The sequence below is a fragment of the Pinus tabuliformis genome, chromosome 8, assembly GCF_031772625.1.
Source record: "Pinus tabuliformis cultivar Carrire ecotype Pingquan chromosome 8, CPIR1, whole genome shotgun sequence".
Lineage (NCBI taxonomy): Eukaryota > Viridiplantae > Streptophyta > Pinopsida > Pinales > Pinaceae > Pinus > Pinus tabuliformis.
In genome coordinates this window covers 1,245,271,597-1,245,343,685 of record NC_142294.1, presented here as the reverse complement: position 1 = coordinate 1,245,343,685, position 72,089 = coordinate 1,245,271,597, and positions in this window count along the sequence as shown.

The window sequence follows — 72,089 nt, the reverse complement described above, 5'->3', positions numbered from 1 at the left end:
AAAAAGTTATGGTTGATATTACTATTATGGTTTTTGTTGTTTTGTTTGTACGCTTCCATTGAGTAGGAAGAGAAGTCTTTTTAAGATTCTCTATATAGCTAAATTTGTTTTTTTTCACAAAAGTTTATAATGCTTATCTCTATTTTACATATTGGGTTTTAACAATAGATGATTAATTTTAAGTTGTATCCCTTAACTTCCAGTTTTCCTTGGTTTTAAATTATAAAAAAAAATCTATGCATATATTTGTTGGAAAGTTATATCCTACTTAGTTTCCATTTATTTTGGACGGTGCTAGTATTGTATTTGTTTTCTATTGTATTTCATCGCATTAATTTGTAATGAAAATATCTAGATTCTTAAATCTTGTCTTAATTTAAAATGAAAGTATCTAGATTCTTAAATCTTGTCTTACCTTAGTTCAATTATTGATAATATAAAAAAAATTGGTTAGTTAATATTAGAATTATGTTTTTAATAGAAGTATGTTAAAAATGAAGTTGAGGATTTTATTTGATTGTCTTATTTACTTTAAAACTAGACTAGATCCATCTTAATTCTAGATCTATCAAGCGTAGAGAGGGATCAAATCTATCAAGGTGTAAACCTCTTTTTTGAAGGCAAAACTTGAGGAAAGGTTTGCACCTCGAGAGATTTGATCTGTCTCGAATCTTAATATATCCGAAGTTAAGATGGTTCTTGGTTGGTTTCAGTCGTGTGCGGCCAAGGAAAATCTATCGAAGATATGATTAATTTTATCAATAATATGTAAATACAACTAATATTAATATAATCATTTTAAATATGCTAAATATGTCTGAGATTAATCTAGTCATTTTAATTTTAAATTTGCTTAGTTACCTCAGTTTGTTGAGAGAATAAATATTGTTAATAACTTTAATGACGAAAAATGATGAAATAAAAAATTTGAATGCAAAATGACAATGTAATAGTGCTGAATGATAGAAAATTTGAATAATAAGAATGTAGTCAATTATAAATAGTCTTCATTGTGATTAATCTCAAACGATTTTCTTCTACTATTCTTATTGTCACCCTTGTTACTTTTGTCATATTTTCATATCGATGATATGAAAAGGACAATTGAAATCGTAAACCATTTAAATCTTTAGCTCGAGTTGTTGTAGTAAACATCATACCTTGTCTCTCTTGCTCTCCAATATTAGTATGTTGAATTACTATAACACAAAAATCAATGTACATTATCACTCATTTTTTGTGCTTACACTAAAATCAATGCACAATGTTAATCCATTCACTTTAAAATTAATGTACCATCATACATCCAATTACATCAAATCAGAAATCAACATCTACACTGAAATCAATGCATCTAATGCAAGCAATCAAATAAGATTAGAAAACTGCATTTACACTCAAATCAATGCATCTAATACAAGCAATCAAATAGGGTTAGAAATCAGCATCCACACTCAAATCAATGCATCTAGTACAAGTAAGCAAATAGGATTAGAAATCAACATCTACACTGAAATCAATCCATCTAGTGCAATCAATCAAATAGGATTAGAGATCACCATCTACACTAAAATCAATGCATTTAGTGCAAGCAATCAAATATGATTAGAAAGCATCTACATTGAAACCCATGCATCTAGTACAAGCAATCAAATATTATTAGAAATCAACATCTACATTGAAGTCAATGCATCTAGTGCAAGCAATCAAATAGAATTAGAAATCACAATCTACACTGAAATCAATGCATTTAGTGCAAGCAATCGAATAGGATTAGAAATCATATTCATTGAAATCAATGCATCTAGTGCAAGCAATCAAATATCATTAGAAATAAACATCTACACCAAAATCACTGCATCTTGTGCAAGAAATCAAATAGGATTAGAAATCACTATCTACACTGAAATCAATGCATCTAGTGCAAGAAATCATCTTCCCTCTCTCCCCCCTTCATCTATATCTATATCTTCCTCCATCTCTCCTTCTTTGTCTCTCTATCTCACTGCCCCAAATGCGCACACTCTCTTTCTCAAATCTATCTATCTATCCCTCCCTCCTCTCCCTCTCTCCCTCTCTCTCTCTCTCTCTCTCTCTCTCTTTCCATTTTCTCCCTCCCTCACTTCTATCTCTCTTCCCTCCTAGTGTCCTCTCTCCCCATTTCTCCATCTTCCTTATCACTCCCTCTCTCTCTCCACCTTTCTCTCTCTATTTCTTTCTTCTTACCTCCCTCTCTCTCCCCCTCCAATTCCATCTCTCTCTCTCTCTTCACCTTCCAACTCTATTACTATATCCTTCCCTCCTCTCCCCCATTATCTCCATATCTCCTTGTTTGTCTCTTTATCTCAACCCCAAACATAAACATTCTCTCTCCATCTCTCCCTTGTCACTCCCTCTCTCTCTCTCCACTTCTCACTCTCTATGTATTTCTTCTTCCCTCCCTCTCTCCCCCTCCAACTCCATCTATCCATCCCTCCCCCCCTCTCTCTCTCTCTCTCTCTCTTCCCTCAAATCCTCTCTCTTCCCCAATCACTCTCCTCCTCTCTCTCAAGTCATGTCTCTCATCCTTCCTCTCTCCCTTTCTCTCCTACCTCCCTCTCTCTTCCCCCATCTCTCTCTCTCTCTCTCTCTCTCTCTCCAACTATGTTACTATATCCCTCCCTCTCTCATTCTCTCTCCTTCTCTCCCCCCTTCTCTCCACCTCTCCTTCTTTGTCTCTTTATCTCGCCCCTAAGCATACACTATCTCTCTGCATCTTTCCCTTGTCACTCCCTCTCTCTCTCCACTTCTCACTCTCCATGTCTTTCTTCTTCCCTCCCTCTCTCCCCTTCCAACTCCATTTCGTTATCCCTCCCTCTCTTCTCCTCTCTCATCCTTCCTCTCTCTCTCTCTCTCTCTCTCACTCTCTCACACTCCCTCTCTCTTCACCCTCTAATCCTCTCACTATCTCCCTCCCTCTCTCCTTTTCTCTCTCCCCCCTCCATCTTTGTGTCTCTCTCTCCCTCTCTTACCCTTCTCTACCTCTCTCACTCCTCTCCCTCTCTTTCTCTTCATTCCTCCTCTCCCATCTCCTTCAGTTTATCTCCATCTCTCCCTTGTCACTCCCCCTATCTCTCCATTTTTATCACTATATGCCTTTGTTCTTCCTTCCCATATATATCTAGAGTTAATATATATTATAATATAACAAATTTAATAGTGTATTAATCCAAAGTTATTAAATTTAATAATATTAATATGAATATTAGATTTAATAATATTAATCTTTTAATATTAATATTAGGGTTAATAATGTTTTTTTGCATGGTATTACTAATAATTTGACCCATGGTATTTGGCCCATAGGCTTCACCTAAATAAAACCTCTTTTAAGGGTGTTCATAAGTATAAAGAGTTTTATGGAGTAAATATAAAAAGAGGTTTAATTTATTTATCATACCTCTAGTTTATTTATATTTTTATTTATTTATCGTATCTCTCTTTTTTACCATGCTATTTGGCCCATCGGCTCAGTATATAATTAGATGTTGATTTCTAATTCTATTTGATATATTTTTTATTTATTTACCATATCTCTTTTATATTTATTTATTTACCATACCTCTTTTATAAATATGGTATTTGGTTCATAGGCTTCACCTAAACAAAAGTTATTTTTTAAGTTTTCCTAAATATAAAAAGGTTTACGGAGTAAATATAAAAAGAGGGTTTATTTATTTACTATACCTCTAATTTATTTATATTTTTATTTATTTACCATACCTTTGGTTTATTTATATTCTTATTTATTTACCATACCTCTTTTTTTAGTGTTGGTAAACCTCTTTATATTTTAAATTTATATTATTAATAATAATTAGATTGATTTTTCAATAGGGACCACATTATATTAAAAATGTTAAACATTACATGTTTATGTGTTTACATGTTTAAATGAGATCTACCCCCATACTGGGTTGTAGAGCGCCTCTCGACACAATAATAAACTAAAATTGAAACTAATATTTTTCCCTTATTACCCATGAGGTCTAGACTAGTTGGTTTTAATGGGGTTTTGTTTCCATCAAGTCTCACCTAAAAACCTCATGGTGAGAGGTTGAGGATGGAAACCACTTTTGGGGGAATTAAATTATCTCAAAGGGTGTTCAAGCTAGATTGAGCTTTGCACAATCCTAGTGATAAAAAAGCTAACCTCAACCCAACTTAACACACACACACATATATAACACTTATTTTTTTCATATTAAAATAGTGAATAAAAACATTGAAATTAATATTTTTCCAAAAAAAATTATATGTTGCCAAAATATTTTTATGAAAAATTAACTCTTTTAAATTCAAATTAAAGTTTTATATTTACTTATTTTCTCTCTTATATTTAGAAACTTATACTTTGAGTTTACCAAATCACTCTTAAAGCTTGGTCAATTTTATATTTTTAGGTTTGTACATTCCACTTGCATTAACACCAAAGAAAATATATTTTCACTAACATGTTCAAATTGTATTAATACTATGAGTTTACCAAATCACTCTTCTCAACTTTTAGCTTGGCTAATTTTATTCTTTTTAGGTTTGTACACTTCATTGGCTTTAACACTAAAAAAAATAGATGTTCACTAACATGTTCAAATTGTATTAATGATGGGCACTAACAATGAAGTATTATGTGGAATATTATGTAAATAGTAGTAAAAAATGCATAGTTTTCCTTTTTATATAAATTACAATTGTCGTGGGCCTTGATAGCAACAATGCAGCGAATTTTTTTGCACTGGAGTAAGGACTCATAGTAGCTTACTCTCAGCGTTTCCATAAATTAATCATTGAGGGGATTCACATCTCGTGATCAACTCCATCAAACTTATACAAAATGAAACTAATCCAAACAAGCTATCTTCTAGTTGGAGGCTTAATAATTACATTGTCTGGATTGTTGAGATTCTCCACAAAATCCAAATTATCGTTGCTTCTAGTTGGAGGCTTAATAATTACATTGTCTGGATTGTTGAGATTCTCCACAAGATCCAAATTATCATTTCAATGCATGTAAGAAGAACAGGGAACAAAGTTGCAGACTTGTTGGCCAATCTAGGTTGCTTAAATTCCAACCTCCTCCCCAAAGAAACTTGGAATTCAGTGTTTTCACAGTAACGGATTCTCGGCAGGAAGCTTAACCAAATTGTGTTCTTCTCTTGGCGTTGGTTTTACGTTTGGTTAACGAGGTGGTCATCCTTGGTGATAGAGTTTGGCCGCGCGTGGCATTTCTATATCTCACATACCTCGTTCCATCTACCCAAGTTAAATTGAATTAAACGCCAACATCTGGGAGGGTGCAAATATGTATTTGACAGTGGTTTTGGCAAGGTAATTATTTCTGTCTATTTTGAAATGGATCGTCCCTCCCATGGTGGATTTGTTGTGTAAGGCGATTTCTCTAACAGTCGAGGAAAACCAATTTATGAGCTTATCATTCGGAAGAATCTTGGGATGGTTGAGCATTGGTTCGAGCTGTACACTTGGCCCTCATTGTGGAGAATTCATGTTGCTCACATCACTTATTGTACTCGACTGATCAAGTCTTTGTTATACTATATATGCTACATCCTGCTTTCAGGGTGGCGAAGAGGTTGTGGCTTTGTTGTTGACGGCTTTAATACTAAATTGTTAATATCTCTATGGTGTCCAGAAGAAGTCGGCATCACAATATTTGGAGGTATGTCTTCACAATTCTTTCCTTGGTTGGTCATTGTAGGGTTGTGTTGTTGTCTTTTAAGGATATGGGTAACATTGTGTCTCGTTGTCTTTAATAGTCAGGTTAGCAACTCTTTACCTGTTCTTCTTACTTTACCTCATAGGTGTCAATGTTTTTTGTGCTCTTTTTATAGAACTAGGGGTTTGGTTCATCCTTCGAACTGGTGGCAGTATTACCCTCTGCAATACCTCAGACTTCTAACCTTGCCAAGATTTTGTTAAATTGCCTAATGTTGGTATTTGGAGTGTGTTACCCTAGTACATTCTCCATTTGGTTCTAAAAATGGTCATGGTCTCACTATAACCCCGGTATCTCAAACTTTTCTGACTCTTGTATCTCCTGGTTCATATAAAGTTTGGGTTTTTGGGAAGTCTGGGCAGGTTTTAGTTTGGGATTGTTGTAGATTCCAATTTATCTTCTTGTGCTGATATATGCTTCTCTTTAGTTTTTTTACTGGGTCTATGGTTTGTGTCATATCGGGGTTTTACTATCCTGACATTAGTCACTACTCGGTCATTCAGTCTTCTAGAGTCATTGTTCCTTGGTTTGTTTGCAGGTCTTATGCCTATATGGCTCATCGTCAACGAATACCTAGCCTCAAGGGACCTACTATTGGGGCTTCCTCTTCACAACATAGGCGTCTATTTGGATCGAAATTTGTGGCTAATTTTTTCGTCTCGGCTCCTCTCGAGGTCATAAAGGAAATTTTACACTTGGAAGCCAAGGAGTTCAAGGACTATAAATACTATTTTGATTCTAAGATTATAGGCAACAACCTCAAGTGGGTGCTCAATCCAGGGAAGCTTCGAAGGAGAATATTGCACTTCCTACATTCTGTCACCTTGCACTGTCAATTTGAAACGCTACTTAGCATGGTAATTCATGACAAGTAGGTGGATAACTACTATCTCTTTGCAGGTCAGGAGGAGATCAAGAGAAGCCTGAGGGACATTAGGTATAATTTGGATGATATCGTGGTCAGTTTGAATCGAGTGGAACATTTTGTGGTCTTAGAATTAAATACTAACTCCAATGAACACCAAGATGAGGCTACAATCATCAATGCTCCAGTTCAAAATAATGTTCTTGCAAACTATTACCCTCATTCGCTAGTTATCATTTTGGACTAATAAGTCCACCATGTTATCTGTACTAGTCTTTATTGTTGGAGGGAACTTGTTTTTCTGTAACCAATGTTATGTGCTTTGTTAGTATTGCCAGTGGTTTATTGTTGTATCCTACATTACTTCAATTATGGAATTTTGCATATCTATCATCTAGCATGGCTCAATCGGAGCATTAAGGAAATTAGAGGTTCTTAGTAGGCTATAGTGCAGTTTCTAGTCTTTGTGCATCTTAGTAGGGTAGTCTTATCTTGCAAGTTGCAATCGATAGTTGTTGTTGTGTCAATGTTTATCCGAAAGGGAAATCAAGATACTCTAGGTTATTATTTTGTTGGTATGAAAGGTTCCCTGTGTAATATATTTTGCTATCAATAGAAATCAATCGCAAAATTTTACAACAAAAAAAAAAACGAGAACACATTTGCCACAAGTTTTGATAGGACTATAATAAGCATCGCTCATGCTTATATTTAATCATTTTTAAATCTATTTTTTTCATAATTTAGTGAAATAATTATAAATAATTTATCTTAAATTATTTAGTTATTATTTTACAATATTTTAAATGAAATTTTACTTTACATCCCAAGGGGCATAAAATATATGGTGATAGGGTGTTTTGTTAAGGCACTTCATGCTGTAAAGGTCTATTGATGATGTTGGAAATTTGTCAACCAAGGGGGTCTCCTCGATGTGAAGTCTCAATTAAACCTCACATTGTTTGGAGTAGGAGTGCCAATCGGAAATACAGTTGGTTGCCATTGTCCTTAGGGATTTGCCTTAGCTTCACTTATTAACATAAGAGGTTATACAAACATTCTTTGAAACAATCAAGTAAGGTGACATTGTGAGGCATACAATTGTGATGTATATAATGTACTTTCACGACAATGAGAAAGAGAGTGAGCCTATAGAAGAAAAGTAATGGTATTATCCTAAAAGAGACACACAAGAGCATAAGAAGATTTTTAATTAACCTGCAAAGTAGTTGACAAGACAACCACAATCATAAAACAAAATACAACACACCTTCAACACAATAAGTACCAAAGCCACCAAACTAGGTCAATTTCCTTAGTACATGTGAACAAAACATATACCACAAACATCTAAAGAATAGTCCTACGATATTCATGGTACATGCGTGGAAATGTGTTGGCTCATCGAGCTTCATATATTAAGTGGAAGTGCCAATAAATACAAGTACAATGCTTACAAATTAGCCCCAATAGTGGAACATTAAATCACCACTTGCTTCTTCAAAGAAACATCTTCTCTCATATGCCAATGTTAGAGAATCCAAGATGAAAGTTCAAGTCCCAAAAGTCCAGTTGCTTGAGTTATGAGGGTCTTTTTATAAAAAATAAGGTGACTTTTCACCTCCCATGTGACTCTTTATCTCCCTCATGACTGGAGATTCTACAATGAATTTTTGAATTCTTACATGACCTTTAAGCTTCTACAATGACTTTTCAAATTCTTACAAGACCATTGAGCTTCTATATGACCTTAGAACTCAATAGTGACTCCTATAGGACACTTGGTCTTCCACGCATCTTTACATTTCCTAATTTTGGAGAATTACATAATTACATTCCACAAATGATGTGGAAAGACATTATGACACATGTGACTCTAGGGATAACTCTTGACAATGATGACAAGGAACTTCATGATGATGTGGCATTGCCAAGCTACTTCTTTTGCTCCTTTCTTTGCATTTTCATGATTGATTTTGCTTGTGTTTTGTATTCATCCTCCAAGGGGTTGATTGATATGGAGTCTTCATGTGATCCTAATCTTTGATCTTTTGTTGGAAGCTAGTGTCTCGTCATCTTCTCTTCAATGATCATCTTGTCCTTGTTGTTGCATATGTGTTTTCTAGCATGGTCTCCTTCTTCTTCTCCTTCATCATCATCCTGTCATGATAAGATATAATACTTGCAATTGAAATCCACTCATGACAAGATAATATCAATTCGAAAACTCTTAGTATAACATGCTTCATGAACTCATTGATTTGGAACTGGGAGTTAGACTAAGATATTGGCTCAGGGATTACGCAATTGCGCAACTCAAGAGGCCAGGAGAAGGACTGAGGCTTGAGATTGTGCAATGCATAGTTTAGTAAGGCCAAGGCATGGTGACCTCACAATTGAAGGGCTCAAGGAGGCAGGCTTGAGGCTTGAAGTTTCCCACCGCGCAGTTCTTGAGGGAGAGAGGCCAACAGATTGTGCAACTCTAGGAGTCAGGTTGGAGGCTTGAGGATTGGGACTATGTACTGTGTAGAAGGAGCTGACTAGGAGGCTGAACTGTGAAGTTTTGCAGCTCAAGGGGCAAGGGTTTAGCACTGAGACTGTGCTGTGTGGAGTTCTAGAAGGTAGGAACTGCGCATTGCGCATTTCTAAGAAGCAAGGGATGAGATTGAGGGCGAAGACTGCACAGTGCATAGTTTAGGAGGGTTGAGTGAAGGACTATTGCTCAAGCAAGAAGTTTTCAGAATTTGTTTAAGTGCGGGATTAGTGAGGTCAAAGTCAACAAGGACAAGACTTGAACATGATCACACACTCATAAAAATCGACGACACAACATTAATCACTCGGAACACATGAAAAACATAATCCCCTCAATGAAACGACAATACAACAACCTCCTCTAAGTGCGACACTTAAGATACACTTTGCGACGATAGTTACGACACTTATGCGACAATGCATAAAACTTTGGGAATGAGTATAACATATGTTTATATGATAAAAAGGATGCATTGACACAAAATTTACCCCTTGAAATGAGCCATAACTACACTTATGTGATATACAACATTTCCCATGCCAAGAGACGAAATTTGTGACAATGAGAGAAAAGTGCCAACGACACTTGCAAAATGTGAAAGACATTGAAAGAGACACATGCCTGAGTGAAGATAACATGAAAAAAAAACTTATTAAAGTGAAGGAAAGCAAAAGCGACAATCATAAACATGAAAGTGACACTTGCAAAAGAAAAGGTGCACAAAATCAACAGTTGGAAAAAATCACTAGAATATAAGTACAACCGCAACCAAAAGTGAGAGATTGTCAATTGAAAGTGTGCATTGACTGACATCATAGTTTGAACATTACACAGGCACTATCTTGATGGATTGTGCTATTCCTATTCAAGCTTGTGTAAAATAATGTGTTAAACTTGTTACGGACTGAACATGTGCATGAAAGTGACTTCAACACTCAGAAATGTAGAATAAGGCTACTACTGAATTTATTATACATAACTGAATTTAAAGTATAATTGTAACACCATGCATCTTTCCTTATTTGGTAAATGGCTATCAAATTTTTTAGTATATTTTCATATGTTAAATTGTAATTTATACTATTAAATATATTTTACCAAACTTAATTTAAATTATAATAGTAACAACATGCATCTTTCCTTATGTGGTAAATGGATATCAATTTTTTAAGTATATTTTTCATATATATATATATATATATATATATATATATATATATATATATATATATATATATATATATATATATATATATATATATATATATATATATATATATATATATATATATATATATATATATATATATATGTATGTATGTATATGTATATATATATATATATATATATATATATATATATATATATATATATATATATATATATATAATAATAATAATAATAAACTGAATTTAAGTATAATAGTAACAACATGCATCTTTCTTTATGCGGTAAATGTATATCGATTTTTTTAGTATATTTTTCATACATATATATAGATAATGAGATTTTAGTATTTATATGAAAGTTTGTGTTTCAATTGTAGCAAATATATCAGGTAGTACATAGCTATATATTAAAAAAAAACATGAGAATTTTTATTTAGCAAAACTACAATTTGTTTCAGAGGGACTCCTAATTGGACAACAAAAAATGAGGTTTTATAGGTATATACCTTACAAAATTGGCCCACCAAAACATAAAATTTACATGTCATACTATAACTGATTAATAGTGCAATCCTCCCTAACCATGAAATGTGAATCCATTTAGCTTTAAAGAATAGGAGAGGGGTTGATTTATCCTTTGATTTGTAAATCTCATAATCTTGATTTGCACCCTTCATTAGCACATAAGTCTGCATATTTATTGAGATCACAAAGGAGTTTGATTTATGCTATTGAAGAGAACCCTTGGGCTACTTTCCTAATTTTTTTCATAAAACTTTCTAATGTTTTGTCCTTGGAAAATGAGCCCTTCACTAAATTTTTAATAAGAAAGGAATTTCCCAAAACAATGAGAGAAGCTACCTGATTTTACTTAGCTTTAGACTGGTTGTTTGTCATGCATCCTAAGCCCCATGAATACCCTACAAATTTAACTTCCTTGGGGCCATGAAACACTCCTCCCCTCCTTCCACCCTTTAAATTATAATTATACTTTTTATAAACATTTTTATATCAGATAAAAAAAATTGCAATGTAAATAGAATGAAAATATATTTTTACTATTCTCAACCATTATAAAAATATTATTCTCTCATTGATAATGGTGTTGAAAAATGCAGCAAGAAATTCTCAAGTTGATTTTTCCTTGATTAAATTGAGAAAATTAGAACTTCCACATTAGCAGAAAACTTGGATGTAGTTAACTTGTGTGACATGGCTTGTGTCACCCAATTTACTTCGTAAATTTGAGCTCAAGGAGTTAGAGTTCAGTTAAGCATGTGTGATTGCTAATTTTTAGCAATAAAGGTTAGTTATTTTGAGTTTTTTCTTCAGTTAAACTAGTCCCAACTCTTGGAGGAAATAGTGGAAGGTCAGTTGTGCAGTGAGACTTCAATCTAACTCAGTGATCATCTAGTTAACTAATCAATCACCCAAAATAGTTAGTGCATGCAAAGAATTTGAGTTCCCCAGCTGTGGTGGAGATTACAAGGTAGTGTAACATCAAATGTAGACTAGTCTTGAGTGTACATGTGTTGCATATAGTCAGATGATAAACCTTGGGAATTACGCAATCCATTTTGGAGAAATTCCTAAATAATAGGGGCCTAATTTCTCAAGGAATTGTACAAGGAAATAGGGGCTCAAGCAGAGGCAGAAATTGACTAAGTCTGGGTCAGAGCTTCTCAGTGAGCAGAGAGATAGGTTATTCACTTGCAGGTTGTGCTCAGTTGAGAAAATCAATTGTAATACATCTCTATTCATCAAATTAATGCAAGCAGGAATAGGGGTTTTTAGTAGATTGCTTTCCCCTGGAAAAATATTGTGTGCATGTGTGTTATTTCTCATTGCATGTTTGTGATTGATGTTCTAAATTGTGAATTGAATTCCACAAAGTAGTAGAGTAGGTTTCTGTCTTGTGATTTTTATTAAAACTTCATGAGAAGTTGCAAATATACATCATAATTTCTATATGGTATCATATAATGATTCACATTAAAGCAGGAATTTCGAAATGTTTCTCAGGAGGTTCGAATTTGCAGTTCAATGTAGTAGGATCTCCTTAGAGTTGGGAAGATGACCTTCAACGGGTTGAGACTAGAGTATGCCTTGGAATGTGGCTCTAATTTCATTGCATGGAAGGATGACATAGAGGTCGTGTTGGATGAAAATGTCTTGCTAGAATACATCAAGAGAGATTATGCAAAACCAGTGGAATCTGATGCCCAGAACCTAGCCCAATGGAAGAAAGATGTAGCCAAGGCGAGGAGAATAATATTGGAGGGAGTATGAGACCACATTGTCACAAATATCCATGGGAAATAAACTCCTTATGCAATGTGGCAAGCACTGACAGATCTATTACAGAATAGTGACCGTAGAAAAATAGCGCTCAAGGATAAACTTCGAAATATCAAGATGCAAAAGAATGCCACTATTCAAGAGTATCTAAGTAGGTTCACACAAGTTCATGATAAGCTTGCAAGATTTGGTGTTATTATTTCAGTTGATGAATTGGTAATCTTAGCCTTTCTAGGCCTTCCCAAGAGTTGGCATAGCTACCAAGATTCTGTGAATGGGAGGGAGAAACTATCGAATTGGGAATTCTTATGGTCTGATTTGGTACAAGAGGAAATAAGGCAAAATACCGGAGATGGGACTTCATCCAAGGGCGAGGATGAAGAAAATTTTGCATTGGTTGGAAAAGGGAAGAAATCTCAAACCAAACCAGAATCTAGCCAAGGGGGCAAGAAGAAAGATTTGTCCAAAATTAAATGCTTCAATTACCATGAATTTGGGCACTATGCCATGAAGTGTCCACACAAAAAGTCAAGAAAGAAGACCTTAGGAGGAGGAGCAGGTGAAGCTTCGGTCTTAAAGTTCGAGCTTGACTTCACCCTTATCGTATGCATAGTTAGCGCAATGATGGGGAGTGTGTGGTACTTGGAATCTAGAGCCTCGTTCCACATGACAGGGTGTAGAGAGTTTTTTAGTGACTTGGAGGAGAAATATTTCCATATGCACATCAAGTTGGGGAATGACAAAAGGTATAGCATGACTGGGATTGGTACAGTCACCTTTTAGAGGGAATCAGACTCCCTTCTCGGATTCAAGGATGTCTTGTTTTCTCCAGACCTAAATAAGAATCTCATCTTTGTTGCAGTTTTGGAAGACTGTGGTTATGATGTGATGTTCAACAAAGGGAAAGTGTTACTAAGACACATAGCCACGGGATAGGTGAAGCAGATCATGGTTTGTGTGAAGAACCTATATAAGCTAGATGTGGAAGATTGTGTTGCATTAAACACTAAGGCAGAGAAACTACAGAGCCACGATGTCAGTGAACTTTGGCACAGAATACTTGGCCATTTTCATCATGGAATATTGAAGATTATGCAGCAAATAACCACTATCCTTCCCAAAGGAGCACTTCGGCAGAAATATGTATGCAAAGGATGTAATTTGGGGAAATACATAAAATCCACATCCATTATCGGGATAGCAAATCACATGCAGTCTTGGAAAGGATCCACTCTAATGTTTGTGGACCTTTCTCGACGGCCTTCACTACCAGACACAAATATTTTGTCATTTTTATTGATGAATTCTCAAGGAAGTGTTGGTTCTTCTTCATGTGGAAGAAAGATAAGACATTCTCCAAGTTCGTAGAATTAAACACACTAGTTGAGAAAGAAATTGGCAAGAAGGTGAAGGCTCTGAGGAGCGATAATGGAGGTGAGTACTTTTTGAATGAATTCAAAAATTTCTTTGCAAAAGAATGAATTCGAAGAGAGCTGACAGCACCCCACAACCCACAACAAAATGGGGTGGCTAAGAAAAATAATCGTTGAATTATGGGAGTTGTTAGAGATATGTTACATGACCAAGGCCTACCTCTGCATTTGTGGGTTGAGGCATGCAACATAGTAGTCTACTTGCAGAATCAGAGTCCTCATCAGATTTTTGGTATGATCACACCGGAGGAGGCTTTCTCGGGGAGGAAGTCGGATGTGTCGCACTTCAGGATTTTTGGAGCCTATATTTACTACGATGTATCCAAATAAGCAAGGAAGAAAATTGGGTTAACAACAAAGTTGGGGGTATTTTTGGGCTACATAAAAACTTCTCACAACTATTGTGTGTACTTTCCATCCCTAAAAATGACAATTGTGCGAAGGGATGTAAAGTTTGATGAGGAGAAAGTGATCTACTTCTCTCTTGAGAGGGAGCTTTAGATCCCACTAGAAGAGGAGCTTTTAGCTCCAAAGGAGGAGCCTCTGGAAGTTGTGGAGTAGCCACAAATTGAGGAAGAGAGAGTGGAGACATCCATTCAAGAAGAACCATCCAGAGAAGGAAGAAAAAGAACCAGGGAAACTGATAGACTTGTGTAGGATATGAGGGCGAATGTGGGATCTCCTTCAAATTTTCCCATGAAGAGATGGTCACCAGAGAGGTGCACTAGCTACATGGCTCTAATCACTAAGCTTGTAGAGACTAATCAATCCTCTTTTAATGAAGTAGTAGAGAAACTTGTATGGTTTGATGCAATGGTGAAAGAATATGAATCCATTGTAAAGAATGATGTTTGGGAAGTGGTCCCGAGACCAACAAATAAATCGGTTGTGGGTTTGAGATGGATCTTCAAGGTTAAACATGCAGCAGATGGAAGCATAAAGAAGTATAAGGCCAAATTTGTGGCGAAACAATTCTATCAAGTTGATGGAATTAACTATGAGGATACATTTGCTCATGTAGCAAGGTATTCATCCACTAGAGAAATTCTTTCTCTGGCTACGCAAATGGGGTGGAAGATCCACCAGATGGATGTAAAAACAACATTTCTCAATAGGGTTATTAAGGAGGATGTGTACATCGAGCAACCAAAAGGTTTTGAGATATTTGATTGAGAGTCCCATGTGTGCAAACTCAACTGAGAATTGTATGGTATCAAACAAGCACCTCGTGCTTGGTACACCATGATCGACAATTATCTCACCAGTTTGGGCTTCACCACAAGTGAAGTGGATGCAAACCTCTATCACATATTGGTAGAAAGTAAATTACTTATTAATGTCTTATATGTTGATTATTTGATTTTAACTGGTGATGAGAAGCTAATCAGATCTTGCAAGGAGGACCTTGAAAGGAAATTGAAATGAAGGACATGGGTCTCATGCACTACTTCCTCGAGTTGGAAGTATGGAAAGGCAATGGGGAACTATTTGTGTCTAGAGGCAAGTATGCAAATGAGGTACTATAGAGATTCTACATGGAGATTTGTAAACCCATGGAGACACCTCTAGCGACCAACTATAGGAAGGGGGATGCTACTTCAAGAGAGGAAGTGGATGTTATTATTTATCGGCAGCTAGTGGGTTCACTAATGTATCTTGTGAAGACACTATCATATATGTGTTATGCATTCAACCAGCTGAGCCAAGCTATGGTTAGGCCAAAGAAATTATGTTGGAAGTCAGCTAAGCATGTTTTACGATACCTTAAAGTAACTACCCAGTTTAGACTATGGTACATAAAAATTGAGGGAGTGAAGTTGTGTGGATTCACAGATGCAGATTGGGTAGGGAGTCCATTCGAAAGAGTACATCAAGTGGAATTTTCAGTGTTGGGTCTGCAACTATTTCTTGGTACATCAGGAAGAAAATATTTGTGGCGCTCAAATCGACAAAAGCAGAATACATGGATGCAATTCAAGCAACATGTGAGGTGATCTGGAAGATAAAGATAATTGTAGGACTATCTAGATAGATGATGGATCCAACTGTGATCTACTATGATAATAAAAGTTGCATCAAGCTCTCTGAGATTCTTATATTTCACGATCAATCCAAGCATATAGATATTCGATATCACCATTTGCAAGGTTGTGTGTAGAGGCAGATAATGTTGCTATAATACATTCCAGCAAAGCAACAAGATGCTGCCATTTTGACAAAGGCCTTGTCAAGAGGGAAATTTGAGTTCCACAGGTGCAGGATATGGGTGGTTGATAATCCCTTTATTGCTGAGAGGGAGTGTTGAAAAATGTAGCAATAAATTTTCAATTTTATTTTGCCTTGACTAAATTGCGAAAATTTGAATTTCGACATCAACAGACAACTTGGATGCAATTAACTTGTATGACATGACTTATGTCACCTATCTTACTCATTAAATTCAAGTTGGAGAAATTAGATTTCAGTTAAGCATGTGTGATTGTTAATTTGTAGCAATCAAGGTCAATTATTTCAAGTTGTTTTCAATTAAACTAGTTCCAACTATTGGAGGAACTAGTGGAAGGTTAGTTGTGCAGTGAGACTTCAGTCTAACTCAATGATCATCTAGTTAGTTGATCAATCAATCCAAAATAGCTAGTGCGTGCAGAGAATTTGAGTTCCCTAGCTATGGTGGAGATTCCAAGGTAGTGTAACATCAGTTGTAGACTAGTCTTGAGTGTACAGGTGTTACATGCAGTCAAATGATCAACCTTGGGAATTACGCAATCCATTTTGGAGAAATTCATAAATAATAGGGGTCTAATTTCTTAAGGAAATGTAGAAGAAAATAGGGGCTCAAGCAGGGGTAGAAATTAACTAAGTTTGGGTCAGAGCTTCTCAGTGAGCAGAGAGATAGATTATTCACTTGCAGGTTCTGCTCAGTTGAGCAAAGAAATTGTAATACATCTCTATTCATCAAATTAATGCAAGCAGGAATAGGGGTTTTTAGCAGATTGCTTTCCCCTGGAAAAATATTGTGTGCATGTGTGTTATTTCTCATTGCAAGTTTGTGATTGTTGTTCTAAATTGTGAATTGAATTTCGCAAAGAAGTAGAGTAGGTTTGTGTCTTGTGATTTTGATTAAAACTTCATGAGTAGTTGCAAATCTACATCATAATTTCTATAAATGGCTCTAAATCCTTAAATTTAGTTTTATTACATTTTCCAATTTGGTTGATTTCCTCGTATATTTTTATATTTAACTTTTTGGAAACTTTATTTGTATATTTAAATTTTTTTGGAACTTTATTGTTGAGCCTAGAGGTGCTCTACAACCTAGAATGAGGGAGATGTTGTCACGTAATGTTACACTTAAAAATAATACTTAAATAAAAAAACAAAAAATGTAACCAAAAAAAAAAATCAATGTTGGCCATAAATAAAATACTTCAATTTTCACCTTAATTTTACATCCAACTTATATAGAGATAAAATAATTCAAAGTATATATATATATATATATATATATATTAAAGTGATATGTAATTCCTTCATTATTTACAATGGAGTTGACAGATGCCATGTAAAAAAAATATTATTGATATTACATGATATGTAATCTATTCTAGGTTTAGTTAGCATGTAATAATTAAAATAATAGTATACTAATAACAAAAAAATATTAATAACAAGCAAAGTTTAATATATATAGGGGAGCGAGAGAGTTCTATGGATATATGTTTTCTATTTCCTAATATGATTGGGGCATGCACTAACATTTTAATGTATAAAATGTGAATTATAAATCAAATATATCAATGTAAGAGAGAGAGAGAGAGAGAGAGAGAGAGAGAGAGAGAGAGAGAGTTTAATATGGATTTTATATATAGAGAGAGAGAATTTGTATTCCATTAATAAGTTTTTTTAAGAGTATTTGTAATTCATTCATTTTTTAATACAGAGTTTGACATGTAATATTTTAAATATTGATCATAAAAAAGAGATATAAATAAACATGTAACATTTTAAAAATTATTTAGAGCAAAAATTATTTTATATAGAGAGAGAGTCCTATGAATATATCTTTTTCTATTTCCAAATATAATTGGAGCATGTATTAACATTTTAATATGTAAAATGTGAATCATAAATAAAATATTCCAATGACTATATATGACTATATATATATATATATATATATATATATATAGCTTAATATGTATTTTTTATATGTATTGATAAACAGGTTATATTGTTTTTGTTTTGTGGTAAAAAATATTTGACCATTTGTTTTGTAAAAAAATTCATTAAGTTTTGTAAATTCTTTAAAATTAATATATTAAAATTAATTTTCTAAATATTAGAATTGGTTTTTTTTATGACTATTTTTATGCAGTTTTATTTTGAATTGTCATATATGTGTGTGTGTGTGTCCAAATTACACAATGAGCCTATCTGATTTGCATCTAAAAGATGCATGGAAGCTAATGGTAGGAGTACAACATCTAAGGATGTTACCAGAATCGGAATATTTGTCTATTATTATGCAAGCCTCATTCCAATTGACAAATACAGCTCATCCCAAAATGAAACAGCCCATACTTAAATACTGTGTTACCACAGGTTTAGCTATAGCAGACGCCCAAGGAGTAACATATGAGGAAGTAGGACTGCCTGAAAATTGGTACTTCGAGTATCAGGCAGCCAACAAGGAAGTAAAGAAAGAAAAATGTCCGCAGAGGATAGTTTCATCAGAAGGAAGGATTCAAATTGTTCCTTCACACTTAGATCAGATAGAATGACCCATTTTTCGACAACCCAGGTTATCAATAGATATCCCACAAAACCTGGTAGATTCAGAAAGGTCAAGTCGACCCAGTAGCAGTCATTCACATAGGTCTAAAAACAGCAATCATCTGATCATTCCAGAAGAAAAACCTTTCATGGCTAAAGCCTTCAGATTTAAAGGGGTAATATTTAAAGAACAAAAGCAGTCCTTACCAAAAGGTTATAGGTCATTAGCAGACTCTATAAATCAAAAAGCTTTCAGGACTACAAGTACATCCTCCATACCCCCAGTGGAAGAATGGCAGTTTCAAAATAAGAGGTTTCACAAAGGTGGAAAATGGCCACCCAAGACCAAATACTGCATTTCCAGTGATAGTACATCAAGGCAACCAAAAACAAGAGCAGACTGCGCTCCATTAATAGAGCATGCAGTGACATCCCCAAAAGATTTAGAGGAATCTTACCAGTTGACAAATCATCTTTCAAATTGGTGTAATCATGTTGAAGTAGCTATAGATGATTTAGGATGTCAAGCCGAAGAAATTATACAGAATCTAAAGTTAATCCAAGACAATTTAACTTCAGACAGACAAGAAAAAAGTGAACGAAGAAAGAAAAGAGAACTTATAAAGAAGAAACAATTTGCATTTAACAGATTTGAAAATTTAGGATCATGGCAAGATTATCAAGAAAAATATTCAGAAGCTACAAGTTCTCAGTGTATACAAAATACAGAAGTTTTCTCTTTTTCTGAAGGAGAGAAGATAAGAAGAAAAGAAATTTCCTGATTTCAAAACAACGAATATAAAGCTAGAAGAAGCAACTAAGAAATTTCCAAGCTTTATTCGTCCCAGTCTAAACAAAGCACACGTTTTCCATTCTATACCAAAGTTTCCAAGAGTAGAAGAAGATCTAATGGCATCAAACAACAATGGCTACATTTTAGATTTAGATCATTCAAATAACCCTGAAGATTCAATTCGGGTTTGGATTGGTGCTTTATGGCAAATGCAGATAACAACCAAATTAGATAATGTTGCAATATTTAATTTGGCAGAAAAGAGAATGATGGGAATAGTTTATATTTGGTGGCAAGGGCCATCTCAGAATGAAAGAGAAGAAGTCATAAAAGCTTTTTCGTCAATTTTTGAACAATTACTCAAAACATAGTTCTGTATAGAACCAGAGGATTCAAAAAAACAGGCTACGGTTGATTTAGTCATAATGGAATTAAAAGATGCAAAGAATTTAGAAGAATTTTCCAGAGAATATTTCAGGTTAGTAATAACCTCAGAATTAAGCAATGATTTAATGACTAAAGTCACATTCTTGTCAAAACTTCCACATAACATAGGTGACTTGGTAATGAAAGATCTTGAAGAAAAGGGTAAAAATTTGCAGTCTCTTTATTGGGTAGATATGATAAATCATTGTAAACAAAAATTGAAATATCTTTGTTGGCAGAAGAATGCTCAAGAAAACGCTACTAAACCCTCACAAGATTGTTGTAAAGAAATACTCCCATGGACTCCTCTTAAAAAACGACATCATAAGAAAAGATACTATGGGAAATACAGGGTAAAGAAAGTAGCAAATCCAAGAAAACTATTTCCAAAGTATAGATACATCAAAAGAAGAAATGCTCCAGCCAAAGGTGGTTGTTTCTTTATCTATAAGAAAAAGGACACTTTGCTGCTAAATGTCCTAAAAATACATCATCTAAATTAAAGAAATGTCTGGAAATGGATGATTTCATAGATAATTGGTCTATCGTTGATAGTGAAGATGAATGCTCTGATGTTTATGTTTTATCTGACGATGAATATTTAGAGGAAGAATCTGATATCAAGGCAAGCCAACAAATGAATATCTGTATTAATTTAGATTGTGAGACAGAGTACGAATCAGAAACCATAGATGAAACCATCATTTCAGAGTTGAATGAAACAGATGACGTCTCAGAAAGATTAGAGGACAACGAAGAATCTATGAAACAAACAAAAATCAAAGGAAAGGAAAAGGTGAGTGACATTTACTCAAAAGATCCAAGTTTATGTCCCATACGGAAAAATATTGGCTATTCTACAAGCTTTCAATCTACTCCACAATATGATTCAGAAGCAAAAACAAATTTGATGAAGAAAAGTGTCAAAGCAAATGATTTGTTGTATATAACAGTAGAATTACAATTAGGAAAAGATTAGGTTGAGGTAGACGCCTTCATTGATTCAGGAGGATCAAATAATTTGGTCAGGCAAAGTTTGTTCAAATCCTCATGGAAACCATTAAGAAATATCATCAATTCATAAACCATTGGTGGTAATGTAACACTGGCCCATTATATAAATAATATTCCTATGAAGGTGGGGCGAGCATTATAAAGATCTCAACAATTCAGTATTATGATCAGTCAAGTAGTGTAATATTGGGAATGCCTTTCATAACATTAGTCCTCCCAATGACAATAGCTAAAGATAAACTAATCTACAATATAAAGAAAAAGGCAGTTTGTGTAAATAGAATTTCTTTAGCAAATTCTGAGGTAAAGAACAAAAAAGTCAACAAAAAACTAATAGTAAAAAAACCAGAAAAAGATAGCAATGATTGGCAAGAAGTTTTGCAGACCTATGAAATAAAAGAGAAACAACAACATCTTAATAAAGCTATCAGAGAAGAAGGTTGGTCAGAAGAACAAAAAGAAATTCAAAAGAAACTACTCCATTTCTGTTCTAGCAATCCCCAAGAATTTTGGGATAAAGAAAGTCTGATGCAGGACATTGAAACACTCCACAATAATGGAGTACAAGGAGGTGTTATCCCATGCACACCTCAAGATGAACAAAAAATGAAAGCCCAGGTAAAAGAGCTTCTTAAACTTAATTTGATTGAAGAATCAAACTCTTAATATTCATGCTCTGCTTTCATTGTAAGAAATCATGCAGAAGTGGTTCGAGGAAAAGCAAGAATGGTGATCAATTATAAGCCACTTATGCAATCACAAAGGATTTCAAATATCCACTACCACGACAAGAAGTAATAATGAAAAAAATACAAAGCTCCAAAATCTTCTCAAAGTTTGATATGAAGAGTGGATACTATCAAATACAGATTAGACCAGAAGATCAGCACAAAACAACATTTTCATGCTCGTTCGGTTTCTTTCAGTGGAATGTAGTTCCTTTCAGTCTAAAAAATGCACCTGCTTTTTTTCAACGAAGAATGGACAACATTTTCAGGAGGCATGATTTCATAATAATATATATATACGATATTATAATTCACAATGAGAATATTGATGAACACATTCTCCATTTGTATATTTTCATCAAGGAATTAGAAGCCCATGGAATTGTGTTATCTGATAAAAAGATAGATTTGGTCAAAGAAACTATTGAGTTTCATGAATCATTGTAATCAATGGACAAATCCTTCAGAAAATAACAAATTTCCCAGATGAATTACAGGATAAAAACCAAATCCAAAGATTTTTAGGAATTCTGAATTATGTACATAAATTCATTCCTAAGCTTTCTGAAAAAACAGAGGCCATTAGAAAACATCTGAATGGTGGATGGAGTGCAGTAGCAACTGCAACTATTCAAAAGTTAAAAAAGGAAGCGCAGAGCTTACCAAAGCTCAAACCTCCTGGTGCAGGGCAATTAATCCTACAAACTGATGCATCAGATGAATACTGGGGAGCAGTATTACTTGAAAAAGAAGAAAATCAAGAAGAATAGATCTGCGCCTATAAGTCAGGTGAGTTTTCTTCAAGCCAGAAGAATTATTTCACAACAGAAAAAGAAACCCTGGCCATATTTAATGGAATCTAGAAATTTGAGTTATATCTTGCACTTGTCAAATTTATCATCAGAACTGATTGCAAAAATTTTCAATTTTTCCTCAATGCAAAAATTGGAAGGCAAATGGCTAGAGGCACGCTATTATCATGGAAAATTTGGTTCCAACAATATGAATTCAAAATTCAATGGATACCAGGAAACTCAAATTGGTTAGCCAATGTGCTAACAAGAGAAATGAACAAAATGTTCATTTGGTGCCAAGAAGACAACCAATTAACATTGGCAAAAACACTTCAAGAGATAGAGAAACAACTATCCGAGCTTGTAACCGAAATTAAAAAGCTAGTATTAATGAGAATTAGAAGAAATGAATGGATAAATCAAATCAGAGGATACAAAACAAAAAACATTGGCCCTCAATTGGGCATAAGTACAGAACTATCCAAAATCTATCCATGTGAAGGGATGAAGGTAAAAATCTTATTCAGAGCCCTCACCAATATGTGGTCCATTCCTTGGACACCACAAATCATGAAAGTTTTGAAAACCATCAACTACTACCAACTAGTTGGATGTGTTGATTTCAAAATGGGAATTTATAACTCAACAAAGTTTTTAGATGAAGATCAAATTCCACTACAAGAAGAGATCTCAAGATGGTTTACTTCCTTAAAAATTTCAAATCTGTGGGAAGCAGTAAATCAAGATTTTCATCAAATTTGGGGAGATAACTATAAAGGAGATGATGGTTTCACTATATTCAATGTTATTGAACCCTTTTGAGACTGGATCATTAAGGATGGTAGATGTATAAAAAAAAAGGAGACCCAAATATCTCAATGCATTGAAAGGTCGTTTAAATATTTAAGATTACAGCCTACAACTTGGGAAACCATTGGGTTAACAGGCGATATTTCATTTAACCCATTTCATCAGCTTTGGGAAAATTCAGATACAAGATCAAGAGCTTTCAGATTGGTTCAAAATAAAAAAATTAATTCAAGAGTTTTTAGACTGGTTCAGAACTTTTCCAAAAAAAGCATTGCTCCATAAAAGATCCATAAGAAAAGAAGCAGAAAAAATAATCGGGAAAGAGAAAATAATCAGATTTATTATCAATGTCAAATCCTTAATCACATTAATAATTTTTTCAGGAAATTGAGATGATGACACTCTGTGTTTAATATGTTTATTGTTAACTTCAGGAAGTGGCAGTCATGTAATGTTTGATAATCATTGGCTTCAAAGAAAAGATCTAAATTTGACATGCATACAATGGATAAGGTAGTCAATCGATCGTGAAATTGAGTTTGTTGATCTAACAGGCATCGAATTCCCTGTTAATCATATCAGGCATCTAAATGCTGATTAAAGCTGGATTCAAAGCTTTGAAGTAGACAGCCTAGCACATGTAGATGCTTTATGCAAAAAAGAAAGATATGAAATGATGGGAAAAGCAAAAGCAAAAGATAAGATAGAAATAAGACAGTCATCCAGTGCTAAAGATGCTCATCCACCAGCACCACCCTAGTATGAAGATGCTCAACCAGACCCCATTCTAGAAGAAATGGACATCGAATACATTCTAGAGGCTCTAGAATGACAAAAGGCGGTAGAGGCGAATATGACTTGCAATGATTGTGGAATGGACCCATGCATCTGTGACTACAGTCACAGTGATTAAATTTGTACACATGAATATTTGCTTTTATAAAAAGAAAGATTTGCTTTTCTAAAAGAAATATTGAGTAGACATAGTGTGGTACAAGCCCTGACAAGACCCTCAATCATCATAGATTCTTAGGTCAATTTTAAATTTTGGACTTTAGATCCGAAGAGACTTCTCTAGTCTATAAACAAGTGTTTGATTTCATAAGGAGACACAGTTAGTTGTGCTCTCGTTTTATGTTGTTCACTTGGTATGTACAAGTTTGCTTGATTTAATATAGAACCCTGTTGGGCCACCTATCTGAGGACAGTTTTGCAATTCTCAAAAGACCTTGGAGAGTATAAGGCGACAATGGAGATCCAGACCTAAGGAGTTGGACGGAGTTCGCGTCTCTCGGTGAGAGAATTATTTAGCCCTTCATTCGTCTTTCTATTTGTCACGTAGGTACAGAGTCCATCATCTTTCTGGTGAGAGAATTATTTAGCCCTTCCTTCGTCTTTCTGTTTGTCAAGTAAGTACAGAGTCCATCATCTTTTTGGTATCAAAGCCTCTTTCTATTTCTGGTTTAACATGGATCGAATGATGAAAGCATTTTCTTTGGTGAACCGAACTCGTATAGATGAAGTAAGTAGTAGACAAGCTGAACATGATGTTGAAGACTAGTCTTTAATAGACCCATCCAAATGGAATCCCCCAGAGCTCACAAGCTCTCAAGTCTATAAATATACTACTATACCTGTACTCACAAAGAAAATCATACTTAAAGAAGTAGAATTGAAAATTCATATCTCAGGGGAAGCAACTCAAATAGTTGGTCTAAAACTCTTTCAGGATAAAGAGTTAGAGAAATTCAAAGAATATGTAAAAAACAAAAAATATGCATATATACATTTTGGAGGCATTAGATTAGGTTTGGTTCCATTATTTATAAATGGAATAAATTCTCTAGTTTTATTTGAACTTTTAGACTCAAGACATCTAGACTATGAACATGCTAGAATTGGGTCTATAACTGGAAACCTTATTGCAGGTTGTCAATATGGTACAATCTATCCAAATTACACAATGAGCCTATCCGATATGCATCTAAAAGATGCATGGAAGCTAATGGTAGGAGTACAACATCTAAGGATGTTACCAGAATAGGAATATTTGTCTATTATTATGCAAGCCTCATTCCAATTGACAAATACAGCGCATCCCAAAATGAAACAGCCCATACTTAAAGACTAGGTTACCACAAGTTTAGCTACAACAGATGCACAAGGAGTAACATATGAGGAAGTAGGACTGCTTGAAAATTGGTACTTCGAGTATCAAGCAGCCAACAAGGAAGTAAAGAAAGAAAAACATCCGCAGAGGATAGTTTCATCAGAAGGAAGAATTCAAATTGTTCCTTCACACTTAGATCAGTTAGAACGACCCATTTTCTGATGACCGAGGTTATCAATTATAGTCTATAGATATCCCACAAAACCTAGTAGATTCAGAAAGGTCAAGTTGACCCAATAGAAGTCATTCACATAGCTTTGAAAACAGCAATCGTCTGATCATTCCATAAGAAAAACCTTTCATGGCTAAAACCTTCAGATTTAAAGGGGTAATATTTAAGGAACAAAAGCAGTCCTTACCAAAAGGTTATAGGTCATTAGCAAACTCTATAAATCAAAAATATTTCAGGACTACAAATACATCCTCCATACCCCCAATGGAAGAATGGCAGTTTCAAACTATGAGGTTTCACAAAGGTGGAAAAGGCCACCCAAGACCAAATACTGCATCTCCAGTAATAGTACATCAAGGCAACCAAATACAAGAGCAGTCTGCACTCCATTAATAGAGCATGCAGAGACATCCCCATAAGATTTAGAGGAATCTTACCAATTGATAAAGCATCTTTCAAATTGGTGTAATCATGTTGAAGTAGCTATAGATGATTTAGGATGTCAAGCCAAAGAAATTATACGGAATCTAAAGTTAATCCAAGACAATTTAACTTTAGATAGACAAGAAAAAAGTGAATGAAGAAAGAAAAGAGAAATTAAAAAGAAGAAACAATTTGCATTTAACGGATTTGAAAATTTAGGATCATGGCAAGATTATCAAAAAAAAGAGTCAGAAGCTACAAGTTCTCAGTCTATACAAAATACAAAAGTTTTCTCTTTTTCTGAAGGAGAGAAAGTAAGTAAAGAAGAAAATAAATTTACTGATTTCAAAACAAGGAATATAAAGCTAGAAGAAGCAGCTAAGAAATTTCCAAGCTTTATTCATCCCAGTGTAAACAAAGCACATGTTTTCCATTTTGTACCAAAGTTTCCAAGAATAGAAGAAGATCTAATGGAATCAAACAGTAATGGCTTCATTTTAGATTTAGATCATTCAAATAACCCTGAAGATTCAATTTGGGTTTGGATTGGTGCTTTATGGAAAATGCAGATAACAACCAAATTAGATAATGTAGCAATCTTTAATTTGGCAAAAAAGAGAATAACAGGAATAGTCTATACTTGGTGGCAAGGGCCATCTCAAAATGAAAGAGAAGAAGTCATAAAAGCCGGTTTTCCAGTTTTTGAACAATTACTATGAACACAGTTCTGTATAGAACCAAAGGATTCAAAAACACAGGCTATGGTTGATCTAGCCAGAATGGAATTAAAAGATGCAAAGAATTTAGAAGAATTTTCCAAAGAATATTTCAGGTTAGTAATAACCTTGGAATTAAGCAATGATTTAATGACTAAAGTCACATGCTTGTCAAAACTTCCACATAACATAGGTGACTTGGTAATGAAATATCTTGAAGAAAAGGGTAAAAATATGCAGGCTCTTTATTGGGTAGATCTGATAAATCATTGTAAACAAAAATTGAAATATCTCTATTGGAAGAAGAATGCTCAAGAAAACACTACTAAACCCTCACAAGAGTGTTGTAAAGAAATATTCCCATGGAATCCTCTTAAAAAAAGACATCATAAGAAAAGATACTATGAGAAATACAGGGTAAAGAAAGTAGTAAATCCAAGAAAACCATTTCCAAAATATAGATAAATCAAAAGAAGAAATGCTCTAGTCAAAGATGGATGTTGCTTTATCTGTAAGAAAAAAGGACACTTTGTTGCTAAATGTCCTAAAAATACGTCATCTAAATTAAAGAAATGTTTGGAAATGGATGATTTCATAAATAATTAGTGTATCATTTATAGTGAAGATGAATGCTCTGATGTTTATGCTTTATCTAAAGCTGAAGATTTAGAGGAAGAAGCCAATATCAAGGCAAGCCAAAAAATGAATATATGTTTTTATTCAGATTGTGAGACAGAGTACGAATCAGAAACCATAAATGAAACTAACATTTCAAAGTTCAGCGAAACAGATGACATCTCAGAAAGATCAAAGGATAACAAAGAATCTGTGAAACAAACAAAAATCAAAGGAAAGGAAAAGGTGAGTGACATTTACTCAAAAGCTCCAAGTTTCTGTCCCATACTGAAAAATATTGGCTATTCTACAAGCTTTCAATTTTCTCCAAAATATGATTCAGAAGCAAAAACAAATTTGATGAAGAAAATTGTCAAAGCAAATGATTTGTTGTATGATTGGTTTGAGGTAGATGCCTTCATTGATTCAGGAGGATTAAATAATTTGGCCAGGCCAAGTTTTTTCAAATCCTCATGTAAACCATTAAGAAATATCATCAATTCAGAAACCATTGGTGGTAATGTAACTCTAATCCATTATGTAGATAATATTCCTATGAAGGTGGGGGGGGGGAGCATTATAAAGATCTCAACAATTTAGTATTATGATCAGTCAAGTAGTCTAATATTGGGAATGCCTTTCATAAAATCAGTCCTCCCAATGACAATAGCTAAAGATAAAATAATTTGCAATATAAAGAAAAAGGCAATTTGTGTAAATAGAATTTCTTTAGCAAATTCTGAGGTAAAGAACAAAAAAGTCAACAAAAAACTAAAAGTAAGAAAACCAGAAAAAGATAGCAATGATTGGCAAGAAGTTTTGCAGACCTATGAAGAAAAAGAAAAACAGCAGGATCTTAATAAAGCTATCAGAGAAGAAGGTTGGTCAGAAGAACAAAAAGAGATTCACAAGAAACTAATCCATTTTTGTTCCAGCAATCCCCAAGAATTTTGGGATAAAGAAAGTCCGATGCAGGACATTGAAACGCTCCACGATAATGGAGTACAAGGAGGTGTTATCCCATGCACACCTCAAGATGAACAAGAAATGAAAGCCCAGGTAAAAGAGCTTCTTAAACTTAATTTGATTGAAGAATCAAACTCTCAATATTCATGCTCTGCTTTCATTGTAAGAAATCATGCAGAAGTGGTTCGAGGAAAAGCAAGAATGGTGATCAATTATAAGCCACTTAATGCAATCACAAAGGATTTCAAATATCCACTACCGCGACAAGAAGTAATAATGCAAAAAATACAAAAGTCCAAAATCTTCTCAAAGTTTGATATGAAGAGTGGATACTATCAGATATAGATTAGACCAGAAGATCGGCACAAAACAACATTTTCATGCTCGACCGGTTTCTTTCAGTGGAATGTAGTTCCTTTCGGTCTAAAAAATGCACCTACTTTCTTTTAGCGAAGAATGGACAACATTTTCAGCAGGTATGATTTCATAATAGTATATATAGACGACATTCTAATTCACAGTGAGAATATTGATGAACACATTCTCCATTTGTATATTTTCATCAAGGAATTAGAAGCCCATGGAATTGTGTTATCTGATAAAAATATGGATTTGAATTTTTGATCGGAGAACCCACAGTAATGGAGTTTTTACACCAACGTTTCTCTTTTCCCTGATGATGGATCCCATTTGGGATTCGAAACGTTGGTGTAAAAACTCCATTACTGTGGGTTCTCCGATCAAAAATTCAAATAACACAAACCACAGATCTCTGAAATCCAATATGGATTTGCTCAAAGAAACTATTGAGCTTCTAGGAATCATTGTAATCAATGGACAAATCCATATTCAGCCCCACATAGTTAAGAAAATAACAAGTTTCCCAGATGAATTACAGGATAAAAACCAAATCCAAAGATTTTTAGGAATTTTGAATTATGTATATAAATTCATTCCTAAGCTTTCTAAAAAAACAGAGGCCATTAGAAAACATTTGAATGGCATATGGAGTGCAGTAGCAACTACAGTTGTTCAAAAGTTAAAAAAGGAAGCGCATAGCTTACCAAAGCTCAAACCTCCTAGTGCAGGGCAATTAATCCTACAAACTGATGCATCAGACAAACACTGGGGAGCAGTATTACTTGAAAAAGAAGAAAATCAAGAAGAACAGATCTACGCCTATAAGTCAGGTGAGTTTTCTTCAAGCCAGAAGAATGATTTCATAGCAGAAAAAGAAACCCTAGCCATATTTAATAGAATCCAGAAAATTGAGTTATATCTGGCACCTGTCAAATTTATCATCAGAATTGATTGGAAAAATTTTCATTTTTTCCTAAATGCAAAAATTGGAAGGCAAATGGCTAGAGGCAGGCTATTATCATGGAAAATTTGGTTCCAACAATAAGAATCTGAAATTCAATGGATACCAGGAAATTCAAATTGGTTAGCCGATGTGCTAACAAGAGAAATGAACAAAATGTTCATTCAATGCCAAGAAGACAACCAATTAACATTGGCAAAAAGACTTCAACAGCTAGAGAAACAACTATCCGAGCTTGTAACCAAAATTAAAAAGCTGGTAGGAATGAGAATCAGAAGAAATGAATGGATAAATTAAATCAGAGGATACAAAACAAAAAACATTGGCCCTCAATTGGGCATCAGTATAGAATTATGCAAAATCTATCCATGTGAAGGGATAAAGGTAAAAATATTATTCAGAGCCCTCACCAATATGTGGTCCATTCCTTGGACACCACAAATCATGAAAGTTTTGAAAACCATCAACTACTACCAACTAGTTGGATGTGTTGATTTCGGAATGGGAATTTATAACTCGGCAAAGTTTTTAGATGAAGATCAAATTCCGATACAAGAAGAGATCGCAAGATGGCTCACTTCCTTAAGAATTTCAAATCTGTGGGAAGCAGTAAATCAAGCTTTTCATCAAAGTTGGGGAGATGACTATAAACGAGATGACAGTTTCCCTATATTCAATATTATTGAACCCTTTGCAGACTAGATCATTAAGGATGGTAGATGTATAAAAAAAAAAGGAGACCCGAATATCTCAATGCATTGAAAGGTCATTAAAATATTTAAGATTACAGTCTACACCTTGGGAAACCATTGGGTTAACAGACAATATTTCATTTAACCCGTTTGATCAACTTTGGGAAAATTTAGATACAAGATCAAGAGCTTTCATATTGGTTTAGAATAAAAAAAATTAATTCAAGATTTTTTAGACTGGTTCAGAACTTTTCCAGAAAAAGCATTGCCCCATAAAAGAGCCATAATCAAAGAAGCAGTAAAAATAATCGGGAAAGAGAACTAAATTTATTATCAATGTCAAATCCTTAATCACATTAATAATTTGTTCAGGAAATTGAGATGATGACACTCTGTGTTTAATCTATTTATTGTTAACGTTAGGAAGTTGCAGCCATGTAATGTTTGATAATCATTGGATTCAAAGAAAGGATCTAAATCTGACATGCATACAATGGATAAGGAAATCAATCGATCGCGAAATTGAGTTCACTAATCTGACAGGTATCGAATTCCCTGTTAATCATGTCAGGCATCTAAATGCTGATAAAAGTTGGATTCAAAGCTTTGAAGTAGACAACCTAGCACATGCAGATGCTTTATGCAAAAAAGAAAGATATGAAATGATGGGAAAAGCAAAAGAAAAAGATAAGATAGAAATAGGACAGTCATCCAGCGCCAAAGATGCTCATCCACCAGCACCACCCTGGTATGAAGATGCTCAACCGGACCCCATTCTAGAAGAAATGGACATCGAATACATTCTAGAGGCTCTAGAACGACAAAAGGTGGTAGAGGCAGATATGACTTGCAATGACTGTGGAATGGACCCATGCATCTGTGACTACAATCACAGTGATTAAATTTGTACATAAGAATATTTTCTTTTATAAAAAGAAATATTTGATTTTGTAAAAGAAAGATTGAGTAGACATTGTGCGGGTACGAGTCCCAACAAGACCCTCAATCATCATAGATTCTTAGGTTAATTTTGAAATATGTACTTTAGATCCGAAGAGACTTCTCTGGTCTATAAATAAGTGTTTGATTTCACAAGGAGACACAGTTAGTTGTTCTCTCATTTTAGGTTGTTCACTTGGTATGTACAAGTTTGCTTGATTTAATATAGAAGCCGGTTGGACCACCTGTCTGAGGACAGTTCTGCAATTCTCAAAAGACCTTGGAGAGTATAAGGCGACAATGGAGATCCAGACCTAAGGAGTTGGTTGGAGTTCGCTCTCTCGGTGATAGAATTATTTATCCCTTCGTTCATCTTTTTATTTTTCAAGACTCCCATGGACTCCTCTTAAAAAAGACATCATAAGAAAAGATACTATGGGAAATACAGAATAAAGAAAGTAGCAAATCCAAGAAAACCATTTCCAAAGTATAGATACATCAAAAGAAGAAATGCTCCAGTCAAAGATGGATGTTGCTTTATCTGTAAGAAAAAAGGACACTTTGCTGCTAAATGTCCTAAAAATACATCATCTAAATTAAAGAAATGTCTGGAAATGGATGATTTCATAGATAATTGGTCTATCGTTGATAGTGAAGATGAATGCTCTGATGTTTATGTTTTATCTGAAGCTGAAGATTTAGAGGAAGAAGCCGATATCAAGGCAAGTCAAAAAATGAATATCTGTTTTAATTCAGATTGTGAGATAGAGTATGAATCAAAAACCATAGATGAAACCAACATTTCAGAGTTCAACGAAACAGATGACATCTCAGAAAGATCAGAGGACAACGAAGAATCTGCGAAACAAACAAAAATCAAAGGAAAGGAAAAGGTGAGTGACATTTACTCAAAAGCTCCAAGTTTCTGTCCCATATCGAAAAATATTGGTTATTCTACAAGCTTTCAATCTACTCCACAATATGATTCAGAAGCAGAAACAAATTTGATGAAGAAAATTGTCAAAGCAAATGATTTGTTGTATATAACAGTAGAATTACAGCTAGGAAAAGATTGGGTTGAGGTAGACGCCTTCATTGATTCAGGAGGATCAAATAATTTGGCCAGGCCAAGTTTGTTCAAATCCTCATGGAAACCATTAAGAAATATCATCAATTCAGAAACCATTGGTGGTAATGTAACTTTAACCCATTATGTAGATAATATTCCTATGAAGGTGGGGGGGGAGCATTATAAAGATCTCAGCAATTCAGTATTATGATCAGTCAAGTAGTCTAATACTGGGAATGCCCTTCATAACATCATTCCTCCCAATGACAATATCTAAAGATAAAATAATCTGCAATATAAAGAAAAAGGCAGTTTGTGTAAATAGAATTTCTTTAGCAGATTCTGAGGTAAAGAAAAAAAAAATTCAACAAAAAACTAAAAGTAAGAAAACGAGAAAAAGATAGCAATGATTGGAAAGAAATTTTTCAGACCTATGAAGAAAAATAAAAACAAAAGCATCTTAATAAAGCTATCAGAGAAGAAGGCTCGTTAGAAGAACAAAAATAAATTCAAAAGAAACTACTCCATGTTTGTTCCAGCAATCCCCAAGAATTTTGGGATAAAGAAAGTCTAATGCAGGACATTGAAATGCTCCACGATAATGGAGTACAAGGAGGTGTTATCCCATGCACACCTCAAGATGAACAAGAATTAAAGCCCAGGTAAAAGAGCTTCTTAAACTTAATTTGATTGAAGAATCAAACTCTCAATATTCATGCTCTACTTTCATTGTAAGAAATCATGCAGAAGTGGTTCGAGGAAAAGCAAGAATGGTGATCAATTATAAGCCACTTAATGCAATCACAAAAGATTTCAAATATCCACTACCGCGACAAGAAGTAATAATGCAAAAAATACAAAAGTCCAAAATCTTCTCAAAGTTTGATATGAAGAGTGGATACTATTAGATACAAATTATACCAGAAGATCAGCACAAAATAGAATTTTCATGCCTGGACGGTTTCTTTACGTGGAATGTAGTTCCTTTCGATCTAAAAAATCCACCCGCTTTCTTTCAGCGAAGAATGGATAGCATTTTCAGCAAGTATGATTTCATAATAGTATATATAGACAATATTCTAATTCACAGTGAGAATATTAATGAACACATTCTCCATTTGTATATTTTCATCAAGGAATTAGAAGCCCATGGAATTGTGTTATCTAATAAAAAGATAGATTTGTTCAAAGAAACTATTGAGTTTCTAGGAATCATTGTAATCAATGGACAAATCCAGATGCAACCCCACATAGTTCAGAAAATAACAAGTTTCCCAAATGAATTACAGGATAAAACCCAAATCCAAAGATTTTTAGGAATTTTGAATTATGTACATAAATTCATTCCTAAGCTTTCTAAAAAAACAGAGGCCATTAGAAAACATCGTAATGGAGGATGGAGTACAGTAGCAACTGCAACTATTCAAAAGTTAAAAAAGGAAGCGCATAGCGTACCAAAGCTCAAACCTCCTAGTGCAGGGCAATTAATCCTACAAACTGATGCATCAAACGAATACTGGGGAGTAGTATTACTTGAAAAAGAATAAAATCAACAAGAACATATCTGCGCATATAAGTCAAGTGAGTTTTCTTGAAGCCAGAAGAATTATTTCACAGCAGAAAAAGAAACACTGGCCATATTTAATGGAATCCAGAAATTCGAGTTATATTTGGCACCTATCAAATTTATCATCATAACTGATTGCAAAAATTTTCAATTTTTCCTAAATGCAAAAATTGGAAGGCAAATGGCTAGAGGCAGGCTATTATCATGGAAAATTTGGTTCCAACAATATGAATTCGAAATTCAATGGATGCTAGGAAATTCAAATTGGTTAGCCGATGTGCTAACAAGAGAAATGAACAAAATGTTCATTCGACGCCAAGAAGACAACCAATTAACATTGGCAAAAATACTTCAATAGCAAGAGAAACAACTACCCGAGCTTGTAACCGAAATTAAAAAGCTGGTAGGAATGAGAATCAGAAGAAATGAATGGATAAATCAAATCAGAGGATACAAAAAAAAAAACATTGGCCCTCAATTGGGCATCAGTACAGAACTATGCAAAATCTATCCATGTGAAGGGATGAAGGTCAAAATCTTATTCAGAGCCCTCACCAATATGTGGTCCATTCCTTGGACACCACAAATCATGAAAGTTTTGAAAACCATCAACTACTACCAACTAGTTGGATGTATTGATTTCGGAATGGGAATTTATAACTCAGCAAAGTTTTTAGATGAAGATCAAATTCTGATACAAGAAGAGATCGCAAGATGGCTCACTTCCTTAAGAATTTCAAATTTGTGGGAAGCAGTAAATCAAGCTTTTCATCAAAGTTGGGGAGATGACTATAAAGGAGATGACAGTTTCCCTATATTCAATGTTATTGAACACGTTGCAGACTAGATCATTAAGGATGGTAGATGTATATAAAAAAAGGAGACCCAAATATCTCAATGCATTGAAAGGTCGTTAAAATATTTAAGATTACAGTCTACACCTTGGGAAACCATTGGGTTAACAGACGATATTTCATTTAACCCATTTGATCAGCTTTGGGAAAATTCAGATACAAGAACAAGAGCTTTCAGATTGGTTCAGAATAAAAAATTAATTCAAGAGTTTTCAGACTGGTTCAGAACTTTTCTAGAAAAAGCATTGCCCCATAAAAGAGCCATAATCAAAGAAGCAGAAAAAATAATCGGGAAAGAGAAAATAATCAGATTTATTATCAATGTCAAATCCTTAATCACATTAATAATTTGTTCAGGAAATTGGGATGATGACACTTTGTGTTTAATCTGTTTATTGTTAACTTCAGGAAGTTGCAGTCATGTAATGTTTGATAATCATTGGCTTCAAAGAAAAGATCTAAATCTGACATGCATACAATGGATAAGGCAGTCAATCGATCGCGAAATTGAGTTTGTTGATCTGACAGGTATCGAATTCCCTGTTAATCATGTCAGGCATCTAAATGTTGATAAAAGTTGGATTCAAAGTTTTGAAGTAGACAACCTAGCACATGCAGATGCTTTATCCAAAAAAGAAAGATATGAAATGATGGGAAAAGTAAAAGCAAAAGATAAGATAGAAATAGGATAGTCATCCAATGCCAAAGATGCTCATCCACCAACACCACCCTGGTACGAAGATGCTCAACCGGACCCCATTCTAGAAGAAATGGACATCGAATACATTCTAGAGGCTCTAGAACGACAAAAAGCGTAGAGGCAGATATGACTTGCAATGACTATAGAATGGACCCATGTGTCTGTGACTACAGTCACAGTGATTAAATTTGTACATAAGAATATTTGCTTTTATAAAAAGAAAGATTTTCTTTTGTAAAAGAAAGATTGAGTAGACACTGTGCGGGTACGAGTCCTGACAAGACCCTCAATCATCATAGATTCTTAGGTTAATTTTGAAATCCAGACTTTAGATCCGAAGAGACTTCTCTGGTCTATAAATAAGTGTTTGATTTCATAAGGAGACACAGTTAGTTGTGCTCTCGTTTTATGTTGTTCACTTGGTATGTACAAGTTTGCTTGATTTAATATAGAAGCCTGTTGGGCCGCCTGTCTGAGGACAGTTCTGCAATTCTCAAAAGACCTTGGAGAGTATAAGGCGACAATGGAGATCCAGACCTAAGGAGTGGTCGGAGTTCGCGTCTCTTGGTGAGAGAATTATTTAGCCCTTTGTTCATCTTTCTATTTGTCAAGTAAGTACAGAGTCCATCATCTTTCTAGTATCAGAGCCTCTTTCTGTTTCTGGTTTAACATGGATCGAATGATGAAAGCATTTTCTTTGGTTAACCGAACTCGTATAAATGAAGTAAGTAGTAGACAAGCTGAACATGATGTTGAAGACCAATCTTTAATAAACCCATCCAAATGGAATCCCCTAGAGCTCACAAGCTCTCAGGTCTATAAAGATACTACTATACCTGTACTCACAATGAAAATCATACTTAAAGAAGTAGAATTGGAAATTCGTATCTCAGGGGAAGCAACTCAAATAGTTGGTCTAAAACTATTTCAAGATAAAGAGTTAGAGAAATTCAAAGAATATGTAAAAAAATAAAAAATATGCATATATACATTTTGGAGGCATTAGATTAGGTTTGGTTCCATTATTTAGAAATGGAATAAATGCTCTAGTTTTAGCCGAACTTTTCGACTCAAGACATCTAGACTATGAATAGGCTAGAATTGGGTCTATAACTGGAAATCTTATTGCAGGCTGTCAATATGGTACAATCTATCCAAATTACACAATGAGCCTATCCGATATGCATCTAAAAGATGCATGGAAGCTAATGGTAGGAGTACAACATCTAAGGATGTTACCAGAATCAGAATATTTGTCTATTATTATGCAAGTCTCATTCCAATTGACAAACACAGCTCATCCCAAAATGAAACAGCCCATACGTAAAGATTGTGTTACCATAAGTTTAGCTACAGTAGTTCCACAAGGAGTAACATATGAGGAAGTAGGACTGCCTAAAAATTGGTACTTCGAGTATCAGGCAGCCAATAAGGAAGTAAAGAAAGAAAAACGTCCACAAAGGATAGTTTCATCAGAAGGAAGGATTCAAATTGTTCCTTCACACTTAGATCAGATAGTACGACCCATTTTTCGAAAACCCAGGTTATCAATAGATGTCCCACAAACCCTGGTAGATTCGGAAAGGTCAAGTCAGCCCAGTAGCAGTCATTCACATAGGTCTGAAAATAGCAATCGTCTAATCATTCCAGAAGAAAAAACTTTCATGGCTAAAGCCTTCAAATTTAAAGGGGTAATATTTAAAGAACAAAAGCAGTCCTTACCAAAAGGCTATAGGTCACTAGCAGACTTTATAAATCAAAAAGCTTTCAGAACTACAAGTACATCCTCCATACCCCCAGTGGAAGAATGGCAGTTTCAAAATAAGAGGTTTCACAAAGGTGGAAAATGGCCACCCAGGACCAAACACTGCATTTCCAGTGATAGTACATCAAGGCAACCAAAAACAAGAGCAGAATGCGCTCCATTAATAGAGCAAGCAGCGACATCCCCAAAAGATTTAGAGGAATCTTACCAGTTGGAAAATCATCTTTCAAATTGGTGTAATCATGTTGAAGTAGCCATAGATGATTTAGGATGTCAAGCCGAAGAAATTATACAGAATCTAAAGTTAATCCAAGACAATTTAACTTTAGACAGACAAGAAAAAAGTGAACGAAGAAAGAAAAGAGAACTTAAAAAGAAGAAACAATCTGCATTTAACAGATTTGAAAATTTAGGTTCATGGCAAGATTATCAAGAAAAAGAGTCAGAAGCTACAAGTTCTCAGTCTATACAAAATACAGAAGTTTTCTCTTTTTCTGAAGGAGAGAAAATAAGTAAAGAAGAAAAGAAATTTCCTGATTTCAAAACAGGGAATATAAAGCTAGAAGAAGCAGCTAAGAAATTTCCAAGCTTTATTCGTCCCAGTCTAAACAAAGCACACATTTTCCATTGTGTGCCAAAGTTTCCAAGAATAGAAAAAGATCTAATGACATCAAACAGCAATGGCTACATTTTATATTTAGATCATTCAAATAACCCTGAAGATTCAATTCGGGTTTGGATTGGTGCTTTATGGCAAATGCAGATAACAACCAAATTAGATAATGCTGCAATCTTTAATTTGGCAGAAAAAAGAATGACAGGAATAGTTTATATTTGGTGGCAAGGGCCATCTTAGAATGAAAGAGAAGAAGTCATAAAAGTTGGTTTGCCAGTTTTTGAACAATTACTCAGAACACAGTTCTGTATAGAACTAGAGGATTCAAAAAAACAGGCTATGGTTGATCTAGCCAGAATGGAATTAAAAGATGCAAAGAATTTAGAAGAATTTTCTAGAGAATATTTCAGGTTAGTAATAACCTTGGAATTAAGCAATGATTTAATGACTAAAGTCACATTCTTGTCAAAACTTCCACATAACATAGGTGACTTGGTAATGAACGATCTTGAAGAAAAGGGTAAAAATCTGCAGACTCTTTATTGGGTAGATCTGATAAATCATTGTAAACAAAAATTGAGATATCTCTGTTGGCAGAAGAATGCTCAAGAAAATGCTACTAAACCCTCATATATATATATATATATAACGATAAATTTCACAAAATAATATAATATTTCTATATTAGTCAAGTATGTATTGTGGGTTAATGCAGTATACCATCTTTTTGTCCTCTATTGATGTCACCTAAACAAAGAGATCTTGGGCATTATTTTTTATTTATTATAATTGTCAAGTGTCTTATTTATTTCCATATAGCCGTCATGTCATAACATTAGGTTTGTGATTAATTTTATAATATATATGTATAGTTCTTAGATCACCCATGTGGCCTCTTCCACAGGGCGACTTCCTACAAGCTCAAGCCACCATGGTCATGTGATGTTCACATTCGATGATAGGGATCATTTTCTTTAGATCCAACATTCATGGTTAAATGAGGCTTATACGACTAGGGTTAACCCCTTTTTTCCATTCATTTCCTCTATTGTGTTTATCTTGTCAAACCCTTAGCCTCCTGGAGAAAATAGAGGGAATCACACCCCATTTTGTACCTTTCCAAGTGTTTCTTCCCAATGTTCAGCACATGTGTTTCTTCCTCGCATCTATTTCTCCATAGTTCATTCTCCACGTCGCCAATTCCAAGAGAAAAAAGATGTAATATATGTGCCTTTGTACCTTTTCCATCAGGTTATAGTTCTAGTATTCCTACTGTTTTTTTCTCTAATCTAACTCGGTTATTTCCCTATAGGATGAGAAAAATTTAACCCTTTCCAGGTGTTAGTGTCAGTCTTCCCAGCCTTCCTCCAGTGATCAAATATGCTCTTACAAAGTGGTCTCAGAGTTTCCAAGTCAAATTTTGTCATTTCAAAGAGTTTTCAAGCAAAATTTGGTCACTAGGCATTAGGTCTAGGGTTTGCCTTAACTCCTTCTAAAGTTGTCAAAATGTTGGTCCATGTCACCATTCAGCTGAGTCTATCATCATTCATAGGGTTTTCATTGTCATGTCAGTGTCTAATGAGTCATTTTACATCTTGTTCATGCTTCAGTTGTGCCTTGGCAAGGTCATTTCCCTCTCCTAGGGTTTTGAAAGCCAATTTCTCTTGGACGGTCAAATCATCGGCAAAACTTGTTTCTTGATGTTCATACACCTTCCCCTATCCTTAAAGTACCTTATCAAACACTTCCCATCCCTTAGATCCGCCAAATTCCTCATTTTTGCACAAACCCTAGTTTCTAGCTACAACCTGGCAATTTTCTAGGTTGGGCCTGTGTTTTGCCCTTTTGGACCCCTTCCCCTCACTCAATCTCTGAGATTCCAATTTCCCCTGGTTCCTAACATCCCTCTTTACTTCCAAAAATTTCCCCAAGAATTTAGAAGCCCCCTATCCCCTTCATTTCGCTCCATTTCGACAAACTTCCTTGTTTCACACATCGGGACAAGTCGCACTCAAATGATGTTCCAGAGCAATAAAAGATGAATTTTGAAAAACTGAGAGAGGTTTTTGTCCAAAACATGCCAAATAAGAAAAACCTCCTTCACTTTTTTCACAGGTGTCATGGTTTTAGAGAAATGTCAAAATTACAATCGTCGGATCCAAGGCGGTTGGCCAAGGCACAAAAAAACGGAGAAAAAGGCCAAATCCACTCCGTATCTTGGCTGAGGCATCCCTCAAGGATCATGGAACTCACTAGCATCATCTACAGCACAAATCCCAAAAATTTTGGATAATTTTGGGTAATTTTGGTATTTTTGGGAAATTTACAGGTTTTGGCTTCTCAACGGGTCTCACCCCCGGTGAGACCCTTTGTCATCGTAGCTCCGTTTTGCAAAAACTCAACATTTTTGGATTTTTCATGCAAAGTTACACATTCCTATGGATGGACTTGAGTTTTCATGGAGTTTTGGGCCTCCAAAAGGTCAAAATACAGCCAAATTTTGACTTTCTGCCCCTTTTTTGAGCTGCAGAAGTAGTCTTGGGAGAGTTGACTTTTGATTAGGAAAATGACCTCCAAATCCAAAAATTCCAGTTGGGTTGGAAATTAGACTCGGAGGCCTTTCCAACGAGCTATCCTGCACCTCATTCTGACACTGGGAAGGCCTTCAAACAGGGCTCCAAAGTGCGCGACCTGTTGAGGAAGATGTGCGCGACCCGTTGAGGGAACTTTGCCAGATTTGACCAGTTCAGCTAAGAAATTGCGGTTTAGCTCCAGTTTGACTTTATGAGGTCGATGGTGGTCCTCTTGACTATAGTTATGACACTTTTTGGATACTTTTACTCTTGTTTAACTCTTCTAGAAGTTTCTCTCATGTAAAGGGTAAAAATTGACTGTATGAACTGGTTTCCAAGTTTATAGAGGCAAGTTGTTTTGACTGCCTATTTTGTAGTGCTTAGTTTAGAAGTTGTTCAAACAGCTCCTAGGATAGTGAGCTCGACCCATGGAGGCAGGGAAAGAGGTTAGATCATCTATATTATGTACTTTCTTGCTCATTTTCATGGTTGGACTCTTGAGGGAGGAACTATCATTGTATATTTTGCTTGTATCTCTGCAATTTTTGGCTAAGGAAGACTAGGGTTTTGTAGTCATCTTTGGGATTCATGTGGACTCAGGTGTTGATGGTGTGTTTCTTCATGTCATTGTAAGCTTTGTTATGTGATTCATTTCCTTTCTATACTGCTGCATATTAAACAAATGAAGTGATAAAGTCAGAATTCATGCTTGCCATGCTCTACTTTTAAATTTGTTTAATTTTTATGTTTTCTGCTGTCTAAAGAGAATTCAAATCCATTGTTTGCTCTCTTTAGCCTTCTTTTCTTTCTTCCTAATCATCCACTTCAGCTAAAGACATCAATACAGGTTCCTACCTTGCCCCAAAGACCCCCCTGCAGAAACTGTGTCCAATCCCCGCACCCTAAATTGCAGTTCCTCAATTTGCCACCAAAAACCCAAAAAACCCCCAAATCAACCTTCAAATCAGTTTACTAGCCTAATATTAGTGTTACCTTGATTGGTCATCTCTTCCAATTGAAAATTTACCGAGATTGACCGGAGAGAGCCTTCTCCTGCCTCGTAGGGCTAGCTACGAGGCTGAATGGTTTGATGTAGCTTTGAGATTTGCCTTTTCAGCCTGAGGTGAAATTTCAAGTGCTAACACCAGGATCCTAGATCTGAGCACTCCCATTTTTTTAAGGGTTTTAACCTTTACCTCTACCATAGTTGTGTAAAACTATTATAATTAATTTTCTTTTATTTGCATGATTCTGGTACTGTTTATCTTTTACTTCTACTGAAGAAGCTAACGAGATGTATTCTTTGTGGCTAGATTCCCTGGATGGATGGTTTCTATATTGGATTTCATTCTTAAGTAGAATTTTCTGACTATTCTCATATATTGTTGACCACTATTATAATTTGTTTCCTTAATTTCATTTCCTGAAGTTTGTATAATAATTAGTTTATTTTATTGCCTCTGGTATTTTTTATCTCTACTTTGAGGTGCCTACGTTGGTTTAAGTTTCCCGATTGTAGCACACAAAGCCTACTTTTGGCTCCTTACTACACATGTTAGAAACCTTGTGCGCATGACCGAGTTTCATATTTAAGATAATTGATCACTCTTTATAAAGGGTCAGACATATTGTATGATTTGAGGTTTCTGCCACCATGTTGAACATGGTTCTCATGTCACACAACTGTAAATCTTTTACAAAACCACCATGGTTATATGGTTTTATTAGTTAACGAGTTGCGCAACACCCACTTGTTCTTCACACTGTATATCCTTGCCATATATTCTAAATGAAGTTTCAATGTTATTTCTACTCATATTATGTGCACTTATTTACCCTTATATTACATTTATTTACCCTTATATTATATGATGTAGTTATTTTCTTATTTGGGGCATTCGGCCCACAAAATAGTTGATAGTGGAAGTATGGTGAATTTATATATGAGTCTATCTCTTCACTTGATTTTGTAACCTTGTTCCACGTTGTTGTATATGTTTGTTGATGGTATTGTTTGGACTATACATTTGATTCATTAGCCTGTAAGATGGATTATTAGAGCATTAAAAATTGTACAACAGAGTATCACACTTTATTTCTATGGTTTTGACCCAAATTGACATGGGGTCAAACCCGTTATTTTTTTGTAACTCTTGTAAGGGCATGCAGGCATCCCATCGTAATTTATTCTCTAATTATATCCTTTATAATAAAATGTTTATTATCCTAGGTTGTGTTGGAAATATTGGTATTGATGTCAAATGATCATGTCATTAATCTGATTGTGTTGATTGATTACTAAATTGTTATTGTTGATTGCTACATTGTTATTGGTGCATGATTGCTTGAAGTGAAAAGGTTGATAAGTGATGTAAAGTGCAAAGGTTGATAAGTGATCTGAAGTGAAAAGGTTGATCATTGTGGAATGTAAGTGGTTAAATATGATGTTTGTCATTTTGATGTATGAATTACAATTAAAATGAAAAATGGAACATGAGATTTTGAGACATAAGATGGAAAATGGATGCTTTTATTACACATAATCACTTGTATAGTAGTATAGTATATTACAAGTCATGAAACTCATGAATCTTCATGTCGCTGGTGCTAAAGACATTACAGAAGAATCCTCAAAGGAATTATCATGTATCTAATGCAAATCTGAAAAGTTTTCAAGATTTGTCTTTTGTAATCATTGTTGTTGGCCTATATTATTTCAGATTTTATTTATATTACAAAAATTCTTGAACTGAAATTCAAATTTGAAAATGAAGAGGAAGACTATAAACAACCTTAGAAGACCAAGAGACAACTCTTCATTTTCTATTCATGCATAGGATACAAATAATCAATAATCTATGCTTATAAAATATGCATTGTTGAATGAGAATTAAGTTCTTTGAATTAAGAAGCTTGTGTGAGAGTGTTCATGAGCAGCATCCTGGTGAGGAGGAAAATAGAAAAGTAGTAGAAGAGGAACATAATTGAAGAAGAGAAGCAGAGAAGATGAGCAGTGGACATGAGGGAAGAAATTGATATCAGGTAACCAACGAACTTTATTTTGTATTATGATTGGGATATTGCAGACCCCTTTCAAGTTGTAGCTTGATATATAATAGGTTGTAGCTTGTTGAGGTAGGAGCCTCCTGTGGCTTGTAGCCTGCAGAAAATTTGTGGGAATTTGAGCTTCCTTGAGGTAGCATATGTAAGCATAATAATGCGGAATAAACACTTAAAAGAATCGAAAACTTTAATACCCAAGAAATCATACCTCCAGCCATTGATGCTTGCTCACACTCTGATACTGTTTATTCTTTAACAGGCTTACACATTTGATGTAACAACCAATCAAATTACTGAAACCTGAGCTCAAAGCTCACGCAATACTAGACTTTCCGCTACGCTTCGAAGCAGTCCCTTCCCTTTTGTCTGAAAAGACAAAGTATTCCTCTACAAATTGCTGCTTGCTGGGCCTGCTGCAGTTATTGCAGTAGCTATTATTCCATCAGAAAATGTCACGGAAAAATCTTTGTGAATGGAGATATTGGGTCCTTGAACGTTGTTGGAATCCTTGGGGGAGAGTATAATAATCAGATCCCCCGCAAAGCCATTCAGAACGCATACAAATAATAACACTAATTCCAAATAGTACAGTGCACCACACAACGGATCTAACTACTCAAAGACACAAGGCCATTCACCCTCTACAGACTTTTTCTCTCACCCGTGTGGCACTTCCAAGCTCTACTGACTCTGATTTGATGTTGTAAGGCTGAAGGGGATTGAGTGGTGAGCTTGGGGACCAAACAGAAGTATTTATAGCCAAGCTTCCATCAAGCTTTTGTTGGCATGTGTCAAGTGTTCCACAAAACATGGTAGAGAACTGCAGAGGGAGTAATGGACCACTCTAGGAGCTCCCAACAAGAAATTAATCAACGCCAGATGGTTTCCGTAATTATTGGAATTGGTGGCAGACGGTTTCCAAATCATCGACGGCCGTAAAGGGAGCTAACATCATCCTCTTGTAGGTTGGAGCCTATAAAAAAATTGATGTAATAGGGGAGTAGGAGCTTGCCTTCACATCACTTTCATCCAAAAATTTGTGGTTTTCTCCATTTATCTGGTGTCTTCATGCGTTGCTTGTTGGATGTCTCACTTGTGTGATTGCTCTTGAATTTTGAATATTTACATAATCACATGTCTCTATCTAGTAAATACAAAATAAACAATCAACAACCTAACATGCATAAATCATTTGTTGCATAAGAAGATATTTGAAAAACGAAATTAAATTGAGCTAAATAATTGGAAATTTACAATTACTTATTCACCCCCCTCTCAGTAATTGTCAAGCATTTTTCAGGTTGTACATAAGAAGTAGGTTATCTCAACACCAATTGGCATACATTGTTGTTAAGTTCTCCCACATAGAAAACCCAATTTATCTTATCGCGTGTGCTACTACCTCAGACGAGTAAATTCAGATTAAAGTGGGATCTATTATATGCATAGTAAATAAGGCCTTGAGGAACAATTACCAAAATTAATTATCTTCTAGTATGTCTAACCTCATTTATTAACCCAAATAGTGTATAGGCCCCTAACAACTCTATTATCCCCCACGTTGAACTTATGTTTAATATGAAATTTTATGATATTAAAGTTTTGTATTTTAGTGAGGAGTAAATGGAGTTGGGAAATATGGTCATGTCATACAAATTTTTAAACAGTATTTCCATACTGCATATATATGATAATTGCACTAATGAAATAGGTAGCATCGCAGGCCTCCAATATGCACTGTGTATAAGTAAAAATATAACAGTGATATGACAGATGATGTGAGACATTAATACCAAACAAAATGCCAAATTATTCATCTCACATATCAAACATACCTCCTAACATAATTCAATAACACAACGTTGTGAAGTTTTATTTTCTTCCTGTATAAATATTTAAAAAAATAGTATATATTAAATATTACGTTAATTATATTAATGTCCTTTATCTTTTATATCTTTAATAAATAATAAATAAGAAAAATATTAAATCATTATATTTATTTTCATTGTTCATTGTTGAAGGCATCCATCTATATCACCAAACCAAAATGTTTGTTGCAAAATGGTTTGCCTAAATACAATTGTCTTTTTGTTGTAGGATGGGATATATGCAATTTTTTTTCTAAGTAATACTAATTCTATTAATAAAAACAGTAAAATACAGTGAGGCTCTGGCCTCTGCGGTGTTGAAATAGAGTTATATCATGTTTAGACATTTAGAACTGAAATAGGACTACCCACTAAGGGGAAACTAGTCCGAGTAAACCAATAAAAATGTGTTGCCCACACAGGGGTCCCAACTCAAAAACCAACAGAGACGTTTGTGGAGTTTTACCAAAATTGACAACATATTTTGAAAAAACATTAAAAAAAGCCCCTAGGAGTAGGAGTGGGGAATCGAAACCTGGCATCATGGAAATCTAGTTGCATGGACCCACTAGGTGTCGTTTGGTGGAGGCTCTTCCACAATGAAACATCTGTACTCATCCCAATCTTCCACAGCTGCTTGCGTGCCACCAGGGATGCCCCCGATTGCTTGCGTGCCACCCGAACTGCCCTCGACTGCATGCCTGCCTCTAGGGATGTCCTTACCATGTTGAGCGTTGTCATGGCCATCTTTGCGACTAGACAAACCAGAGTTGTTGTCCGAGTGCTTTCGTCTGCTGGTGGCTCGCTTCTCCTTTGCCGTCTTCTGCTTGCTGATATCCTCCTTCTTCTGAACTATGTCGTGAATCTGTACATCCTGCTCATCCTGCGGGCAGATTTCTTCACTGAATGCCACTGTGATAGTGGCAATGATATCAGGGCGGTTCATGGTGTTGTGAAAGTGAAATTGGGTCAAGTGGTGCGACTATTGAGGGGGCGCAGGGAGATTGGTCATCTGAGTTGTTGCATTTACTCTTCGAGCACCAAAGTCTTGGGCCCGATTTCTTCCGTTGTGGGTGGCGGGATATTTGCCAGAGAATTGGCCTCTGGACGGAGTTGAGGAAGGGGAGGACGACGGGGTCGTCGGCTCAGTAGGTCGAGGGAGGGCAGATATTTCTGCCTCGGCTGCTACCACGCCTGCTGCGCATCCGGTGTCGAAGACGCGACATGGTTCTGCGGGTAGGATGGAGTTGACTGGTGTGGGCCGAGATGACAAGAGTGTTAGTAGTGAGCGCCGAGGGTGAGGAAAAGTCTACACGGGAGTTAATAGATCTATTCAGGCGAGAAACAGTGACATTCTGAGAAAAATTCAGAGCACAGTGAGCATTCTGGGATAAATGGAGACCATCCCCCAGATCAAAACAACTGAGGAGCCAGCAGTGCCTCCCTATTGTCGTGCGAGAGCTCGGCTCCGTAGCATCAGGGAGGCAGGATCAATTCAGTGGGGAAGGTGTGAAAGTATGCAGGCTTGCAGAAGCCATGGCCTTAAGCTTGCAGAGAACGTCTTGACTTGTGCACCAGAGTAATGGCGCCTGCAGGTTGATGGTGGCTTGCCATAAATTACCCTGGATGTGAACGTGGGTGGCCATGTGGCTTAGCCGCCTGCCGTCCCCCTGTCCAATCCTTATTAAATTCATCTTAATCACCCGCATCCTGGGGTGCAGCATTGTTTTGCACCAGTTCAGCATATTCTTATAACTGGGAGGCATTGGTAATAATGTTAAACGAACCTATGTATAGGGTCCGATCACTTTCCACTCCCAAATTTGCTAAGAGATCAGCCACTTTGTTGCCTTCTTCTGATATGTTCGAAAGTGATTGCTCCGTTAGTTGTGATCCATTGTTCAATGAGCTCTAAACGTGCTGCCAATCTCCAACTGTTGACCACTTTGTAAGCAGGGGTCCCCTGAAGAATTTGATTAGCCATGTTGATAAGAATTTGAGAGTCGCCTTCAATTACTAAGGGAAAGAAGCCATGATGCTGAGCTAGAAGAAGCCCTTACCATAGACCCTCAAGCTCAGCAGAGTTGTTCGTGTCCCATCCAATTGAGCCTAGGAAAATTAATAGAGGTTTTCCCTTGTGATCCCTAAATATTCCTCCATAGCCTGCCCTTCTTGGGTCCCCATCAAAATTTAATTGAATCATTTCATATGGCGGAGGGATCCATTTGCTGGGAGTATTGTGATTTGAAGAGGATTTATTGGGTTTCACCTGTACCTAGTTAATCCAAAGATTCCAATTCATCCATATGTTCTACTCCTGTGGAAGGGTGGGATAGTCATCTTCATGCCATGTTTGGAGCGCTAAGGTTTCCTAAATATTATTGCAGAGATTGCTCCATAGGATCTCTATTGGTGTACAATGATCTTTGAAGATGCGGCGATTCCTTTCTTTCCATATAGACCAAATGAGTAGACCTGGGATGATTTTCCACAAAGAGTTTAGCAGTTTTCTCTTATATGGATTAATTGCCTAGCTACAGATGGTGTTGGTAATATTCTCTTTAACTCTTCCTTCTTTTTAACATCTAAAGCTTGCTTTTTCCCAGAGTTAATTTGCCAAATTGCATGTGTTCATGAGGTGTTGGATGGTCTCTTCCTATTGTTTACAGTTGGGGCATATTGAGGGCCGGTGGAATCTTTTTTCCATAGGTTGTCCCAAGTGAGTATTCTTTTTTGACATAACAGCCAGAGGAAAGTGGAGACCTTGGGCCAAATATTAGGAGACCATACTTTGTCCCAAAGAGGATCCTTGACTATCTAATTTCCAAACAGTAGTTTGTGGTGAGCACCAGTATTACAGCAATAATGTTGCAACTCCTAGGGCTTCCTACTTTACTTTTATCAACCCGGTGGTTTGTAACAAACTTGGAAGCGACGGTGTTGTATGCACAAGTACTAGCTCTTACTGCAGGTTGTCACTTGGTCAGCTGGCACAAGATCACTAGGAGCTGAAGCCAACTTCTATGAGTTTCCAGAAGAAGCTTTTAACCGTGATGAAATAAAGATAACTCTAAAGAGGCTATTCTACTTGCAGAAAGAGGAAGAAGACTGAAATGTAACACAAACCCTAGCAAACCCTAATTTACCCACTAACCCTACTTTTGTAGGAAAAGAGATGAAAACTGATGAAATGAGTGCCATTGACTACTGAAAAGGTAAATTGCATTTATTCAAGCTACTTCTGAAAAAATGAGAAGAAAACATATTTTTGTGCTTTTGAGTGTTTTTATGTGAAATTATTATGGTTGTGATTGTGCAAAGGTTTGGTGGCGAAGGAAGATGGATTTGGCTTTTGCAAAGGTGGAGGAAGGTGTGGAGAGGTCCTAAGAAGCCCTTAATACCCTTCTGAAGACTTGCATTGCAATCGGATTTCGAAAAACCACTTACAGGGAATTCCACAGGAGGCTACAGGGGATCTACAGGAGGAGGCCGAGAGCTATTTTTGGAGTTTTGAAGGTGGAAAAATGATGGGAAAGGGTAACTGAAGGCTAGATGAAGGTGTTGAGATGTCTGGAGCTTGTCAAGGAAGATCAAGAATGAACGTGATGGTTGGATTTGTTCAGATGACGAGAGGGAAGCTTATGGAGAAAAACGCCGAAATTAGGGCAGATTGACGAAATGTTGCGAATGACTTGGGAAATCCATGAGAAGTGCGTTGATGCTGGCTGCTTTATGGATGTATGGTGAGCTGAGGTGTCTTGCACGAGATCTACACATCTAGTTACAAAAACTTATCAAAGAAAGGACTAACTATGCCATGAAAACAAAAATTTCTCTAGCTTGAGCTAATTCTGCCCTACAAATAGAAAATGTTGAACATTAACTTTTGAATAGAAAAGCATGCAGATAGATCTATTATAAAAGAACAGGAAATGATCTAGGCAACTGAATCTGAATCAATATATCAATCTTTCCAAACCAAGTCATCACACTAGAAGTTTCATGGAAGAGAAAAATTGTGTTTTTGGTGGCAGCAGTAGTGCCTTGACCTCAAATCATAGTCCCAGGAAGGGAGAAAGGAGATCAGGGCCTGTTGTTGGCCTTTTTGAATCTTATTCTGCCACTGCAATAACCTACTTGAGCAATTGAAACAAAAACATATATGCAAACCATCAAAAGCAATCTAATCTAACAAAGTAAAATGAACCTATGTAACAGAAATTAACTCATGAGCTGAAGAAAAAACATATAAGTACAAAGCAAGAGGTGTTGGGCAGCTTGGGTTGGGCCCTAATCCACGAGCTTCAGCCCTCTAAAAGAGATCAGTGCTAGCTCAAAAACTGTTTCATCTACATTATCAAAAATAATAGTCACATTACATAAACTGTTCTAAAAAAGGAAGCTCAAAAATGAGCTAAACAAGTGTTGCACAATAGTGCGAAAATTCTACTAATGACTGGATAATCTACTGAGGCTCTAGGCCCCCTTATTTATGCAAATGGAGTCCTCCAACAGTCCTCCTAAAATCAATGAATTTGGCTTCCCAGAACTGGAGATAAACAGCAGTCCTTCTTTACTTGCTCGGTTGTCCCTTGGATGCATCAATGTGGACCTTTGTGCTCCGAGTTGCTGATGGAGGATTCAAGGAAAGGGGTCATAAATGAAGGAGACACCCCCCTACAAATCCTCTTCCCTATTTTCCTCAAGTATTTTCTGCCATTTGCTCATAAATCCCTTGACTTTGTCCAAAATTAACCAAAAAATCTGCATAAAGTACACATTAGACTACATGGCAAAATGACTAACCCAATTCACTCTATTACCATAAATATATTCAAAAACATGCAATAAACTAATGATAATGGTGGATTAAGTGGAAATAAGAGGCAAAATGAGCCCATATAATTACCCATTTCTGGGGCTCATCAGTTTGTACGCCTCCTGAGTGGTAAAGGTTCCACGTGAAGTATACCCCCAACGTAAGATATCCTTTTTGTCAGATAATCGAATTTTCCTATTGGTGAGCTCTGTGTCCAATTCCTTATGTATAGACTATGTTCCTTGCCTGATGAAGTGAGCCGCGCTTAGCCATTGTCTGTAACCCTAATTGAGGGTGGGTGTCCAGTGCTAGCTAACTTAATCCATCTGATGCTCTTCCCCATCCTTTGTTTGGTGTGGTCTAATCAGGTTACTTAGCCTGGGTCTTTACTGCCAGGAGTCAACCCAAAAGCGGGCATTGTTGTCATCCCTTATTTCCCAGAAACAATGATGTCGGATCATAGCCTTGTGCTAACTAGCCGCATTCCAGATTAGGGAACCTTTTTTTGTTTCTGTGAGTCGAATTAACTCATCTAGCGGTTGGTTGTTTGCATATTTGGCAGTCCAGAGGATGGCCCAAGGTGTGTGCAGAGCAGAGAGCCATTTCCACCATAATCTTGCTCCCATGACTGCATTGCTATGTTGAGGGTCTCGGAGGCCAATACCCCCTAAATTTTTTGGGAGGCAAACTGTGGCCCATTTGACCAGTGCCCATTTGCAATTTTGTCTCGAGGATCCGCATAAAAAATTCCGCTGTAGATTTTTTATTTTCTTAAGCACCCATTTTGGTGCTGCCATAACAGAGAAGAAATAAAGTGGCATTGATTGCAGGACAGCTTTGACTAACACTAGACGACTAGCCATATTCAGGGCTCTGAAAGTCCAGGAGGAAAGGCAAGCTTCAAATTTTTCTAGGAGCAGTTGCCAAGAGGAATGCTTTAATGCAGAATCAGTCATGGGGGCACCCAGATATTTAGATTGGAGAGAGGCGACCGAGAATCCAAGAATACTGGCTATAGATGATTGAGTAATGGAGGGAGTATGAAAGAAGAAGATTTGGGATTTGACATTATTTATGCTGGCTCCAAATGCATCAAAGAAATCATCCAGAAGGGATTTGAATTTAAGGGCCTCTTGAACTGAGGGGATGCCAAACAGCATGTTATCGTCCACAAATTGTTGGTGGGTGAAAGCAGGGACATTGTGGAAGGAGATTCCTCTGAGCTGCTGATATTGAAGTGCATTTTTTATAATACGACCTAACCCTTCTGCCATTAGAACAAAGAGAAAGGAGGAAAGGGGATCTCCTTGATGGATGCCTCTAGAGGGATGAAAAGGGTTGGAAGGAATTCCATTGACAAGAATGGAGAACAACGTAGAGGAGATAAGACTCATAACCCATCTGACCCATGGAGGAGAGAAGCCAAAGGCTAAAAGCATTTTTTGAATGAATGTACAACTCAACTTATCGAATTTTTTTGAAAGGTCAATTTTGAGGAGCATACCTACCTTTTTGAGGTGCTTCAGGGAGTGTATGATCTCATGGGTGAGAATGATGCCATCAGTGATTTGCCTCCCTTCCACATATCCTAATTGTTCTGGCGAGATGAGCATGGGAAGCAGCGGCTTCAGACAGGAAGCAATGACTTTAGATATGACTTTGTAGATGACATTACAGAGAGCTATAGGCCTGAATTTGTTCGAAGTTATAGATTGCTCTTCTTTGGGAATGAGAGCAATAAAATTCGCGTTAAGAGAGGGAAGCATCCAGCGGAGTGTCCTGGACTCTTCTACTACCTGCCATACTTCCTCTTTAATGAGATCCCAGAAATTATGAAAGAAGTTTGAGGTAAAACCATCTGGACCAGGTGCTTTCCCTTCCTTGAGTTGTTGCATGGTAGATTCGACTTCCTGTAAAGAGATCGGATGAAGGAGCAGTTGATTATGTTCTTCTGTTATGACTCTTGGGATGTTCTGGAGAATATTTTCTATAGCTGTTTGTCTGTTGATTTGTGGCTCTTGATTCACTTTTTTGAAATATTTGAGGAGATCTTTTTCAATATCCTCATGTTCTTCCAATCATTCTCTTTGCTGATTATGAATATGAGTGATATTATTGTGCATTCTTCTCTGTACAGTGGTACAGTGGAAAAATTTTGTATTCCGCTCTCCCTCTTTTAGCCATCTAACTCTAGATTTTTGTTTCCAGAGTATCTCCTCTTGCTTTTCTCTTTTTGCAATTTGATTCTGAAGGAGCTTTTCATGTTCTGAGAGGACTTCAGTCCTTCCTTCAGTAATTATTGTCTGCTGGATTTTTTTCATTTCCTAAGCTAAAGCATTCTGAGCTTGAAAGATATTTCCAAAGGTCAATTGGTTCCACTGCTTGATGTGCTTTTTGAGATATTTGAGTTTTTGTTGGAATTGAAACATCTTTGTTCCTTTTGGGGGACTGAATTTTTTCCAAGTTGAATGGACCAAATTGTTGAGGTCTGGATGCATCAGCCAGAAAGCTTCAAAGCGGAAGGGTCTTCGAGTGGAGTTCTTAGGTCTTTGCCATTGAATCGAGATGGGCCAATGATCTGAGCTAGATATAGGTAAGATCGAGGCGGAAAGGTCTCCTCCGAGATGGATGGCATTGTCTGAATCAGGAATCTACCAAGCTGGGAGGAAATCTGCTGGGTGCATGCTCTTCTATTGTTCCATGTGTAGATTCCATTGTTGAATGGCATATCAATAACCCAGTTGTTTTGTATGAAACTCTTGAAATGGGTACTTTTAGTGTCTAGTTTGATTCTCCCTCCACTTTTTTCCTCAAGTTTAGTAATCATGTTGAAGTCCCCACCTATTATCCAGAGCGGATGTATTCTGGTGGAGTTGAGCAAAGTTAACGTATTTAGTATTGCTAACTTATTCACTACTTCCTGGGGAAAGTAGACATTGGTGAGATGACCATGAACATTGGTCCCTATGATATGAAAGGTGGCTTGAATGAAATGATGATTCGCATGGATTTTAGTAAGCATAATAGCTCGTTCATCCCATGCTATTTCAAGTCCCCCTGAGGCTCCCAAGGCGTCCACTGCGATTGTTTGGCTGCTTGGCCAGGCTTTTGAGAGAGTTTTGTCAAGTGTGGTATTATTACATTTAGTCTCTTGCATGAAGAAAATTTGAGTTTTCTCCTGTTGTATCATATTCTTGATCATTCTGTATTTCACAAGGCTCTTTAACCCTCTTAAATTCCAAGATGTGAGCTTCATGATTCAGTGTTGGGGAGCGGACCGTAATACTTTGTTACCTTGGAATATCTTCCTGATTCTACCAACATTTCCCCAATGCAGATGGTTGTTTGTAGGTCTATCTTTCTCCCTCGTTTATTGTTATCTTTAGGAATATTTTTTCCATCCCACTGACTCCCTGGTGTGCTCCAGAGAGAATAACTTCCAAAATTTCTAGCTGTCTTTCTGGGATTTTGTCAAATTCTAGATCTTCTATGTCTATACTTTCAAGCTCTTCTTCCATATGCTTGGATTCACTGCTTTCCGCCAAGAAGTCCGTTGAATCGTTGGGTTCTTACTGAAACATGTCGATGTCCATACCATGAGGTTTCCAAACTGGATTCACATTGTGAGTGGAGGATGTAAATTCTTTGGTTTACGGGGGCTTTTGAACGTGACTTGAGTCTGTGGGAATGATTTTAGAGGGTGAATTAAGTGGCTCTGTAGAAGGCAAGGGAGATTCAGAGTCTAGCAATGCTGGTTGAGCCAGAATGTCGAAGTTGTTGCTGATAGAGGGTATTGACGTATTAGCGGGAGGATTTTTAGGTTATGATGCGGGTTTTTTGTGATTCTTTTTTCAATTGTTTACCTTGGTAAATCCTTCAAAATCAGGTTTCTCTGAGGAGGTATAAGTTGGGGGTTTTGCATTTAACGAGAAATCGTGAAAAGATGGCCATGGGCATGACATTTTCTACATCTGAAGGGGACATGTTTGTAATCTATAGACTGAATCCACTCGAAATCATCATGCTATAGACTTACCGCATCTGGAAGAGCTTTGCTCAAATGCATGTAGACACAAATGCGAGCGTAGGAAGTATATCTTCTGAATTTTGTTTCTTCCGCAATTTTTATGAACTCCCCCAAGCCATTTCCAATGTCTTTCAGTGAATCGTCATCCCAATACTCCAATGGAAGGGAGTATAGGCGAATCCAGACTGGTGCCCAGCTCAAATCCTCTTTGTCCGATATGAATATTTCAATCCAGTCTCTCAGGTACAGACCAGCAGCATTGAAGAAATAGGGTCCACCATCGATTACCCTATTCCAGTATTCTATATAGTTAAAGACTGCCGTGAAGAATCCTTTTGGTTGCAGCTGCAGGGTGATGTGACCTTTTGGTTTCCATTTGGCTACAATCCATTCCTGCAGGGCTTTCTCCGTGGGCCAGAAGCCAATAAATTTTCCGATTAGTGCATGATCTTTCATGAACTGGATTTGGGTGTTGATCCTTTGACTTGGTAATTCAATCTTTGATCTTTCTGCTGCAATAGGTTTGCAGGTTGCAGAGGTTGCCTTGAGAACCTCATCGTTTCCTGCAGTATCTGTCTGCTTATTTTGGGCCGTTGCCGTCGCTTCCTGCGGCCCTTTCTATTTGCCTTGGTTAATATGGTTTTCCTGCTTTATCCTACTGGTAGGTTGATCCAATACAGATGCCCCTTCATTTCCATTCTGAGTCTGAGGCTCTATATAATCACTGGGGGGAAGCTCTAAGTCCCCCCCGGAAGGTAATCCATGATGAATGTGTTATTCGCTGCCGTATATTGTTGCCAGGGGGTGCATAAGTGTTGTTACAGATGCACCGTGGTCAGAGCATAACTGTCGTTGCAGGGCCTGACAGAACCCTAATCCACCATATTCCGCTCCTCACATCTGCCCAAGCTCCTCTCCCTCCTATTAGGTCCGGATATATGCAATTTTAGCTCTTTATTGTTTTTACTTTAATTTAGATATCAATTGTTTTTTTCATAAGAGGCAGGTACTAAGCAGTAATGTGCATATTGTTATATATAAAGAGAGAATTCTTATTTCATTAATAGGCCTTTTTAGGACGATTTGTAATTCATTCATTTTTTAATATGGAGTTGACATGTAACATTTTAAAAAATATTTAGCCTATAGATATATGTTTTCTACATCCAAATATAATTGGGGTATGTGTTAAAATATAATTGCGGTATATAAAAAATGTGAATCATAAATAAAATATTTCAATATATATATACTATATAAAGCAAAAAAGAAATATATGTGTGTGTGTGTGTGTGTGGATTTTATATATATATAAAGGGAGAAAATTCTCATTCCATAATAGGTTTTTTTTTTTTAGAATTGTAATTAATTTAATTTTTAATATGGAGTTGACGTATAACCTTTTAAAAATTATTTATAACAAGAGAAATTTCTATTTCCAAATATGATTGGTGCATTTATTAAAATTTTAACTTGTCAAATGTGAATCATAAATAAAATATCTCAATGTCGACTATATATATTAAAATATAAATGAGATACAAATCTCCTCCAAAAAAGCCTAAGAATTGTCTCTTTATATATATATAACATTTGAAAAAAATAATTATATATAGAGAAAGTCTTAAGGATATATGTTTTCTATTTTCAAATATAATTGGGGCACGTATTAACATTTTAATGTGTAGAATGTGAAACATATATATATATATATATATATATATATATATATATATATATATGATTCACATTCTACACATTAAAATGTTAATACGTGCCCCAATTATATTTGAAAATAGATATATATATATATATATATATATATTAGTGTTTTTCTCAAAAAACATAGATCCATGTTAATTTCAAATCTACCAAGATTTATCCCCGATGGGGGTGATCACAACCGGGTACAAGTGTCTCAAGCACGGCCACCCTGCTCCTTTGCCACGTGGGTATTAACTCTTCCTTAATGTGTCATCCTTGCAATCAATTCCCTTGTGCGATGATTTATTCCACGCAATCAGTTGTTAAATTTGATGTCTGGAGAGTGTTTCGCTCCAGTTTGGAAGCTTGGGCGATGAATTTGGGTCGTGAGGAGTTTGGAGGTGTCCGGGTCTAGTGCCATGGCGGCTCTCTGGGGTTTCGGCCTTGGCTAAGGAGCGACATGGGAAACTGTGGTTTTCTGGTTTGGGTTGGGTTTTGTCTACTAGTCTACCCCTAGGATCCTGGAACCCGAGCGGATGGTGTCCAATATAGTCTCCAAGAAATTGTTGGTCTTAGGTTGTCCCTGCATCTTTGGAAGCTTTGGTTTCCTCCCTCTGGTGCATAGGGTAAGGTCTATGTGTCTCTCACATCCTTTGCATGCTTATTTTGTTGCAAGGTTTTATCTCTATGTGTTGGTGGACGCTCTGTTGTGGCCTTAGTGTTCGCAGCTCCTCTTGGTCTACAATGGCGTGAAGGCAATACCCCGACCTCTGGTAAGTTTGGTAGGGGGTCTGGGAGTCTGTTCTGGGTCGAAGTCACTAAAATTACTCCTCTTCTCAACTGGGGTTGTGTTTTCTATTCTAGTAAATTCCTTGGATCGTGGGCGGGGTCTGTCCTGTCCAAATCTCTGGCTTGGGTGTACTCTTGCCCGTCTTGTTCCATTACACACAGTGTCAGTCTTCTGGTATCTTCTCAGTTGGGGCAGAGGTTTTGTGGTCTTTGGTTTTGTATTGTTTCTTGCAGGTCCAATGACAGACTCTTCTTGGTCTTCACCCTCAGCCAACCGTCAACCTCTATCAATTTCGATATGCCCCGCCAAAAGGGTCGACCCCATTGGGGCCATCATGCCCAGGATGGTCGCCCTGAGCCTAGACACAGCTCATCCTCCACCAACTCGGCTAGCCAAGAGACAGAGAGTGTAGAAGCTATTTCTCCAACTCGCTCTCCAAGCCACATTGAGGCCCCTGCTTCTATGGAATCCATTGTTGAGCAGCTGCAGCACTTCTAAATTGATTTGGACATCCACATGGACCACAGGTATGATGATTGAAATGAAATAGTGGCATATCTTTTTGATATTCAATATAGCCCAAAATGAAATCATGGCTCAAATGGATAGTCTATGGCGCAGTCACTGTCGCACCAATGATCACCTTCGCGGCTTGGAAGCGCAAGTGGAACACACTGATTTCCACATTCATGATCATGTTGGTTACTTTGCAACTCCCCTTGTACGTCCCCCCCACCCCCCTCCTTGATATGTTGTTATCAATTCTAGTCTCCTTGATAATGTTAATGTTTCAATGCCTTATGAAAATAATGTATGTCAAGTGTCCTTTTTGGTATCCTCTAGTCCCCAATCTCAATAAGTATGTTCAGAATGAGAGTGTGGGGACTATTGAGACTGATGTTGTATGCTAAGCTATTTTGAAAATCTAATGCTTTTTTATCAACAAAAAAAAAAATCTACCAAGAGTTAAAAGTAATCAAATCTTTCGACATGCAAACATTTCCTTAAATTTTGTATTCAAAAAATGTTTTCATCTTGAGAGATTTGATCCCTCTTGGGGCTTGGTAGATTCAGAGTTAAGATGGATCGTATTTGCACAAGAGCTGCTCTCTAGCCCAGTATGAGGGAGATGTTGTGATGTCATGGTACATTTAAAAATAATAAAACAATACTTACATCAACAAATAAAAAAATAGTAATAATAAAAAAAATAATGTCAACCATAAATAAAATGCTTCAATTTCCATTTTAATTTTACATCAACTTTATATAGAGAGTTAAAATAATTTATTTACTACTTAATCAATAGTTAATAGATGTCATATACAAATAATATTATTGATACTACATGATAATAACAAAAAATATTTTAGTGTTAGCCGTAAATAAAATATTTCAATGCCCATATTAAATAACATAATAAAAAATCAATGTTATATATATATATATATATATATAACATTTAAAATAATAATAATGTGAGTTACAAATCAAATATTTCAATATGCATCTTGAGAGAGAGATTTCTTATTCTAAACATAGCTTCTTTGTAATGTTGATATGCAACATTTAAAATTATATATATATCAGTGTGTGTGTGTGTGTGTAGAGAGAGAGAGAGAGAGAGAGATTGATTTTATATACTATGGATATATGCTTTCTATTTCCAAACATGAAAGAGCATTAGCCAAGATCTTAATGTGGAGAATGTGAATCATAAATAAAATATTTCATTGTTGGCTACGTTTATAATACATCAAACAAGTGAAATTAAAAATAAAAAATCTTATAGTTAAAACATGTTTATAGTGTGTTGGTCAAAACTAGTATAGATCCATCTCAACTCAAGATCTGCCAAGAGCTAAGGGGAATAAATTATCTTGAGGTGCAAACCTTTCTTCAAGTTTCACACTCATAAAAAGATTTGCATCTTGAGAGATTTGATCCCTTTCGGGTTGGTAGATCTAAAGTTAGATGGATCTATGTTGGTAATTAATAAAATTTAGTTAAGACTTTTAAAGATGATTTTGATCATTTCAAAATGGTATATACACTATTTTGTTATAATTAAAAAAAATAAATTTTTAATTTTATTTCGAATTTAAAATTTCTTATTTTATACAAATTTTATTATTAAATTTTTAAAATTATAATAAAAACATGTGTGTGTGAGAGAGAGGGGGTTAAAGTAACTAGAAATATAGTTATATGTATTATGAAACATATTATTAGCATTTATTAATAAAATTTATTTTCTTTGATGGCAATTTCTTTTTTAATGACAATGGATCACTATAAACATTTAAAAAATTGGTAATAAAAGCGTAAGCAAAGCACTTGTAACTTGTCACACCACTCCAACTACGTTTCCCCTTTTTTTTAAAGTACATAAAAAAAATTGCAAATCGATAAATTCTATTAATTCATAAAAATATTACATTGTGAGGAGCATAGTTGCAAAACACCCCTAGCCTCATTCCTACTAGACTTGTTGTCCAGGTTGTAATGGAAAAAAGACACTTATAGTAATTGTTCAAAACTCAAAGACCCAACTCAGATTTACTAAAAAATCCAGAGCCATCCAAGGATCATTATACAACCCACTAACATCATTAACCAACAATATTACACGGTGCCGCATCATTCGGCCTAGGGTCTCGTTGCTACTAGAAAGCTTCATGAATATGCGCCTCTATGTGTGCCAATCGCCCTTCGAAGTTGTCTAGTCATTCCTATAGCCTCTTCTTCCCACACTGAAGGGAGACTAACCTATCCATCATGTGCCATTGGTTGTGTTGTAAGTCGTTCATAAAATCAATGAGCTCATTGCAATCATAGTGTCTCTCACGAGCTAGTTTCTCCACCAATGCTAATACTTGATGGAGTTGTGCCTCTAGAACATCAATGACGGCGGAAGGTAGAACCAACTCGGTGAAGCAACCTGTTATTGATAGATCACTTCCCCCTCGTTTAGCTGTTCAACGTGGTGGCCACTACCTTTCCCACAAGGACCAGCCCCACGACAAGCCCGACCTCTTTGGTGATGCATTGTGCCTCGAATTAGCACTTGACTCTCCCCACAAGAACAATGTGACCTAGATACCTTTCTAACAATAAGGAAGGTTTTCCTAGACCCCCTGTACACCCCAGGACCCCCACAACCTAGACTTCTCAAAACCCACACAGTCAACTTAGTAGCTTGACCCCACACACCATGACCCACTCTCCTCTCCAATAATCGAACACAACCAGGGTTCTCCAGCGAGAGTAAGGTTCCAAAAACTCCCTTCCCCCACCAAATTTAGCCACCTCTATCCAATAATGATGTAAGAAAAATGAAGACAACCACTTGGAGATGTTGTTGCCCCCAATAGAAAAAAATACCAAGCCCCAAAAATCTTCAAATGCCACACAAGAGACCCCCCAATTTGCAAACCAGAATGCAATAGAAAATTGACAAAAAAGTTGTACCTTTATTATCGCAAGCAGGAACAGGTGAGACCCTGGTCAACATCTAGACACTGAAGAAAGGATACCCCTACTCTTACAGTTATCACTTTGAGGACCCAGCACCCACCATCACCCCCACAGAGCACCAAAGTACCAACCCTTCTTGTCTGCACAAGAAAATTATTCGGCCCTATCAAGCATTATGCCCATGAATTCCAAATAACTATCCCTGGCTCCACCCACAGAGTTTACGTGCCACCCGATTTCTTGCAGATGTAGCAGACCGTCGATATCCTTAGCCAGGGAACAAGGAATGGCTCATGCTAGAAGCCACCCAATGTGCCTGTCAAAGTTACTCTCTCCAAGAACCTATATTTCATCTCCCAACTCTGGCAAAGTTGTCTCACAACTAGACTTATGGAAATTAAACACCATCAATTCTCTAAAGCCTTCCTTGGATGAGCGCCAAGTGAAGCGTGTCGACCAAGATTAATTTGAATTAAAGTCACATGGGTGGGAGATGGAGGCCGCCTCCCAAGCCAACAATTCACCTTCTGCCACCCCCGTCAGGGAAAAAGTACATAATTATGAATAAAGAATATATATATATATATATATATATATATATATATATATTATATAATAATAAAAATATTTTTAAGTTTATATTAATTTTTAAAATATTAACTATAAATAAATTTTAATTTAAAAATTTAATTAAATTTTTAAAAATATAATACATAATAAAGATTATATAATAAAATATCTCAAGATGCAGACCTCTTTATGAGTGAAAAACTCGAGGAAAGGTTTGCACCTAGAGAGATTTGATTCCTCTCGGCTATTGGTAGATCTATAATTAAGATGGATCTATGCTGGTTTGAGCAACACACTAATACATTGTTTCAACTATAAGATATTTTTTTTACTTGTTTTATATAATATAACATAGTTGAAATTTAGGGTTTTCAGCCTGGCCAAAGCTACTCTTGTAGAGGTTTTTGACCAATCTGGTGTTCCCTCTATCATTATTGTAGAATCCTCCTTCTCTCTCATAACATTCTCACAATGGATTTTTCTTCAAGGGGAGGGGTTGTCAACCCCTCTTACCACAATGTGATGACAGGCGAATTTCCTTCAGGTCGTCGGGGTCCCTCGTCTTGCCCATGCTCTTACCCTTCAAACTCTGGAGGCCATGACTTAGTTACAGTCCTTGGTGTGACCTGGAAGATTAAGAGACAAATTTTTACCTCCCTTATGCAAAAAAGAACCTGCAATACAAGATCAAATCAAACAACATTCTAGAACACATCTCCCACATGAAAATTCATTATTATCTAAAAATTCCCAGGTACTTGGCCTATAGAAAACACTCTTATTTCATGGATGAATAACAATTGGAAGCATGAGTGTCATGTGGAGTTGCAAATTGGTGCCAAAGGATTTTAACATTGATCTTCTCTAATCTAGAGGACAGATCTAGAGCCTTTGAGGGTGGTCCTTACTTCATGGGTGTTGCAAGTCTATTCATCTGCTTTTGGACCCCAAGGTATAACCCAAAAAATGAAAAGTTCTTGGGCGCCCTAGTTTGGATTTGCCTATATTCTCTACCCATTAAGTATTGGTAGGAGGAAATTCTCATAGGTTTTGGAAACACAATTGATAACTACATCAAATCCTCGTTACCAAGAGTTAATTCTACACATCCTAAGCATGGATCTACATTTATATGATTATCTCCAACCATTGCTAGAATGCATAGAGATCAAATTATATGATGAGGTCTCCCTGCAACCCATCGGTTATGAATATGTTCCCTTCCACTGCAGGTGGTGTCACGAATATCAAAATCTACTTTGATAATTCCCTCTAGTCAATACACCAAACCATCAACCCCAGCAAGATATTATAGATGCAGAATAATTTCACCCACTATCGAACCAAAGGCGTAACAACCGAAGTGAAATTGTCAATAACATGGAGATCCCCTCCTCAAGCAACCAATATGAAGCTTTGGCCACTATGGAGGATCCAATGGAGAGGGAGGAAATGCCTCAAGCAAGCAATGGTAACCAGGACGGCCTCAACCCAGATCTACAAGCAAAAAAAGGGAAAATCCTAAATCAGGGACAAATCCTATGTTCTCTAATTAGAGCTTGGAAAAATGGAGATTGAAGCAATGGAGAGTGCACAAGTTAATCACATGCACCCCATTCCCAACCAGGACTACATAGACTCTCAAGAAGCACAGGATCCAAAGGAAGTTGAGCAACCCCTCGAAAAATATTAGAAGCAATCCATCATCAAGACCCTACAAATATGCCTGAGCCACAATTCCAATACCTCTACTAATATATTCTCAAGGTCCATAATAATGCATTGGTAACATAAATACCTTTGATAGTTCTTTTTTTGGTAATCCCATTGGATCTAAAAATTCCTCCAAATCCAATCAAGACTTGAGGCGTAACGGAAGGAAGTTGGCTCAAGAGTTTCTCTAGCAAGCGAGAAACTATCTAAAGAACTTTGGCAACTTCCACTTGCTTCTGGAGATTTTTTCTCCTTGCTCTTCCATTTCTCATTGAATATTTTAACCTAGAATATTAGGGGCCTAAACATTAAGAGTACACAAAGGCTCCTCAAATATAGAATCAGGAAAGAGAAACCTAACATACCCATTCTTCAAGAGACAAAATGTTTTGGTGATCGAATGGAATCCTTCTCACTTCTCTTTTGGAAGGGATCCCACATATAGTTCTTGGGTTCTATAGAAAAAATAGGATCTTAGCAGTTATACAGAATCCAAATGAAGTCACTTTCGTTGGCTGGCTAGTGGCTCCAATAATCCTAGCAAGAAGATATAACCCGCTAGGATCTACAAAAAAAAAGGCACACTTATGCCAGTCTATGACCCATATCTTCTAGTGGAAAAGGGCCCTTTCCTCATCTCTTTGATGGTGATTCGCACTCTGCACCAGGCAAAAATTGTATCATAGGTGTGGACTTCAATATGGTCACTTATCTGGAAGAAAATAAGGGTGGCCAAAGAAGGTTAGACCCTAATTACATGTGCTTCAAAGACTCAATAAAAAACATGCACATGATTGATATTCCTACGATCAATAGACTCCACACTTGGAATAATAGGCGAGGTGGGAAACACCAAATAACTTGCAGACTAGATGGGTTCCTATTCTCTGAGAACCTAGTTGAAAGAGATTTCTTCATAGAAGCCTCTATTATGGCCTTGCTGGGCTCAAATCACTAGCCAATCTACATAGAATTAGATCTCAAAGAATCTCCAAAGAACAAACCCTTTCTATTTGAATCATTTTGGCTAACTAATCCCTCTTTGTGTAAAATAAGGAAATGGTGGCAAGACATAGATAACCCAAGTGACTCACCAATGTTTAATTTTTAGCAGAAGATCAAAATTCTTAAGGGTTAAATTAAAAAGTGGAATCACGAAGAATTTGGCAATATTTTCGAAGATAAAATTCATCTTGAAGCTCAATTAAAGGAAATTCAACAGTGAAGCATTCTAAAAGGATAATATAATGAATTCATCCATCAGGAAATGAACATCATAGCATAGTTGGAACAAAGGTGCATGTAGGAAGAACTTTTGTGAAAGTAGAAGTCTAGAATCACTTGGCCTAAAGAAGGGGAATACAATACACAGTTCTTCCACAAATCAATGATAAAGCATCGACAGCACAATCAGATTTTCTCACTCAATCACACTAATGGCCAAAGGGTAATAGCATTCTCATATATTGAAAGCGATCTAACCAATTGCTACAACGATCTCCTTAGAGAACCTATACCCCACCATCACACTGTGATTAGGAAAATTGTAAGATATATTTCTGCTTTGGTGACCAATGATCAAAACGAGCCCTCATGCTAGAAATATCCCTCCAAGAAGTTGAAGAAGCAATCATGAACTTTCCAAGGAACGAGGCCCCAAGTCCCACTGGTTTCACCTTTGATTTTTTTTCTAGCTTATTTTCTTGGTGAGTATATTCATTGTCTTGTTGAAGAATCCTACAGGCCCTAGTCCATTTTAAAAGGCCACAATGCCACCTTTTTCACCTTTATTCCAAAATCTTCAGCAGCCTTAGACCCTAGTGGTTTTCGCCCTGTAGCTCTCTGTAATATTATTTATAATATCCTATCCAAAAGTATAGTCAATTGCATAAAACCCTTGTTTCCACTTGTTAGAAACTAGGACACTACTGAGAAGTGGTTGAATCAATATTATGACCAAATTATATAAATATTTACAAATTGAAAATTTTAAGTTATTTGAAAACCATTCATGTAAGCAGCATCATAAATCAACATGTGAAACAAGCATTGTCATTAACATACACATATGCACCCTGTAAATACACCAATCTCCTTCTTTATTCCTTTTGCAAAGACAAGCTACAACTTGTTGTTAAATCACTGCCTACAAGCTCCTACTTGTAGGTTTATTAGGTTGCCACCTGAAGGAAGCTACCACTTCTCAATTTATCAACTACCATTGAAAGGATATACTACCCCTAATTTATCAGCTACCACTAAAAGGAGCTACTACCCCTAATTTCTCAGCCACAACTAAAAGGAGCTACAACCCATAAAATGCAGGCTCCAACTTGTTAGTCATGTTGATCCATCTTTCATACTCTTTTCAAACTCAGATCAACAAGACATTCCTTCTAAAAACATAATTTCCCTTCTCTCTTGACACACCTCAATCACTTATCTCTACACCTCTACCACCATAAAAAAACCTTTAGAAAATATTATTCATTGATTTTTGACCTATGTTGAACACACACCAATGTCACTAATACATTATTGGCATTATTAAACATGTTTCATACACTAAATCTAATGCATTCACACCCTAATGCATATTTGATTCACACCTAATTCATACTACAATATGCATATGGTTGCACCAATAAACACCAACTTGGTTGTTCAATCCTGCTTAGAAAGAATAAGAGCTAATATTTTTATAAATTTCCTTTTAGTTAAACTTTAGCTCAAATCATGCATGAGATCTTATTCTTCACTTGTGTTTCACTTCTCTCAAGTCCTCTTCATGTACACATGTTGTCTTCAATCTTTTATCTATTATTCTGATCACAAAATTTGAGTTAATATGTTGATTTTCACAATTCTTTTAACGCATTGTTATTTTAATGCTACAATACCAAATATGGCCCAATATGCCATTTTTCAAACTTGTTGACTCATTCATTTTAGGGCCTCATCATTTTGTTAAGGCTTAAAGACCCAAGCACTTAAACCTCTTAATGAAGGCTATAGATCAGTTGTAGGCCCAAGGGCTTATCCACATGCATCAAATATTTTGTGCCCTCGGTCACTTTACACTACAAAACCTTTGCATATCTGAGCTTGGGCATGACTTTCAACATCTTATGGACTTTATGAGAGGGGTTTCAACGAAAATCACATCATCATTCATTTTTCGACACGTTTCGAACCAACAAGTGTGGTTCATCGTTAGGACAAGTTGAAGAACCAGATCATGGCTACATGTTAAATAGAGAGAGTAGATCATCCAACGGCTATATTTGACTAGGAAACAACTATAATAGACTAGGAGACGACTATATTTGACTGGACTGGACCAAGGGATAGGGACAACGACTATATTTGACTAGACTGGACCAAGGGATAGGGACAGGGAGAAATCAGTTCATTAATTTATAAGTTAGTTATGTTATATTTATTACCATAATTGAATAAAAGTAATTTATTGTATTTAATTACTAATTATATAGATAAAAACTTATAATATTAATAGAATATAAAAATTACTAAAGGTTTATTAAAATAATAACTAATTTAGTTCGTTAATTAATGTAACCAATTCCCCTAGTTAAAACCACTAGGAAAATAGCCCACGGGGCTTTGGATTGATGGTGAATGGGTGCGTTGTTAAGGCACTCCTTGCAATAGGTCACCGGTTCAAATCCCCCGTGGGTACTTAGGTTAGTCTTAACTAAAAAAAAAAAAACCACTAGGAAAATAGATTCAAGTCATTAAAGAATTATTGAGAAAGAATATAGTTGTTACTAATTAGTTAATATTAAATTAATATTACTAATTAAGTAAATATTTATAGTCAACTTTATTTAATTATATTTAAAGGTGTAGATATTAATATTCTAATATTAATAGTATATGAAATAATAAAAATTAATAAAAATTTATTAAAAGTATAACTAATTTAGTTAGTTAAATAATTGAAAATGCAACAATTTCTTCTAATTAGAATCACTAGGAAAATAGATTTAAGTCATTGAAGAATCATATAGTTGTTACTAATTAGTTAGTTGGTTCATAATTAATTTTATTTAATTATATGTAACGGGATAAATTAGTTCCCATCCTTTGAAATACCTTCATTTATGTTTTGGTGAAAAGATTTTATTTATTTATACATTATGTTAATTAAAAAGATTTTTATTACTTATTCAAACCGAACCATTTTGTTCTTATTTTTAATTTAGAAGAGAACTAGAAAAATTAAAATAAATTACTAAAAATTGAATAAAAATCAAAGAGCAGAGAAGGAATAAAAAGGACAAACAAACAATCCAAAACACGAGGGGGAAACAACAGAGAAGATATCACGAAAAGGTCAACAAAGGGGCGGGGATGGGAGGGGTGTTATGCTGAAAGGGCAGGGATCCAAAAGCTGCTAATTTTCCAGCTGTCATCCCTATTGAGATTGCTCGGCCTTTTTTCAATTTCTATGGCCTCCCTAAACTTTCGATGATGAAAAGGAGCAATCTTGGCAATAACTCAAACCTCCTCAATACATATGTGATGCTTAGTCTTTTCCGCATGTTCTGCCAAGGCGAAAGACCTAGTCCTCCCATGTTTTATGTTAGCTGAGTGCTCGTGGATCCTTTGACTAATAGAGCGCCCTCTCTCACCAACATAGGGGGTCCCACGAGAACAGGGAATAACATAGACACCTTTCATGTCTTTGGGGTCAATAGGGTCTTTTACCAATCTAAGGGAGCTACAGAAGGTGTTAAGGGGTCTAAAGGTAGAGGGAACATTATGCCTCCTGAGGATCCTCGAAATCTTATCAGTGGTCCCTTGGATGAAACGGAGATGAACCCTTGACACCCTATCCTTAGGGTCTTTCTTAACCCTGGGACCTTTGTTGGCTTTTAGGAAAGCTTTCATACCTTGGTGCCTACTATAACCATTATTAACAAAAACGTTAGAAAAATGGGCATTCTCTTTATCAAGGTTATTTTCATCGAATATCCTTTATTAAATGCGTCAACAAATGAATGATGATGTGATTTTCGCCGAAACCCCTCTCATAAACTTGTTATGGATCACAGAAGCCTAAATTCAACAATTACATCTTATGGACTTGTCAATTGACAGGAATATTTTTGCCCCCTGGTCTCATTTCCCCCACACTTTTATAATGTGCCTCATTTCAAAATTGTCGCGGTGCACGAACCTTTGGGGTCCAAGGTGATGTCATCTAGACATCATGTCCAAAAACTTATGGGGTTATGTCATCACCTCAATCCCTCGATACATAATTTCGTGCCGTCAACTATTTTTGATTTCTCTATATCTTGTGCCCATATCCTGAGCCATTTATAATGGATCTCTTTTCAAACTTTCTGAGGTAAGATCATCGTGGTTATGTTTCCTATGGGGTCTTTAATGCTATCTCTCCTAAGCTTTGCACCAATCAGAAAACATCTAAGATTATGTGTATTTCCATTGTGTCTGCCACTTGTAATTATTTGTAATGTGTCACCTATTTTCAGCACACTTGACCACCCAAAAATTCCAAATCTACATGCCACGTGTCACGTAACTTTTAGATCCTAACATCATCACGCCACTGTGTCTCCACCTATGTCTTTTAACCAATTAAATTGTGCCATGTGTCCTCCTACTATTTGTCCATGTTTTCAAGGGTTCAACAGAAGGGGGTCATGGACTTTGATTTTTCCACAAATTTTCATTATAAAATTTTACGACAGAAAGGAAGTTTAGCTACAGTAGATAGGAAATTTCCCATGTTCCCAGTCTCGTCTCCTTAGATATAAAACTTCGAGTTGCAATAGATACCGCCAAGGAGATAGTGTAAGGTTAATGTGTCAAGTGGGGTCCCATGCTCGCCAACATCCACCAATCACCACTTACATCCAGCCACATCCTCCCACTATTGTGTCACCCCGGGGGTTTGGACTTGTGCTTCAAAGGAAAACATTGGGGAAAATCCATCGGGGTTGTGTGTCCCAGGGTGGGACCCGTGTTATACCACTTGAGCTTTGAAACATGCCTATCCTGTTTTTCCAACTCAATGTCATGGTTGTCATGCCAATATTTGGTGACTTTTCCAAGTTTATAGATCACCAAGTTTGCCACCAAAGTTAGGTTTGCAGCCTTTGACCCTTTAACCTATGAGCTTTGATCTATAATAACTTTTGATCTAGGAATCCTTTTTCAAACTTTATCATACCCTTGGAAAACTCTTTTTGAGCACTATCTAACTATTCCTTCTCCAAGTACATGTGATATGATCTTCTATATTGAAAGTGGCTCCAAATTCTCTACTCAAAACAAACTTGTTCACCAATTTGTTGGGAAACATCTGATCTTTATCACTCCTTTGACATGCTTGTCAATCCACAATAACAACACATTCTAACAGTCTCCATAATACTACCTTTGACATCAATGACATCAAATTCCAAACATTCTCAATGAGCTTAGTCATCCAATGAGAACACCTTTGACATCGACACCTTTCATATAAACACCTTTGAAATCAACACCTTTGACATCAATTCCTTTGCCAACCATGCCTTTGACATCAATGAAAACATTTTCTAATAACCTCCCTCTTTGTCATGAATGACAACACCAAAAACATTACTACTAAATGAGAGAGTTTCATTGATGGCAAAAGTTGCTTTGAGCATTTCCAGGTTTGGTCTCATCATTTCACCTAGTATCCCTCCTTTCTTATTCACCGATGCAATTTTTTGTGCTTTCTCTCCCTCTTTGATATCAATGGAAAAGGGAAAAATGTTTAACCAACAAGTATTTGGTCAAGTCTAGCATATATGTAACCTTGTGAATTTATCCCATGCACCTATCTTTCTCCTTTTATTTACTTGAAAAACTACATTTTACTAGTCAAATCAACACATCAATGGCAAAGGTACTCCCCCTGCAACTAATCCCCCCTATCATTTTGATTATGTATACCTGTCATATTCTTCATATGTTGAATATTTCAAGTATACATGATATGAAAAATTGCATTATGGCACGTGGAGAAGATTTCATTCAGAGAAAAGTGAGCAATCACTTCCAATATCTATTATAGATATTCAACCACCTCCTACTAGGATATTTTAAGACATCAGCAACATGTGTATCAATGATCCAAAAGAAAATTCATGCTTGTTGGTCTAATTCCTAGCCAGTCTTACATTCATAATTGTGTTGCTATGCTTTTGGACTCATGGACATGACTTCTAACTTCAACAACAATCTATCCCATGCATGACTGACACCATCAACTTGCCAACCGATAAACAACAAAGTACATCGCTTAAAAGTGCTTACATGACAAAAAAATACAGAGAATTACATTGATCCATGCCTAGACCAAATAATGCATAGCTAATACAAGTCTTCTCAACCTACCAAACCAAGTAGTATGCATGAGCATATGTGGTTTATTTAACAACTCTCCACCCATGAGTTCAACAATACAAATTTTGCTACAAACCCTAGCAGTAAAACACAACATATACTTCACTTTGAAAAACATCTAATGGCAACATACTCTACACCATAAGGATCAACAACATCATTAATGACCTTGACCCTATCATACATATATCTAGTTTGTCCCATTTGTTGATATCTTTGATACAAATTGTTAATTTGGTATTCTCCCACTGTGATCATGCTCCTCCTTTGGCATTAATAATATCAAACTAATTATTATATGATATTCTCACCAATGTTTGTTTTCTTCACAAATATGTTACCAATTGTTAATGAAATTGTTTGGAAGCAACACCACAATCCTACAACTCATCATACCTGCAACATAAACTATGATCAAACGAGCAACATTAATATATAGCAAAAACACCAACAACCTTTGTCTACCACACTTGTTCTTAGCAGCAACATATTTTGAATCAACATATGGTCGTATGATTACAGAATAGTAGCACACCAGCAAACAAAAAGAAATAGTATTCCCTTAATCATGCGGATGTAGTACTTCAGTATATCTTCTTCTTCTCCTTCCATCTGATATTTCTATATTCACTTGAAGTTGTCCTCTTCTTTTCAATGAAGAGGGACAAGGGATCTACTCCCCTTGAGTATATTGTATCCCTTTTTCACCCACACCTTGGTATGTTGAGTTTTGATAGGAATTTCATGATCTTCTGATATCCTACTCTAGACTCATTTTCTTTCTTGTTTGAGTGACTTTTTTCCATACTTTGAGCATATGAACCACTTTCCCTACCTTTTCTTACTAATTAAAGCTAATGTGCATATATTCTTTAGTTATCCTTTCTTAGTGTTTGTGATTGTCTTTTGCAATGGAGAACTAACAGAGTTGAGTTCATTATTTGTTGCACTTGATGCTAGAGAGATCAATCACAAGAATATCACCAACAACTAGGTTGATATTTTTTCTAAGAGGCAAATCTCTATTGACTTATTGGTTAATTTGGCCTATTGCTCTTATTACTGCTATGAAATTGTCTTTTTTGTATCTCAACATGATGCATGCCTCTGCTTTCCTTAGTTTTAGAAAGAAGTCTATTCTTCCCAAATTTCCATGAAGTTGTATAGTGCCCATAATTTCCACGAGGCATAATGTCTTGCTTCACCATAATTAAAACACCTTAGGGGTTGTTGACCTTTGTCTTTATTGTTGGCAGACTAGTCTTCCTTTTGTTTTTGCACTAATTTCTCTGATTGCAAAAGGTTGTTGGGTCTTCCTTTAACAAATCTTATGGGTCCCTTTGAATTAAGAGTTGTTGCTAAATCACCTTTACAATCAAAACTTGTCTTATCCTGAGGGGGGATTTGACTACTTCAAATCTCATTTAAGACATCATAATTCATTTCATGCTTCTGATATTGAAAAAATTGGTCTTTCAATGCAATATTTGTTGGCATTATGATTCAAGTGTTGTCCTTGATGGCAACTCTCTCAGAGGTTGGTACAGGTGATGGCAACTTAATCAGAAGACAGATCTTAGTACAGCATGCCAAGGAAGTTCATATACGCATGTTCGTTAAGCCCAAGTCGCGTGTACACGCTAGTTGGATTCATAAAAAGCGCGTGTATGTGGAAAAGTATCTTTGGTCCATGGTGGTTAGTCCTTGGAAGTTGTGCCTATGATTTCGGACCATTGTGTCTCGACGGGCGTGTCGATCCCTAGTTTTGAAGTTGATGGTATTGTGTTACTATGGTTTTGGCTCTTGGTATTGAGCTAGGCCTAAGACTATATAAGGAGAAGAAGATCATTAGGCAAAATCATCTTTTGACAAGGCTTGAATATCTAAGAGAGAAAGAGATCTGATATGCAGGTTCTGGGTTGCTTGATCTAAGCCAAGGAGAGATCACATCGGTTGATGGAAGACTAGATCTAAGGATAGATCGGGATCTAATGGTTTGAAATGCACTATCATGATATGGTTGATTATGCGTATTTCTAGATCTGCATATTGTCGCA